This window comes from the organism of the source record quoted next, unplaced genomic scaffold (genome assembly GCF_019419815.1).
Source record: "Pyrus x bretschneideri cultivar Hongxiangsu unplaced genomic scaffold, Pyrus_bretschneideri_v1 Contig28, whole genome shotgun sequence".
Lineage (NCBI taxonomy): Eukaryota > Viridiplantae > Streptophyta > Magnoliopsida > Rosales > Rosaceae > Pyrus > Pyrus x bretschneideri.
This window is the reverse complement of record NW_025999590.1, coordinates 2011781-2079373: the sequence shown is the minus strand read 5'-3', so window position 1 is coordinate 2079373 and position 67593 is coordinate 2011781. Positions and strand designations below refer to the sequence as shown.

The 67593-nt window shown below is 37.8% G+C and overlaps 11 protein-coding genes, 1 non-coding gene and 2 pseudogenes across 14 annotated transcripts; 8 read left to right on the top strand and 6 right to left on the bottom strand.

Annotated features, from left to right (window-relative positions):
- Positions 1-3608: 3608 nt before the first annotated feature.
- Positions 3609-5693, top strand: LOC103949783 (annotated as a pseudogene).
- A 4005-nt stretch (positions 5694-9698) lies between these two features.
- Positions 9699-17009, bottom strand: LOC103949740 (protein RRC1). The gene is given in 19 exon segments (XM_048588271.1): positions 9699-10481; positions 10677-10843; positions 10931-11730; positions 11835-12059; positions 12212-12349; positions 12436-12520; positions 12643-12701; positions 12891-13111; positions 13201-13282; positions 13438-13527; positions 13529-13548; positions 13817-13982; positions 14110-14229; positions 14621-14773; positions 14861-14939; positions 16073-16118; positions 16296-16431; positions 16543-16631; positions 16808-17009. Coding segments are annotated over 18 exon segments (2976 nt in total). The 5' UTR covers positions 16618-16631; positions 16808-17009; the 3' UTR covers positions 9699-10167.
- Positions 17010-17912: 903 nt separating this feature from the next.
- Positions 17913-20142, bottom strand: LOC103949738 (enhancer of rudimentary homolog). Its single transcript, XM_009360857.3, has 4 exons — positions 19981-20142; positions 19338-19431; positions 18431-18551; positions 17913-18273 (listed from the first exon to the last, which is right to left on the bottom strand). Exons 1-4 carry the CDS (start codon positions 19981-19983, stop codon positions 18183-18185), a joined length of 309 nt encoding a protein of 102 aa, XP_009359132.1. The 5' UTR covers positions 19984-20142; the 3' UTR covers positions 17913-18182.
- A 556-nt stretch (positions 20143-20698) lies between these two features.
- On the bottom strand, positions 20699-24021 carry LOC103949716 (probable folate-biopterin transporter 6). Its single transcript, XM_009360829.3, is given in 5 exon segments — positions 20699-21505; positions 21700-21870; positions 22027-22128; positions 23179-23474; positions 23477-24021. Coding segments are annotated over 5 exon segments (1527 nt in total). The 5' UTR covers positions 23835-24021; the 3' UTR covers positions 20699-20905.
- A 1232-nt stretch (positions 24022-25253) lies between these two features.
- Positions 25254-28124, bottom strand: LOC103949737 (putative glutathione peroxidase 7, chloroplastic). Its single transcript, XM_048588242.1, has 6 exons — positions 27730-28124; positions 27256-27332; positions 27064-27125; positions 26626-26744; positions 26358-26525; positions 25254-25681 (listed from the first exon to the last, which is right to left on the bottom strand). Exons 1-6 carry the CDS (start codon positions 27997-27999, stop codon positions 25652-25654), a joined length of 726 nt encoding a protein of 241 aa, XP_048444199.1. The 5' UTR covers positions 28000-28124; the 3' UTR covers positions 25254-25651.
- A 2287-nt stretch (positions 28125-30411) lies between these two features.
- On the top strand, positions 30412-35542 carry LOC103949721 (eukaryotic translation initiation factor-like). The gene is made up of 9 exons (XM_009360836.3): positions 30412-30757; positions 31730-31801; positions 31954-32055; positions 32262-32420; positions 32885-32982; positions 33144-33231; positions 33326-33676; positions 33766-34005; positions 34133-35542. The coding sequence occupies exons 1-9, from the start codon at positions 30611-30613 to the stop codon at positions 35162-35164; spliced, it is 2289 nt and encodes a 762-aa protein (XP_009359111.2). The 5' UTR covers positions 30412-30610; the 3' UTR covers positions 35165-35542.
- On the top strand, positions 31220-31326 carry LOC125479393. The gene has a single exon (XR_007259954.1). It is a non-coding gene; the product is annotated as a small nucleolar RNA snoR103 (small nucleolar RNA).
- A 73-nt stretch (positions 35543-35615) lies between the features above and the next one.
- LOC103949784 lies at positions 35616-37151 on the top strand (annotated as a pseudogene).
- A 5748-nt stretch (positions 37152-42899) lies between these two features.
- LOC103949735 (probable protein phosphatase 2C 60) lies at positions 42900-47761 on the top strand. Its single transcript, XM_009360853.3, has 11 exons — positions 42900-43127; positions 43702-43824; positions 44464-44527; positions 44766-44874; positions 45159-45312; positions 45851-45976; positions 46200-46323; positions 46573-46649; positions 46860-46912; positions 47067-47121; positions 47260-47761. The coding sequence occupies exons 2-11, from the start codon at positions 43708-43710 to the stop codon at positions 47482-47484; spliced, it is 1104 nt and encodes a 367-aa protein (XP_009359128.2). The 5' UTR covers positions 42900-43127; positions 43702-43707; the 3' UTR covers positions 47485-47761.
- Positions 47762-48493: 732 nt separating this feature from the next.
- Positions 48494-50872, top strand: LOC103949734. Of its 2 annotated transcripts, XM_048588437.1 has the most exons (4): positions 48494-49061; positions 49150-49370; positions 50334-50404; positions 50494-50872. In XM_048588437.1, the coding sequence occupies exons 2-4, from the start codon at positions 49263-49265 to the stop codon at positions 50786-50788; spliced, it is 474 nt and encodes a 157-aa protein (XP_048444394.1). In that variant the 5' UTR covers positions 48494-49061; positions 49150-49262; the 3' UTR covers positions 50789-50872. The 2 variants fall into 2 exon arrangements, with proteins under 2 accessions (XP_048444394.1, XP_009359127.2); XM_009360852.3 differs by having other exon boundaries at positions 48494-49370.
- A 223-nt stretch (positions 50873-51095) lies between these two features.
- Positions 51096-55136, bottom strand: LOC103949718 (pentatricopeptide repeat-containing protein At4g31850, chloroplastic). 2 transcript variants are annotated; one of them, XM_048588436.1, is made up of 3 exons: positions 54880-55133; positions 51453-54387; positions 51096-51371 (listed from the first exon to the last, which is right to left on the bottom strand). In XM_048588436.1, the coding sequence occupies exon 2, from the start codon at positions 54286-54288 to the stop codon at positions 51493-51495; it is 2796 nt and encodes a 931-aa protein (XP_048444393.1). In that variant the 5' UTR covers positions 54289-54387; positions 54880-55133; the 3' UTR covers positions 51096-51371; positions 51453-51492. The 2 variants fall into 2 exon arrangements, with proteins under 2 accessions (XP_048444393.1, XP_048444392.1); XM_048588435.1 differs by having other exon boundaries at positions 51453-55136.
- A 1982-nt stretch (positions 55137-57118) lies between these two features.
- On the top strand, positions 57119-60036 carry LOC103949732 (nuclear nucleic acid-binding protein C1D). The gene is made up of 6 exons (XM_009360849.3): positions 57119-57344; positions 57456-57511; positions 57697-57751; positions 58196-58276; positions 58366-58616; positions 59820-60036. The coding sequence occupies exons 1-5, from the start codon at positions 57149-57151 to the stop codon at positions 58599-58601; spliced, it is 624 nt and encodes a 207-aa protein (XP_009359124.2). The 5' UTR covers positions 57119-57148; the 3' UTR covers positions 58602-58616; positions 59820-60036.
- A 1222-nt stretch (positions 60037-61258) lies between these two features.
- LOC103949723 (nucleoid-associated protein At2g24020, chloroplastic-like) lies at positions 61259-64371 on the top strand. The gene is made up of 7 exons (XM_009360838.3): positions 61259-61465; positions 61920-62071; positions 63285-63385; positions 63482-63521; positions 63810-63881; positions 63979-64035; positions 64132-64371. The coding sequence occupies exons 1-7, from the start codon at positions 61387-61389 to the stop codon at positions 64201-64203; spliced, it is 573 nt and encodes a 190-aa protein (XP_009359113.1). The 5' UTR covers positions 61259-61386; the 3' UTR covers positions 64204-64371.
- Positions 64372-64980: 609 nt separating this feature from the next.
- On the bottom strand, positions 64981-65907 carry LOC103949724 (early nodulin-like protein 1). Its single transcript, XM_009360839.2, has 2 exons — positions 65609-65907; positions 64981-65506 (listed from the first exon to the last, which is right to left on the bottom strand). The coding sequence occupies exons 1-2, from the start codon at positions 65799-65801 to the stop codon at positions 65157-65159; spliced, it is 543 nt and encodes a 180-aa protein (XP_009359114.2). The 5' UTR covers positions 65802-65907; the 3' UTR covers positions 64981-65156.
- Between the last annotated feature and the right edge of the window lie 1686 nt (positions 65908-67593).

Sequence of the window (67593 nt, the reverse complement as noted above, 5' to 3'; positions counted from 1 at the left end):
AGTTTATTCTATTGAAATTCTAGTGAGTGTGCCAGTGTAGCCAATTGTGTTTTGACAAATTTAACACCTTCATTAGAAGAAATAGTGTCAACTATGTGTTGTGCCATATGCCAGTGTTGATTGGAGGAGGAAAAAATGAGTTGCCAAACGGCGGCACGAGATAATGATCGGTCGAGTACATGTTGGACATCAACGATGGAACGGTTTTTAGAGACTGGAAACTTCGTAACCATGGCCGAAGCCAAACATACAAATAGTCAGACGAAGATGACAAGTACATCAAAATAAACACTCGAAGAAAGGGGAACAAACGTAAGACGCCGCTACATCTAGCAGACTAGCACAAGCGTCACCCCTTCCTCCAAATACAAGCAGGCCTGGACCGAAACGCTCAGCGTGTTTAATGCACAATTTGGCTCTCGTTATGACAAAGATGTTTTGAAAAGCCGGTATACGACTTTGTGGAAGCAGTTCAATGATGTGAAGAGTATTCTTGGTCAGAACGGATTTTCTTGGGATGAAAGTCGTCAGATGGTGGTTGCCGATGAATACGTATGGAATGCTTACATATAAAGGTGCAGTTCCTTCCCGACTCTTGGTTATTTGTAAAACTCTGTTTTGTTCTGTAACTGTGAGATAATATTGTTGAACTTTTATGTGCAAATGGAAGCGCATTTTAACAAAATACTAAATATCAACGTCAGTAGGCGAAAGTGAATAAACAAATAATCTCAAAAATATGAACACAAAAGATTTAAAGTGGTTTGGCGTAAAGCCTACGTCCACGGGCGAAGCATGGCAAGGAGTTTCACTAAACAAACTGGAGATTACAAAAGAGTGTTTAAACTCTTACAATCCAAATCTCACAAATTACTAACCCTAAACCAAACAAGTAGAGAACCCAAAACAAACGGAGTGATTCTCCAAATTGCTCTCTAACTCACAAACTGAACCAGTGTTGAATTTCAACGATTTATGCCTTATTTATGGGTATACAACTGCTGATGGAAGGCACAGTCGATCAAGCCATGACGAGGACTTTGTGATGTAGTTCAAGGAGTAACCACGGGTTTGTATCCTTTCCTTGTCATGAACCTAAGACCAAGGTTTGCTTTGTTGTTGGAATGTACAAGACTAGTGTCGGGAGGCTAATGTTTGGAAGTGTGCTGTTCTCGTGCTTGGTGAGCCGATCAGGAAGCATGTAGAACTCATTCTTTTATATCTTGAGAAGAAGTTCTTGGTCAATCTTCAAAATGGTAGACATTGTTGCACGTAGGTGATCTGCTTAATGTTAGTCATAAGATAAGCAAAACATATATCGATGGCCTAATCATCCGAATTTTGTAACATGACTGTCTTAATATAATGAGATGTCAACTTAATCATTCCTCAATATGTAGGTGATGGAATGGGCAGCCTTGCTCCTTCAAGTAGCGAGCGTCGAAGGACAGAACGGTCACTAGAAATGGATCAGTAACTCGTTGACATTATGCTGGAACAAGTAGTAATTGGCGATAAGACTGATGATAATACATTCAACAAAGAATCCCGGACAGTTGTGCTTGCCAAATTTAGTGAAGATTTGGACCTCAACATAGCTTACGGGTATTAAGGCATCGATACAAGAAATTGTTGAAGTACTATAGTGACACAACAATTTTGCTAAGACAAAAGGGCTTTTCCTTGGTTGCAACGCAACATATGACTGTAGCTGATGATGATGTTTGGGATGCATATACAAAGGTAGACTGTCATGACAGTTTCATCATTCGATAACTTTGTTGCGGAAATTCAACAGAAACTTGTGTGTTTGTATCCTTTTCTGAAGATATCAAATGTTGGGTTTCTATGAACGGATATATACTGTTAGTCATCAGCTTTGTGTTACGAGGGTATCAATCTGTTTCATCGCTACAAGGCATGCACGATGATGACGAAGGTGAATCATTAAACTAATGACAGAAGAAACTGTCTAGCTCATTGTTTTTAATGCAGGTTTAAGAGTGACATGAGACAATTTTGTAATGTTTAATGATAAATTTGAGATCTAAACATGACAAAAAATTCGTAACAATGCATCAAAATAAATCATAATAATCTCCACAGGAAATGAACGTGTCGATGTTCTTTTGCACGGATGACAGATCCAATGTTAGAGAAAGGGCAGCTGGATTGGATTGACCATACTTTCAACAAGCAGACCTGGATAGACATTCTTTCAATGCAAAACTTAAAGAAAAAGTCACTTGACGAGATAGAGCGATACGAGACTCTTCCAATTATACCAAAACAACTTCCCACAAGAAGAGGTGTATCCTTTCGAGCTTTCCACTCATTTTAGTTTCTTCCGTCTTTTTTGTGACTTATAATTAATTAATTATACTGTGATTTGCAAGTACTTAGTAACAAACGACGGTTCCTAATATGTAAGTCGCGAAGAAGTGTAACTTCTAACAATGCCAAAGGTGTATGAATCTCACATTGTTAGGAGGAAAGATATTACATGACCTAATAAGTTTAGCTATTTTCCATATTAACAATTGATTTTATGGTGGAACTTCAACTTTGTATCACAGCCGGTTGTCCTACGTGTGAAGCCAAAAGGTTACATGCGCTCCATGTCACCCCATTGTGTTGTCCACTTGTTAGACTTGAAAATTTGTCATATGTGAGAGGATGTGTTGAGAATAAATCTAAAATTGATTGGAGGAGGAACATTGTGTTAGCTTATAAGTAAGTTGAGCTACTCCTCATACTGTCAATTGATTTTATAGTGGAACCCCATCTTTCTTCGTAAGAAGAAAGAAAATTTAAATATTTTAACCCCACTCCAACTAATACCAAGGTTTTTGTGGTAAAACTCCACACCTGACGGATTATGCAGGTGGTAATTATCAAGTTGGGACAATATCAACGTTGTTAGATGTGGGTCGTCGGCCCGTCTCTCTGATAAAGTCAACATGGTATCAAAGCCAAGAAGTGGGTCGCACTACCACGCGATAGGGGAGGTCCCTTTTGGCCCACTGCGATGATGGTGGGTCCCTTGGCCCCGTGTGTTAGGTGAGTGCCCTTGACTCCACGTGGTCGTCGATGTGTGGATCTCCTATTTGTAACCCACTAATTGGCTTCCACGTGAGAGGGCGTATTGAATATCCCACATCAGCCAGAGAAAGAAAGAAAGAAAATTTAAACACCATAACCCACTCAAAACTAAAACTAAGGTCTTTGTAATAAAACCTCACACCTAACAAATTTATGTAGGTGATAATTACCAAATTAGAAACACTATCAGTGTTGTTGGAGATGGACCGTCAGCCTGCCTCTCTGACAAATTCAACAAATGGCAGTGTCAATACATCGACATCCACGAACCCCCACAACACAACACCGCCGACTTATAGTATACGTCTCGTTCAAGATATAGAATCTCTCAAATGCACTTGAAGGAGCAGCAACATTTTTAGTAGATTTTTCCAAGGCTTGAATATAACTTTTAATACAGAACACAAATTCTAAGCCCCTTCTTATATATATCTCCCAAGTTTCCTTGATTGTTTCTCGTGCAGAGTTTGGTGTACCTAGCTCTTAATAATTTGCAGAAAGTTACAATGCTTCTAAGCAGGAAGGTAACTTTTTGTCTTCATCACTACTTGAATAATTGCTACTTCTGTCTCTTCATTTTCTTCGTTTATTTCTCTGTCGTAGCTCGTCCATGTTTTTCGAGTTCGCTTTCGTCGAACCTTTCATTCACCATATCTGAAAGCAGCCATGATACAAACATACTCTATGAAGGTGATGCCGTGCATGGCGATTACATACTGGCTGAACTAAATAATCATCCTGAACTATTTTCCGTCGGACGATGCACATACACAGAACCTTTCCACCTATGGGACTCTACCACAGGGTCACTAGCAAGTTTTTCTACACATTTCAGTTTCACGATTCAATCTTATGGTCGCGAATTTGGCGATGGATTTGCCTTTTTCCTTGCTCCTGTTGGATTTTCAATTCCACCTAACTCTGCCGGCGGTGGTCTAGGATTATTCAACTCCACCACTTATTTTGCAGAATTCGAAAACAAAATTGTAACAGTTGAGTTTGACACTTACTCAAACGCACAGTGGGATCCACCGGGATCACACGTTGGGATCAATATAAATCAAATCTCCTCAGCTGTTAATACCAGTTGGAATCTAAGCAGCAATGATGGGAAAACAGCTTATGTATCGATATTATATGATGCTACATCGAAAAACCTCACTTTGATTATTACATACCACCCGGAAGGAATTATGGATCATTTGTTTCCTAGTCTTTCATACAATATTGACTTACGAAATGTTCTTCCAGAGTGGGTTACAATTGGTTTTTCAGCTTCTACTGGATTATACCCAGAGAGGCATGATATATATACATGGGATTTCAGTTCAAACATGGATTCGCATGTGATAAACAGAAAAAAAGAAGAAGGCATTCTTGATTGAGGTCGTTGTCTCTTCTTTCTTGGTATTTTTCGTACTGATGTTTGGTTTGGTCATATGTTGGGTTTTGGTGATGAGAAAACGAAGAAACGAGACTCAGCTTCACAAGAAGTACCCCAAATCAGTGTGCTCAATAAATTCGGATCTTGAGAGATTAGCCTTGCCAAAGCGATTTTCTTACCAAGAACTAGTTGCAGCCACCAATGGATTTGCAAATGACAGAAGGTTGGGTCGCGGGGGGTCAGGACAAGTTTATAAAGGAACCGTACAAGATCTAGGCTTCACGGTTGCTGTGAAGAGGATCTTCCCGGAATCTGAGCATTACGAGAAAGTCTTCATCAACGAAGTGAAGATAATATGCCGCTTAATGCATAGGAATCTGGTGCAGTTCATCGGATGGTGTCATGAGGAAGGCGAATGCTTACTTGTTTATGCATACATGCCTAACAGCAGCCTTGACACACATCTATTTGGCTCCAGCACAACATTGCAATGGAGTTTCAGGTATAAGATAGCTTTGGGCTTGGCAGCGGCTCTTCACTATCTACACGAAGATGCAGAACAATGCGTTCTTCATAGGGATATCAAATCAGCTAATGTATTGTTAGACAATGACTTCAGCACTAAGCTTGGCGATTTTGGGATTGCGAAGCTCGTGGATCCCGGGTTCAAGACTCAGACAACAGGAGTGGTAGGGACTTTCGGATACATTGCCCCTGAATATGCAAACGGAGGGAGAGCCAGTAAGGAATCTGACATGTTTAGTTTTGGAGTTGTAGCCTTGGAACTTGCGTGTGGAAGGAGGACTTACCAGGACGGGGGATTTTACATGCCACTTGTGAGTTGGGTTTGGCAACTCTACCTTGCAGGAAATCTTCTATGTGTAGCTGACGAGAGATTGGAAGTGAATTTTGATCAAAACGAAATGGACTGCTTGTTAGTTGTTGGATTATGGTGCACTCACCCCAACGGCGAGGGAAGGCCAAAAGCCGGACAAGTGATGAAGGTTCTTCAGCTCGAAGCACCAATTCCAGAACTTCCACTTGACATGCATGATCATCCATTGCTGCCTCAACACCAAATGATTCCTCATAAGGATCTTTAATTTCTAATTTTGAAACTGTGAATCAATAAGTTTGTACATCGATCGACCAAACTACTTTGTGCAATCGTTGTGTTTTTTAGTTTTCATGCGAGTCTTTGACACAGTTGGGGTTAGCAATTTTCTTTGTTCATGCAATATGTCTTTTTCATTTTAAGAAAATAGAATATAAAAGGTTAGAGAGTCGAATTACATATAAACTTTGTTCATCGGTCTACTATAGTAATTTTATTCTCTGTCTCAACCCGCATAAGCTGGCCAAAAATAACCGAGACCATTAATGCTTTTTGATAAAAGGGGGTTCCAACTTCCACCTTATTCGTTATTTCCATAAGAATGGGCGTAAGCTAATTCTTGATAATTTTACTTTTTCCATACAACGATGGAGGGAATATTCTAATTTAAGGAGAAATGAGATTGGACAAAGTCGCACAATAAGCTAGCTATTGAATACAAATTAAATGTAAACATTATACATCTTATCATCTATGTGAGTCAAATCTGATCCATTTCACTCACAAGTAGTTTTACTCAAAGGAAATCCCATGGACCCAATTTTATTAAAAAAAATCCTTTTCATGGGTTAAGTTATTATGTTTTCTGATTTTTGACGGCCGATGCCTGCTATTATAATTTTGGATACGGACATTGTCACAGTAAATATCCCAAATTCGAATTCGGAATTTCACCTTCAATTACTGTGCTGCATTGTTAAAAAAAAAAAGGAAAAAAATGAAGCTTTTAAGGTTTCCAGAGCTAAAGATTTCAGCTTTCAAGTTTTCGCTCATTTTTTCCTTGTTGGGTTTAATGAATTTTCCATAAATGTGGCAAATTGGTTGTAGATTCGTTACCGGTGTAGCCAAAATGCCGCTGCGTGGTGGTACAATTCCACTAAAATGATAACACGTATATCTGTTTTTTCATTAATTTACCCGTATCAATTTTGTCGCCCGCCTATATTATAACATGTGGACGTTGTGGAGTAATGACGAGTGTTTCAGGTAACGCTTCAAAAATTTCTCGCAGCTTATCCTGTTGAAATTCTACTGAATGTGCCGATGTAAGCAATTGGGTTTTGATAAATTTAACATTTTCATTAGAAGAAATGGTATAAATGTTGTGCTATGTATGCCAGTGTTGATTGGAGAAGGAAAAATGGGTTGCCAAACGGCAGCAAGAGATAATGATCGGTCGAGGACATATTGGACAGCAACGATGGAAAGCTACTTTATTGATCTTATGTTGGAGCAAATGCATAGAGGAGCTCGTGTTGGCCATGCTTCTAACAACCAGGTCTGGACCGAAATGCTCAGCGTGTTTAATGCACAATTCGGCTCTCGTTGTGACAAAGATGTTTTGAAAAGCCGGTATACGACTTTGTGGAAGCTTTTCAATGATGTGAAGAGTCTTCTTGGTCAGGACGGGTTTTCTTGGGACGAAAGTCGTCAAATGGTGGTAGCTGATGAATACGTGTGGGATGCTTACAACGAGGTGCAGTTCTTTCCCTACTCTCGGTTATTTGTATAAGTATGTTCTGTTCTGTGAGTACGAAACAACATTGAATGCATGAAGGTTCATCCGGATGCACGGCCTTACAGAACTAAACGAGTGTTGAATTTCAACGATTTATGCTTCATGTATGGGTAGATACAGTCGATCAAGCCATGACGTAGACTTCGATGATGAAGTTCAAGGAGTAACCACGGGTTTGTATCGTTTCCTTATCATGAACCTAAGACCAAGGTTTGCGTTGTTGTTGGAATGTACAATGTACGATTCACGTTTCAGTTTAAGAGACTAGTGTCGGGAGGTTAGTGTTTGGTAGTGTGCTGTTCTCGTGCTTGATGAGCTGATCCGGAAGCATATAGAACTCGTTCTTTTGTATGTTGAGAGGAAGTTCCTGGTCAATCTTCAAAATGGTAGACATTGTTGAAAGTAGGTGATCTGCTTACTGTTAGTCATAGGATAAGCAAAACAAGTATCGATGGCCTGATCGTTATTTCTTTTTTTATATATAGCTTTTTACGTTGTTGTATGACTGAGTTATAGACAGAGGATGGTCGTACTATGTTTTAGAAATGTAGTCTGTTCTGTCGCGTGAAATGTCTGCTTCTTTTTCCTTTGATTTTGTTTCCGGTCCCTAAATCTTGCCAAGAATGAAGGATTACTTCAAGTCGATCTTTATTTCTGTACGGGAAGGAGAGGGGAGCCAGATTCCAACCGTCAGTGAGGACATATTGGACACCAATAATGGATCCTTACCTCCTTGAGTTGTTACAAGACCAGGTTTACGGCGGAAATAGACTAGGACAAACTTTCATAACTCAGGCTTGGGTAGACATGGTTGTATCTTTCAATGCACGATTCAAACCTCACCATGATAAAGATGTTTTGAAGAATCGGTTCAAACATGTCCGAAAGCAGTACAATGACATCAAGATTCTTCTTGAGCACGATGGGTTTTCGTGGGATGAATAACAAGAAATGGTTGTAGCTGAGGATAGTGACTGGGATGGTTATACAAAGGTAAGCTTCTCCTTCTTGATTAACTCAAAAGTTTGTTAGTTTCCTGCTACTTAAATATAATGCATGCAGAACCATCCAGATGCTCGATCATATAGAGTTAAAACTATACCAGGCTACTACAAATTGTGTGTTATTTTTCGAGAAGAAACTTATGAAGGAAGATACAGTCGTTTGGCGTGCAATTCAGATCCATATGGTGAATTAGCAGATTTTGAGGACTGGTATGCTTTCGTTACTTTCTCAAAAGACAATTTAGTTGATGTTTGTATCCTCGTGTAGATGGGGAGAAGAATGACATGCCCTACATTCCCGTTATTCCCTTGACGTTAGATTGGACACCGGCAATGGACCGCCATTTATTTATCTTATGATAGACTAGTTGCATCGTGGGAACAAGGTTAATCACACATTCAGTGAGGAAGCATGGGCTCAAATGCTTGAATCATTTAATATGAAATTTGGACTTTAGTGTGACAAACACGCTCTAAAAGATCGATATGTATGCTTGGTGAAGCAGCATGACTACACCAGCAGTCTTCTCACTCATAGTGGATTTATGTGGGATGAAACTCAACAAATGATAACCGCTGAGGATGACATTTGGGAAGCTTACAGTAAGGTGTGTAACACTCTCCTGTTGTTTTTATCTTGATAACTTGCTTATGTGTAGAACGAACCGACCAAGTTGTTGTGTATGACATGTTTGCAGGAACCGACCAACTTGTTATAGCGATTTGAGCAAGATTGGCGTAAATAGAAAGTTCGACGGAAAATTCAGTAGGCAGGGTGTTGGAATGGAAGCTGGCCCTATTGTGTTCGAATTAGAGTTGAATGGAGCATCAGGAGATCTGCAATTGTTAGCCGAGGACATTGACAGAGAAAGCGGCCAACTGTGGCATCACCAAACACCGGACACTCCAACAAAGCACAGAAAATGGGCAAGGATACGCAAAAGGCTCCAACGGAGATGGTAGGTCGGGTTGCGAAACTCGTAGACAATGAGGAGAAAAATAACTACACATCAATGGAAGAGGCAATCAATGCACTTCAAGCTTTAGCAGATATGGATGATGATGCGTGTGATCTATTAGAAAATGAGAGAAAAGCAGACATTCCTGGCCTTGGCTGGGGCGCTGCGGAAGAAGTGGTTACTGAGGAAGCTCCGTCCGCAGTCCTAGCTTTTAGGGTTTTTAGTGTAATACTGTTCCACATTCTGGGATTTTTTTTTTTTTTTTTCTTTGTCAAATAATAGATTTTGTTAGATTAGCTACCGACGAGTTCAAACCTACGCCGTCATGTAAGGGTTCAACACCCTTCCACCAATGTGGTAAACGACCACTGCCTGTTTCACATTCTGGTTAGGGTTCAGGTTGTTTGCACTGTAAGGTTACTTATTTTCTCTCAAAGCTTTGCTTTGAGCATGCTAGCAAATTCTTTCTCCGTTGATTCCATTCAAATGTAAAACCTCTGCAGTCGGAAAGCACCGAAAATTCAAGTCCACAAGCCGAAAACAAATCCGAGTCCGATAGCGGAATGACCATAAGCACCGAGAAATAGTGCATCAATAGGAAACCAAAACGAAGCTCTGAACTCGAAACTAAACAATCACATACATTTCAACTGTTGAGTTACAGAAAACTGCAATCGGACGCGGTAAATTTGAACTTCAGAAAAACAAAGGTAAGATTTTGATGGCTTCATTTGAGATATTAACCACTCACTGCTGGTGGATTACCAAACCAGTACCAAAATGTGGCACTACAAAAAGCAATGAAGATGCGAAACCATTTTATAATTACCAACAAATATTGGTTAACAAGAACTAAATTCCTGTTACAGGATGTAACTAATCACTAGAAAACACAGAACATGTTCTGCAACACTTGGAACCCAAAGAATTCTTCTTCCACCAGACGCCTGCTTAACTACATCTTGGCCACGACATTGCTTCATCTAGAAACATTGTACCACGATTCCAAAACGACCCAAAGGACTCAAATTTTGGAAATTATCGATTAGATTCCCGACTCTTTTCGAGAGTTCTTCAGGATAGACTCATTTCATTCTTCTCCTCCTATCCCTGTCTCCTTCCCTGCTTCTATCTCTCTCATGGTCATCCCTGTCTCTACTTCCACTCTTCTCACGATCCAGGTCCCGGCCCCTCCCCCTATCAACTTCAAAATCACGGGGTCTGTCTCTGTTTCTATCCCGCTGCCTTTCCCGGTCTCTGACTAAATCATGTTCCCTTTCCCGATCTCTGTTTGATGATCTTTGTAGTGGACTATCACCTTGGCTTCCACTGCGGTGCCGCTTTCTTGAAGCATCAAGAGTATCGGCATCCCGTCTGTCCCTCTCTGAGGATGTTCTCTCTAAAGAATACGAAGGGGGGAAATTATGATACAAATCAAGCATTATTAAAATTTAGAAAAATAGAAAAGAGAAACAGTACTTCCAATAAATGTCACCATCTCAGTCCAACGTTGTACCCAAATTAATAACACCTGAAACAGTCTCAACGCATCTCAAGGCATATGTATTGAGTTATTAACTAAAGAAGAACTTACTACTCCCAGAAGCATATTCACTGGAATCTGATAATCCATATTCTGATTCAAGCCGTTTCCGATGCATTAAAACCTTCCTCTCAATTTCTTCAAGATTTTTTATTCCCTGCTCCTCAAGAGATTCACGATATTCTATCAAAGCGACTTCCAAACGTCTCAACTTTTGTCTGCAGTAAAACAGTCAAGCAAAATATAAGTAGAATTTCGTAAGGTTCCTAAAAGCATTCTTGCTAAACAAATGAAACTAGACACACCTCTGCTCCTCACTAATTCCACTGTCAGGTTGTGCTTGAATGCTTGCATCAGTTGCAACCTCCATCTCATCAACTTTACTTGGACCATCACCAGCATTTTCACTTCCGGAAGATGAGTAGCTTAACCCAAGACCCCGAGCCTGCTTTTGTTCATCTTCACTATCATCATCCTCTCGCGCCCATTTAGAAGCTGGTAGAATAGGGTCACTCTTTTCTTTCTTTGTAAAAGCTTTTAGTTCAGGCTGTGGAATGGGAAAGGTCTGGGCCAAGAGTAGGGAACCCTTCCCTTGAGACTCTCTCTCATCCTCTACATAACGATTCCATCCAGACGTTTCCACTGGGTCTGGTTCAATATTCCTTTCTCTGCGGCTACTTGAATTTCTAGCTGAACTTGAATGCTTCTGAGCAAATTTCAAGTCATCATCTAATTCATAGCCCCTTTGTTTTTCTGCTTCTTCAAGACTAAGCAAACGTGCAACCATTGTTTCTCGACCACCAACAAGAGACAATCCATTATGTCTGCAGCGTCTTTCCAACTCAGCTAGGGGAAGACTCATTAACTCCCTCATAGCTGCTCCTTTGCCCATTGCCAAAGCAGCATCTTGATTGGTTTTAGTAGCATCACTTGTATCTTCGGAAGTGGTCTTTTTGTCTATTTCAGGCGCATCACCACATATGGAGTGAAAGGGGACCACATGAGAGTTCCCAGACCGAAGAAAAGTAGCCCGTAATCCATTCACGTAAGCGTCTGAAAAAAGAAACCAGTCCGACCATACTTGCAATACTTTCAGAACTCTTTCCTGCAGATTTTCAAGTAAGTTCAACAAATGATAGAAAAAGAAAAGAAAAATAAAATATATACAAATATATTTACTACAGCAGGATGAAACTATCATTATCATACCTTAAGGGCCTCAGCAGTGATCCTTCCTGTTATGCTACGATACAAATCATTAAAGCTCTCCATTATGTCTGGTAATGAAGCTTCAAATTTGGTGCGGTATGCAGATGCATTCTTTACCGGAGCACTGCTATTGTGAAGCACATCAGAGACAAGCATGAGTCTTGCTACTTTGGTTGGGATAGGGGTCTCCTTAAGAGTCAAAGATTCTGTAAGAACTTCAACTATCTGCAACACAAAACAGTCTAAGAAATGTGTACACGCAGAACTAGTCCTTTCTTCCATTTCTTTTCTTTTGATACTCCCCACTGGTTAATACATCTCTGGTAATATCGTACGGTTGAATAAGAAACTGATAAGTGACTATTCTCAGAATTTACCTCCCCAGCTGCATCAGCATTGTCCAATGCAAACCCCATAGCATCCTTTATCTGACTCCTCTCTAACGTTAATGCACGTAACATATCTTCAAATTCATCCCTCTGTGAATCAGTAAGTGTTCTTTCTGGCTCTACACGCTGCAATATTAATGCAAAGAAAGTTGCACTATGAGAAAACATACAAAGTAAATTCATCCGGCAAGTGCATGTGACAAGACACTTACCCTGCTTCTTCCTGCAGCATATGTTGTACCGACCTCTTTCTCATGTTCTGGGCTTTTTGCTGTTGGCAGAGGTGGTGGAATCCATCTAGAGAAAAAAAATAGATATACAGACAGATCAGTATTATGGTCCAATGCACCAACTTACTGCCAACACCTATGGTTCAAAATAACTGAGTCACAGAAGGAGGTAAAGTAGGTTTGACTTACCTTCCACTACCAGTAATCATAATGAAAGGTTCTGTTCGCCACCTTTGTAGAGTATCACCCTGCATTCACAACATTAATGTAAATCTTCAGTCCTATAGATTACAGATATTTTATATGAAGAAGCTTCAAGAAGCAAAAGCTAAGATCACTCAGCAACCAAATGACAGACAAGCTTAAGTCTTTTTACCGAACTGCCTAGGAATCTAATGCATGTGCAATTGTGCATACACGTAGAACAAAGGATATACCTGAGCAAATGAATAGAGTCTCCAAACATAGTAGGTGTGCTCTTTTGAGCCAAGTTCAAACAAGAAGTTGAAAAGAGGATTCCCTCTACCTCTCTCCATAATAGCCTGTTCAAAGGCACATCCACCATCCAGAACATACAAAGCCATTGTATCAATCACATGGCGGAGGTGATCATCCACTGGTGGAACAACGGTTATATCAGGAACATTTGGAGTAAGTAACCTATTCACCAAAAACACATCCAAAGATTGGCAAGATTGCAATATTGGACAAATAAAAATGGTGACTACAAAAGAACTAGGCAGCTTACCAGTTCAGAATTCTGACTAGGAACAGAAGTGACAGGCGGGCCTGATGAACCTGATGGACCAGACAAGATTACAGTCGAACCCTGTCAACAAAAAAGAATGTTAGCTTCAATAATCCATCTTAAGTGTTAAGTAATGCTGAAAATGTCAAATCCTTATTGCACAAATAATTAGCCAGAAGACTTCAAATTTTAGGAGAAATAAACAGGAAAAAAATTACAATGAAAATGAAACAAACCTCACTCCTGATGGCCATATGTCCTGGAGGGGGAGCAGGTAGAGCTTGTGATGGTAAAGCAACAGACTTGCCCCACCCAATCTTCAACTCAGTACTCATAAACCACCACTCCTGCATAACAAACTTTTTTGTTAATTACTGTCCTATCCTTCATTCCTCAGTAAATAAAAGTTTATAGGACGAGGAAATAACATTGACTAGCAATTTGTTGAACAAAGTCAATTTTATGAGATTACTAGAAAGTTTATAAACCAAGCAACATGAGATCCAAATAAGGAGATAACTTTATCTTCACAGAGAGAACTCAGATACATATTCAAAACATCTACCATGATTAAGCCTCAGGCCCTCAATTGTATGGTAACTGAAAATAACCAACCTTGCATTTCATCTTTCGCCGCCTGTCCATCAGCTCTGTTCATGAAAGCTACAAAGCCACAATTTCTTTGGCGCCTTCGCTCCTCTTCTGTCCTAGGCCACATTATTTTCACACTAGCAATAGGCCCAAATCTTCCAAAAGTTCGCAAAAGAAAATTTTCATCAACCTAGCCATAGGAGAAACATAAAATAACTTAAGAGTGGCAAGTTCTTTGCATCACGTGTAAAAGAGTACTAAGTCAAAACAAACCCTCTGAAAAAAAAGAAAAAAGAAGAAGAAGAAGAAGACCAAACCTTTGGCGAAAGATTTCCAACATATAGATTAGTAGTTTGTGGATCACCATCATCAAATGATCCAAGAAGCTTTCCACTTGGATCAAATTCATCAGGAAGTTCATCAAAGCGACTGGATGGCTGACAAGGTATGGCTTAATGAATATATGTTTTTATAAAGAAACAAGAAAACATATGATGCCAAGATAAAAGATCTGTATGACATAGAGATAACGTAAAGATGTAATAAAACACAAAACAGAAATTTTCATAGGAACCAACTAAATAATAACAGTAAACAAAAATAAAATGTAATTCAACAATGACAAAGTTTATTTGCATGTATTCATTAAATCAAAAACCTATTAATATAACCAGGCTCAAATGCTACAACAACAAGAAAAACATGCATTGAGAACTGGAAAAGTCATTTAACCAACTCATAACAAACCCATGCTAAAGTGAAGATATACCATCCAACTCACCATTCCTAGAAAATTGAAAACCAGAATCAATTAGGGAAATACGTACCTGTAGAATTCTCAATCTGCCGCCCATCATGCCAACTTTCACGCTCTTGATTTCGCCTCTCCCTCATCTCCTGCTCACGCTTCAACTCTTCCATAAAATGATCTATGTTTCGAGACTTTCCTTTTTCTTTCTCCCTCGGTCTCTCCTCCTCCCTCTGCAGTGTGTATGAAGAATATTTAGAATCGATACACAATTCAATTTGATAGTATTGATACTACTAAGTATAAACAAAAGCTATTACCTCTATCAGGGTACTAACCTTCTTCTCAGATTCTTTCCCTTTGGATGCCAAAGGTGGTGGTAAGAAAGATGGAACATACCTGCAGAAGATAATTAATAGCAAATGTGCTTGTTATCGAAGCTCTTTTCCAGGAAAATGATTATTAAAATACATAGAAAGAAGTATACCAACAACTACTCAACCATAGCTTATTCCTAACCAAGCCCCTTCGACAGCTACCTTAGAGGGGCTGTTTGATTACTCCATTCTCAAATACTTTTACGTTAAAATGACAAAAGTAAAATACAGTGCGGAAACATGTTGCCAAATGAGTTTTGAGACGTTCCCTTAGAAAGTAAGCTTACAACAAAAACAAAAACTAAAAAATCAACGATCTACATCAGCTTTAGTTCAGAAATTATAAACATACACCATTGAAAACAACAATGGGCTACTGTTTCTCACTGCTTCTATAGAAAAGAAAAGTATATAAAAGCTCATCCAAACCAGGCCAAAACTTCTGTTGTTTCTAAGAGATAATGCAGTAACTACAGGTGAGCACTAGCTTTTCTCACTTAAAACGAAGTATAAACGATTTTGAAGCCTAACTTCTGGTTTTGCTAATGATTTGGACAACATTACACTGAAGCTCATGAAAGAAGCTATGTGACTACTGACTATGTCGCCAAACAGGTTCATATAACATGGAGAACAGAAAGAACACTGTAGATTTACACAGTAAAAATTTCCGCTAGACAGAACAACCATCTGACTCTGACACCAATACAGAGTGCAGAGCAACAGAACTGACAATGTTTCATATCAACCTAGCATTTATATGAGTTTCAATCATAGTACAGAACTTCAACTATATGACACCACTCCCTAATTTAGTATAATATGCATAAGAAAATGTATATGTAGATATTATACAAACTAGAAGTATACACTTACTTAAAACATTCAAGAAACCCAGAGATTGGCAACGCATTCGATGAATAATTGCAAGATCACAATACATTTTACCAAAAGAAGAGTAAAACAGTAGGGTTGATTAATCTGAAATTGATTATTGAAAATCATCATTTTCCACTTTTCTATTTTGAACACTAACAACTTAAAAAAATACAAAATCCATCCGAGGATATTAAACCATCACCATAAAAAATTATCCTAGTTATGATGCCTTATCAAAGAGTATTGCAGCATGGCTAATCAAAAGCATTTCTTTACCTACTCCCCTTCTTTGGAACAGATACCCCATCTTTGGACTTTTCACCTGCGATCCGCGAATGAATAAAAAGGTCCATACTTTTATTAATGTGTTCCGACAATAATAGAAAGCTATTTTACTTATCCATATTGTGAAATGGCATAGTATAAAAACAAAGCACTGAGAACTGTAACTATCAGAACTTGAACAGAAAGCAGTAAGTAGTTCTTCAGCTATACTAACCTTCGGAATCCGGCTTCACCTTCTCATTGGGATTGATTGTTCCTCCTCGAACAAAGGCCTTCGACCCCGGTGCGTTATCCCCTTGAAATGACTCCACAAACTCCGCATATAAGCGAGCTGTTTCATCCTCCGCTCTCTGAAACGAATATCGAAAAGAATAAAACAGTACTTTGTCAGTAAACCTCACTTCCACAGAAGCCTAGCCAACAAGCCCAACGAAGTTAATAATCAATGGCCGCAGCGGCACCTTTTTCTTTGCCTCTTCCTCCTCCCTGTGCTTCTGGAACGGAGTCTTCTTCCGCGTAATCGAGAACGAACTCATTTTTGCATCAGCTTCTGCAAATCAGTCCCACAAAATGCATCAAAATTCAACACTTTAACGTCAATTCACAAATTATCAAAAACATGAACCAAAATTTGCATACAAAATAAAACTCTAAACCATGCAGAGATTACGAAATTCATAATCCCTAATTTATTTAGCTCAATGGTCAGAAATCAAATCTGCTTACCGATAGAGTATGGGAAGGTTGAAGCTTTAATTCCTGCAAAGCCCTAACCCTACTGGTCCGATTGCGAATCCGCCCTCTCTCTTCTGCAAAACTGAAAACCGCGGAGGACGACGACTGTGAAACGCAGGTGGTGTGGATCAGAAATTCAGAAAGAGGCTCCGCAAAAGCCCTAGTCGTAAATACTGAAATTATTTTGCCTTTTGGAGATAAATATAATTTGGGTCTTAATATTATTAGAATTTTGGAATATATATTCCAACCAAAAATGAAAATATAATTTACAACTCATATTTGATGACGAAATTACAAATTATATTAATCCAAAATTAAAATATAACTTGCATATCATAGTTGGACATCTTTCACCATTATAAAATGAAACGCCACTAAAATAATCAAGGTCTTGAGACGTTTTATATTTAATTTTTTTAATTTTTTACCATTATTATGAAGATCGAGGAGAGTTCAAAATTATATAATTTAGGAGATGAGTAGTTTCGAATTCAAAACGCATACATATAAACTCAACATCTTATTTACTAAAATATTAGACCACTCAACATCTTATTCACTAGAATATTGGACCACATGCGACAGTAATCTCTCTTTAATGGTTTATTTGCATTTGGGAAAGAAAAAAAATAAGAATTCTCACCCTTCATTGTTAGAAGAGTTAAGTTTCATCCGTTGATTAAAATAAATATATAGAGCTCGCTCGTTCGAAATTGTTTCTAAAATGACTGAAAGCCCTTACAATGAAAATGATTTTAAAATCAATCCTTAATAAAAGTCCGAGTAGATGCTGATAAAAACACTTTAAATCCTTCGTGCAAAAAGCACTTCAATACCTAAAATCAATTTCACCAAAAAAACGTTTTCAATCATTTGAAAAACACTTCCAATCAAGCCAATAATTGCTAAAAACCATTACTTTCTGTTTTTTGAGAAGGAAAACCACTACTTTTGAAAGCAATATATAATTTAGTTGTTTTGATTGAACTTCTAGCCACACTAATTAGACTTACTTTTGGGTATCTCCGTTTGAAGGTAAACAGTACAAGATTCAGATATCATCACAGCCAGAGGCTTACGAAACAAAGAACAATTGCTCCGAAAAGACAACAAACGTTGATTTTCATTTGAAACTTGGGCAAAGCCACCATCTAATTTTGAAGTTATGTGCACAGATAGAAAGCTTACAACACCAGAATAACACACAGACCGGATGAAAGCCAGGATAGTCGAAAGCCGGGTAGTTATACACTTCATATCTAAATCTCTTTAAAATCCGATTCAACTCTAAAAATACTCCATTTTCTTTTCCTTTATCATTTTTGCAGATTTGCTACAGACCTAATCTGCAGCATCACTTTAGTCAATGTGCAAGTTTCTGCAGATGTCGAAGCGTCCGTTGTTTAATCCACTGTCTGTCGTATGGGAGATATCCCTGAATTGAGTGGTCATAACTGCAAACCAAAACCAGACAGAAGGTATCAGTTTCACACATAATTCGAACCTTTCTAACACCAAATCTGAAGATCATTGACATATTCTACAATATACATAATTTGGTGCCTATTTTGTGTGAGTTTTGTTGAGAGAGAGAGAGAGAGAGAGGCATACACTAAAGCACTCATGTCAGCAAGACCATCAATGAAATTGTAGAGATCTCCGATGTCGTAAGAGATATCTCTAATTGCTGGATTTAACTCCCTCAGCTTCCTCTCATATAGTCCACATATACCTATACACACCACAGCTTAACTTCTAGTCAATGCAAACAAAAAAATGGCGGTTATAACCACATTATATCTTGGGAGCCCTCCCACCCTTTTTCACCATGAAGTATCCAGCAGTGAACCAGGAGGGTTAAAAAACTCTCAGGAACATATAGTCAAACACATATATTTACAGACAAAAGAAGAAGCGGGCCAAGGAAGAAACATGTTTTCTCTCATATGAAGTGGAAGTTTAATATGTACACGAACCATCATGTTTCACCGAACACAAATAAACTAATCAAAACACATGTCATATAGTAGGCTCCCACAACTTATAAACTCCCAGCCTAACTAAAATAACTATCACGGACAACTGCACACTCAATCATGACAGAAAGCACAGAAGCAAACTAATATTTCATTCATGTACCCCCATGTGAGTTTTATAAGCTCCAAGGTCTTCACTAGGAATCTGGATAAAGTGCTGAGGCACTACCAATTACTAATCACATCTTTCAGTTTTCATGAAAAACTTACTTACCTAATAGGTGAAAGTAAACAATTTTCTGCCTCTCTGGAATCACCTATACCCTTTCTACAGTTTCTTTCAAGAATCAGCAGTTCACAAGCATTTTTTTTTTTTTCTTATACACAATGATTCCTTTTATGACACGATGAAGTAGTTCACAATGTCAGAGACTAAATACACTTTGGGGTCGAAAGAATTGAAGAACGATAACAATGATAATGTACCAACACAATTTTATAAATAAAACGTAATCACAACAACAACCATAAATAAAACATACCATCCATTGCTTGACTTATAGAATCATAGTCCATAAATGTTCTACTTGCTTTGTTGTGAGAAGTTTGCATTAGAATGATTGTGTGCTTGTTCGCCTACATATGAAGAAAAAAGTACAATTTAGTCAGCAATTGAACACGATGGACGCATATTATGAAAGCATGCAAAAAGTACTCTCCAATCTAAAAACATCGAAATCATCATAAAACAAAGCATTATTGATATAACATCTGTATCATACTGTAATGCTTGACAACAAAGTTCAACAGCAAACTCACATTCACTTAACACGGTTTCAAATTCTAAAAACGTAACCTTTCGAAAAACCCACAAACCAGAACCCTAGCAGTCTGTTTGGTTCCTCAGAAAACAGAGTAAATAAAGAAAACCTGACATATTAAGGAAACAGAAAAAAGATTGCAATTTCTAAGCCTAATATGCTCTGGTACTCTAATTTTGTCAAACCCATCAGAAAATTCCCATCAAAGCTTAATCAGTAAAAAACCTAGATTCTCAGCTTCCATACAAAATCCAATTTACAGAACAAAACCCTAATTTTGCATAAACTTATAAATGTAGAAATTGCAGAGGAAAAATTACAGAGAAAAGCATAAAAATGTTGGGAGATAAAGAAGCTAGATTACCATGTGAGAGCTGACAGTGACGACCCAAAAGTTTGCAGCAAAATTAGGGTTCTGTAGAGAAGACGCGACAGCCGGAGGAAGAGAGGGAGTGGGAGAGAGTTGAAGAAGAAGACTTTGACCAGGGTCTCTAGGTTAGGGACGCGTCGGAGTTGAGGGTAAAATAGACAATTACGATCTCGGTTGCGGTGGTCTTTTTGATGGAGAATTCAGACCGTTGGATTTGTTTACTTGTTCTTTTGTTGTAACAGTCAAAAGTGTTATTTTTAGAGAAAGTGGGAGAAGGGGGAGGGGGGGGGAATGGAAAAATCGAAAGACTTTGGGCAGCAAATAATAAAACGAGTCAAAAAACGAAGGAAGACTTTGTGGCCTTTGGGATGGGGCAGGTCAACGCAAGTCAACGGGGTGAAAGGAGGTGATTGCGGATATAGAGTTGTTTGATGAGAGCAACTTTTACACCGAATGTCATCAGGTGAATTCGTGTTAGTCGTAAAATATTTTAGACCTATATGATCTGCCCAAAATCCTCTGTATAGGACATTCGTCCATAGTCGAACGAATTATTTATGTATGTTCGTTTATAGTTGAACGAACTATTTATGTACGTTCGTTTATAATCAAACAAACCATATTATGTACACATAATGTAGTCATCAAAAATTATGGTCAATCTAATTGCTATAATAAACTTTGTCTAATAGTAATTTGCATCATGAATAGTCCATCGTATAAGATACACCGAGGATGAAAAAAGAATCCGAACTTCAGACATTTCTCAACATTTACAAGATAAGTACCCCCAAACCAAACTTGTCATGTAAAACTTTGTACAATATATGAGGCAGCGATTGCAATAATCGTCACAAAAATCTTATATAAAACCAAGTTACGCTGGCACTACTTCCTCTCACCCTAAAAAATTGGGCACCTAAGCTTCAATCTTCCCCTTCGATGGGACCAATTCCAAGCTCTGATCATCTACATCACTAAATTCAGAAGAATTCTTAGTCAAAAGATCAGAAGGAATCAACATATCAAGCTGATCAGCCTTGGGAACCAAGAAAATCAAACCAAGAGTCAAAAATCTCAACACATTTCTAATCATAAGGGCCAGCCACAAGTTTGTAAAATTAGTCCTTGTGACACTCAAGGCATGAAGCACTGCTCCACCACCCCATTTCGACGACAGCGAGCCAAGGCTGTCGATACACATCAACAGCGCGAAGAACGTGCCCTCGATGCCTAGAGGGCAGAGCCTCGTGCTCAGTACGATCATAGGCATCCATCGGATCTTGGTAACGATTCGAAACACGCATTCTTCCATGATCACAAAGAAGTAGTCGGGAATGCCTAGAGCTAGGTTCCACCTTAGGATGAAAGTTAGGTCGAGAAGTCCGGACATGGCGTAGAGGAGTTGAGCAAAGAAGACTAGGTTCCGAAAAGGGTAGTTTTTCAGAGTCTTGTGGTAGATCAGAACTCCTACTATCGAAGCCACTGCACCAACTGCATAAATCATCCCAACAAACTCCTGCTCATGGATAAAAATAGCTAATCAGTTAACAAATGATGCTAAAAAAAGAAGTAAACTGTAACTGGTGATGAAAATCATTATTAGGACTCCAAAACAGTCATCGTGAACTCTTCCGTGGAGAATGACTATCTCAGAGTGCTAATAACAACTCTCGTTCAGTGAGAAATATTAATTTTGTTGTAGAGATTGACCTGAGAGAATGCAGGGCCAGCTGAAGGGTCAGTGTACCAATAAAAATTACCTTCCTGAGTGTTAATACTGAGGGCCAAGGAGAGGTACATGTAAAGGGAAGGTTTCCACACCTGAGGTAGTTTGATTGTTTTGTACATTCCGCTCATTGCCACTCCCACTTCTTCCACTGCCTGCAAACATGAACACATTTGTACTTTAACATGATCAAATTCGAGCTTTTCTAACACGGAGGTTAACCCATTTTTGCACCGATCGACTGCCATGCACTGGCCGTATGATCGACAAGACGCAAAATCGGTTAAAGGTGGAAGATTTAGATTTCTAACCTTCTTCCTATGAGAGTGAAGGTTGGTTGATCTTTGTTCATACATAACAAAGCCCAGAACAGTTAGAAAGATTGGTGGGATTGCCAAGAGACACAATGCACCCTACAACACAAGACAACATGTCGATTTTTTAATTTTCAGAATTCATAATTGAAAGTTTTAACGAAAAGTTCGCGGTACTGTTCATTTTAATGAAAAAACAAATTTTAACACTAAAAAATCAAACCTGGTACTATTTACTTTACCCTTTATTTTATCCTTATCGTTAAAACTCAAAGTTTTCAAATCCGTATCATTAGTTTTCCTTTCATAATTTAAACCGCTTATTAACACAACACTCTTTAACAACCAAAAATCCAAAAAAATATCATTCTAACTCTCTCGCCAAAAATTATGAACAATTTAATAACTGCTTGGCCGCTTGTATCTCACAGCATGTAAGCATAACAGGTCTTTTTAAAAATTAAAAAATATTTATTCTAGTCTCTCTTAAAACACACCCGTAGGGATGCATATACAATAGGAATTAGAACCCCAAAAATTAGTTATTCATTATTCTATTCCTAGTCGTCCACAACTTTTGGATAAATATTGCACGAGTCGTTCTTGAAACTCGAAGATATGTGGTGCACAAAAATATGCCATGCACGCACACCCATTTATGATGAGCAGTCAATTTTGCATAGTATCAATGATGTAAAAACTGCACAAGGAAAATACGTAAACAAAATTTTCTTTTATCCGTAAATCACAATCTCATACGTAAATATGATTAATAACATGAAAACTTTTCATGTTATGATTGTTATAAAGAAAAGATTCGAGCAATGTTCATAAGAGAAATGCTAAGGAGATTCTCTGAATGTATGACTTTTCATGGATTCATTAGCACCTAACAGTTTAGCGTTAATTTTCATACTAACAGTATAAAACATTATGTCAAAAACATAAGGTGATAGAATGTCCATAGAGAGCCTCACTTTTGTTTTGTGAGAGTCTCTTTAGCATTTATCATGTTCTTAATCACAGATTGACATGTAAGTATAAACTTTTCTTCTCGTAATTTCAGTAAGCTACTTTAGTATATGCGTCGGTTCATGATTTGCATATAAATTATGAAAAAATAAAATTTAAAAAAAGTAATATTGGTACCTGAGGACCAAGATGATGAACAAAAAACCCACTAGTAGAGTACCCAACCAGAGCACCAGCAGAAGAGCAGAAACCACAAAGGCTCTGCAAATCCGAAGCCAACGACCGTATCTCAATACTATTCCGGGCTATACACGCGTCGATCGTGACATCAGCAATCGCCACACCTGCCGTGACGCCGATCAACCAAGTCAATGCCACCACAGCAGCCAAGTTCCCACTGAATGCAACCGTGAGAGCTGAAACTGTCCCTATAACTCCGGCCAGGACAAAATAAGGCCGCCTTCTGTATCCCCGACTGGAAAAACGTCGGTCAACAAGCCCCAAACCGGCTTCATGAGCCATGGAATATAGTACAGTCCAATGTAAAGCTGTACAACAGAGGGCTGGAGTTTCTGGACGTCTTTCCAGTAGTAGTCCGTGACCACTTTGAAATAAGAACCTGAGAAGCCCTGGCTGAGTCCGTAAACAAGAACCACACCCAGGACAAAGGTAGGGTTTAGCTCTGAGGAGAGCATTTGGAGCCATTGGATTGGTTGTTGGAGGATTTGGACAAATGGGTTGGTGGGATTTGGATGGTGATGACCGTCTTGATCATCGACGTTTCGGTTTGAGGTGGTTGTTTTCTGGGTTTCTTGAGAGGAGTAATTATCCATTTTTACGCAACGGGGGGAGCTTGGATCTGGGGAAGGAGAGGAGGTGAGACTCTGAAGGGCTCAAAGAAGAAAGTCTAATAGGTGACTGGGAGTCTACAAATTACGAGTGCGTCTTTTATTTATGTAAAAATGGTTTGTTTCCGAGGGGGATTCGAACTCGAGTGGAAAAAACCAGACACACATGTTGAGAAAGTTAATTAATGACCCTACATGAAGTAATAGAGACACACAAGTAGGGCTTGGATGGAATAATAAAACTAGGGAGTTGGTAACTGAGAAGACAAAGTCTGGTTTTGCAGCTTTATGTTTGAAACTTTGAATCATCAGAGAGTATTATATGAATAAAAATGTAAAAGTTCTAAAGACAACGTTTAAGGCAAAGTAATTCAAATTTAAAATGACTCCAAGCTTAATGTGTGACACGAACGGTGAAGGATAAAGTGAGATATGATAAATCATTTTAAGGGTAATTTGGGTCAATACGAGATCGATATATTTTTCGATCAAACTATTATCAGTGATGTCAATGGCATTGCTGCTATATTACTGAAGAATTCGCTATCTTTCTTTATAATACTCTTAATCTTGATGCCGTACTTGTTATTCCTTCTCTTAACTATAATTTATTATCTGTTACTCAAATAACTGTTGCCTATATTGCTTTGCAATTTTTTGGCCTTCCTTTTATAGGACATTCGGACTCGCAAGATAATTGGTTGTGGTATTAGGAAGGGGAAGCTCTACTACTTGGAGACTCAAACTCTATTCGTGGATGGATCTCAGAGGGAGAAGAATAAAGCTTCAGAGGTTTGGTTATGGCATTGTCGACTTGGAAATGCTCCTTTCGGCTATTTACGGAGATTGTTTCCCAACCAATTTGTTAAGCATGATACTTCTAGCTTTAAATATGGTGTTCGTGAACCGGCTAAAAGTGTACTTTGTTTTCGTCCAATTAAAGGTTCAGTTCTATTTATGATAATTCATTATGTATAGGGACCATCTAAAACTGCTACATTTGGTTTTGCTCGTTGTTTCGTTACTTTTATTGATAATTGAACATGTATGACTTGAGTTTAAAGTCCAAAAGTGAAGTTACTTTTCAGCAGTTCCACAAAATGGTACAAATAAAGTAAGTCACAAAAACAGGTTCTCAAGAATGATAATGATGGCGAATATGTGAACTCTAAACTTCGTGCCTTTCTTGATCAAGATGGTATTGTTCATCAAATTACATGTCCATATATTCCACAACAAAATAAGGTTGCAGAACATAAGAACCATCAGCTTCTGGAGCCTGTTTGTGCTTCTTAGCTCGAGGCGCGTCTCCCGTTATCCTATTGAGGAGAAGCTCTCACCTGAACTACGTGTAATCTTGAGATTCGTAGTTTAGTACAATTTTATATAAATTAGCTGTATTGATAGGATTTGTAATATCTTATGAATTCCTCCTTGAGAGATGAATAGAGACACACAACTATTCCAAAACAACACTCTTCTAGGAGTTCCTTGAGTACAAAAGGAAAAAATAAAATAAAATACTTGGCTCGTTCCCTTGGAAGTCACCATTCCTATTAATATGCTAATCAGAGTTTGACACGTACATATGGATAAATTTTTCTATGTGTTTCTAATGAGTTATTTCCATACATGTGCCGCATGAAGGAGGCATGACTCATTCCAAGAAGGCGCCAAGCAGTGTTCAAAGATAAAACTACTGACGCGACGATATTAACTACAAAGCAGTATACAGGGATTTCCGTATACACTCCATCTTCTCTTTACTGGTTGCCGCCGTGCATGTTGTCCAGCTCTTTCGCTCAAGCTGCGACCAGTTTCTGGATATCCTTCTGAAAAATTTTCGACAAAGAATCAGACCGGCAAAACAGAGAAGCTGAGAGCAGTTACTTGTAAAGAGAAAAGGCTTATATATATTTTTTTTTTGTTCATATTCGATGCTCGAGTTACCATGCCGTTTTACTTCAGGTGCACACTAAGCAGAAAATGCACGTCATTTCGGCAACCAATTTTAAGTTTCGTATTTTCAAGCTTCGGTTGTTGAATTCATGTTGATGCTACTAAACTATCGCCTTTTCTTTCTCCGGTACCAGTGAAATTTAGTTCAGCAAACAGACTCAACAAAGCAACTACAAGATATAGTCTCTCGAGATTTACAGGACCATTCCAATTAGCATCAGTGGTAAAACAAAAATATTGGCCTTTATCATTCGGTAAGTTTCATATTTGATCAAAACAAAAAATGGGCTGTTACGAGGACAGGAGACCTGAAAACTATTTCACTTTATCAACATAATAGCGTAAATTCGAGTCTTGCTTGACCACCAAATCAAGAAGTTCCCTGATTCTAATCGAAAGCTTGAACAAGGATAAATGTAAGTTCCAAAATGCGGTCAACGTCTAGAAACATAATTCTAGAAAGCTAGGTTCCACCAAATCATCAAGTTCCCTAACATTTTCTTAGGAATCAATGAATTTACAAACCAAAATAAACAAGGAAATTCATACCTCAATTTGAAAAGGGGATGTTGTTGGTGGGTATCTCTCAACAACTTTTCCATTATTGTCCACCAAAAACTTCTCAAAATTCCACTTGATAATGTCACCTAGAAAACCTCCTGCACTTGATTTCAGAAACTGGTAAACTGGAGCTGTGCTGGGACCGTTGACATCAACCTGTAATGCATTCTTAGTACTTCAAACACCCATATCCGTGAAAAAACAAAATTTCCAATAAGAAAGTAATGGATGGAAGACATGCAGTTAAACTCTGCACCTTGTCAAAAATCAGGAATTCGGCTTTAAACCTTGTACAAGCAAACTGCTTGATTTCCCCATTTGATCCGGGTTCTTGGCCCCCAAACTGATTGCAAGGGAAAGCTAGAATCTCAAATCCTGCAAACCAGCAACTATTACCACCTTAGCAACTAAAAAAACAAATTCTCAATTAAAAAACTTTTGCTACAATGTTTCGTGGTCAAAGACGAACAAATACAGCACATATGAAAGCTAATCCTCCTCGCACACACCCACCTTGATCACCAAAAAGAAGGTGACTTGTGTGACAAGAAAAAGCACTCATCCTTAAGGATCTAACTCCAGAAATAATCCAAAGGATCTCAAAAATGCATATATCGAATCTAATGCAGATTTTTGCGGAGAAAAAACTGTTAAGGAAACAGAAAAACAAGAATTTCGCGCAGTTGCAGAATACCTTGAGGTTTGTACTTCTCATACAAGTGTGACAGTTCTGAGTAATTTGAAGAAGTCAAGCCACTGAAATTCAAATAAACAAGTTTTGGTCAATTCACAAGCATCTCAAACTTTCAGTCTTCCACACAGAACTTCCGGAAAATTCGATTTACATATAAATAAATAGTTCAAACTCAATAAAGAAAATAATACCCATCTTGAAGCAACATTGACAACCAAAAGAACCTTCCCCTTGAACTTGCTAAGAGGAACATCCTTACCATCAATATCCTACATTAACAAAATTTCAGACATTAGTAAAGGTTGCTCCTTTGTACCGAAAGGTAACGGGTTTGAGTCGTGAAAACAGCCTCTTTACAAAGCTCGGATAAAACTACGTACAATAGACGTTTCCTTGCAAAGAAGAGCGTTTTTGGCTTGGGATCGACCCAGACATTAGTGAAAAAGAAAAAACCAACCACCTAGTACAAATTTTCTAACTTCAGATTTGATTCTCTTGAACTTACAACATTACATGTATAAAAATCACCAAAAATCCCAGAAACAAAACTAAAAAACAACATAATTTCATCAAATAATTAGGGAAAACGACAAAAGAAGCATTCTTTCAAGGAAATATTATTATTTTATATAATATATATACACACGCGCGCGCGCGAACACATACCTTGACAGTGAAATCATAGAGAGACCTTTCTGTAGCTGCTCTAGCATAAACACCGAAAGACCGAGATTTGATCAAAACCCCATTAAAATTCTCCGATTGCAAAGACAACCCATTTCGGAAAAGTGCTGATTTAGAAGACCCAAATGAGGATTTGATCCAGCACGCCATGGGAGGGCATGAAGCTGAAGAATTCGAGCTTATTTTTGCTTTTGCCTTTGAAAAACTCTGTGGAGGTGTTGAAAAAGTTGCAGAGAAGGACATGGAAGCCATTGTTTTGCTGGTGGGGACTTTGGAACTCGGTAGAAATATGGGACTGGTAAGCCGTAGTGCTCTTCCCAATATATAGCTCGTCGTGTGAATGTGAGAATCTCTGGACTCCCAAAGTCTTCCTTCTGTGGAAGGAGTTTCCACACGTGGTTTTTATTTATATATTCATTTGAGTCGTATTATACCACATTTTTATAGGTCTCCGATATGAACAGCCATATTATTTGAAAATTTTGTAAAATTCAAGAAAATGAAAACGAAAAATTCATCATATACTACAATCATCATTTAATTAACTAGTTTTTCTTAATTATTAGTTTATTAAATAATGAACTAAATTTAAAAATTTGATTAATTCAAATGATATGATTGTCCACATCAAATACCACCTAAGATGATATGAAAATATGGTACAAAAATATGAATAGCATTACTCTATTCATTTTTAATTAAGTGGTTGTGTTTCTTTTTCGGATGATTTGCGTTTGGTTTTTTCTAGTTATTTCTCATCCTTTTTGGTGTTTAATTAGGTCTAGCGGCACCTTGTGATTATATTACGGTAAAGTGATAGTTTTTTAATGTTAATAAAATGTTTCATATATTTTTTTAAGAGTTTATGAGAAATTTTAGTCATATCAAACGTTTAATATTGACCCTACGTAAGAATCTTAATCCCTCACCTTGAACATACCATAGTTTTTATTGTTTTTCAAGATTTTTTTTTTTTGAAAAAATGATCAGTTGATGGTCATCACGGTGGTCTACTATTTCGAGGACTAAAAAGACTCATATAGGCATTTTTTAACTTCTCCTTAGCACCAATGAAATCGAACACAAAAGGTGTCATGTGAAATACTAGTCTAGACGTTTCCAACCACTGAATCATCCTGTGATGATTTTTTTTTTCAAGTTGTTTTTAATTTGTACATACATGGCGGCTTATGAAATTTTCACATGCAAATGAAATTTATATGTGGACGTTGAGTTTAAAGGTAAAATATTTTGGAGGATTGTAATGTGATGAAAACTATTTAATTGTTTTATTGACAATGTGAGAGATTCGAACTTGATTAAATAAAAGTATTAGCCGATCATTTATATATAATTGATAATTAAAACTAATTAAATAAAAATAACATTATCACCTCAATTTCAAGTCAATTTAAGAAACGTTTTGATTGGATTACCTAAAATTCAAGTCAATTTAGGGAACGTATTGATTGGCCAATTCAATACTACACTATTGGCATGTTTCCTTTCTTTTTCTTCCTCTCCTAGTACAAGAGGGAAGGAAAATATGGAAACTCAATGCTACAAAAGCAAGAATTCGGATCCTCGTCATCTTTTCTTGGTAAAGATCTCATGAATTCATGAATCATATCCGTTTATCGTATATCGTACTATCATAAATTATTTTAAATATTTTTATTTAAAATTAAATACAAACAGTACATGACAAAAACTGATCGCATGATGTACAATAAAACGTACATGATTTACAGATCTCTAAGATCCTTGCCAAAAGGATCTGGAGAGGATTGGCAAAAGTAAAATAAAAATTTATTATCAAAATAAAAAATCTAAATTAGTTTGGAAAATATTTAATTAATTAAGTAAGTATCTTGAAGGAGACAAAAATTTTAAAGAACAATGTTATTTTGGAAAGCTTTTATTTTTACCATAGAAGGTCTAATTTCTAAACCAGGAAAATAAATATTTTCAGCAAAAAGTAAAATAAAAATAAAAATTATATTAATTGAAAAAAAAACTTAAAAATAAATTTTAGTGCCACAATAAACAAAGTGTAATTTGCACATACACCATCTAGACTCTTTAGTGCAATGACCTACGGAATAAATACCTTTTATGATGAATCACTAAACTTGTAATGTGTAACATGACGTTAAACATTATGTTAATTGATAACATCAACAATAAGTGACTCAAATTTTTGCTGACAAGAAAGCCACATTGATATCACATAAACACAACAATTCCACAATCAATAATTTAAGACTTTGCTACATGTAGCAATGTGCGACGTGAAGTCAATAAACTGAAGAAATTTTTTTTTTCCTTGAAATAAAAAAGAACGTAGAAACTTTTTTTTTCGATGGCATTAAAATTGAATTACATTTACCTAAGCTATTTTTTGTTGGAATGTTTGACCTCAATCCACAATCCCTTATTCATTTTTTACACATTTATCTTAATTTTTCGTCGTCGAATTAGATGAATTAAAAAAAATAAAGAATAAAAAGTAACAAAAAATATGTAGAAAGTAAAAATAAAACTGTGCAAATACAACTTTTCGTAAATACGTCATGTGACGAAAAATGTGTAAATACGTTTCGGGAAAATTTAAGCGTTAAAATATTTTGTAAAATAAATAGGGTTTGCGTTTCTGTCTCTCTTCCCTATTCGGAGCGCGCTGCTGCGAGAGAAGAGATTGCACGCCGACTCTCTCTGCACATACAGATATAGAGAGAGAGAAACCCTATCCACCGTTCCAAACGCCCCCTTTCCCTCCTCTCCCTCTCTCTTCTTCCCAGTCGCGCGACTGCAATCTCTTCCGCTTATCTAGTCGGAAAAGAAAAATCGACGGCGGCGAGTTATGATGGCGGATCCAACGTTGATAAGCTTAAGACCTGGCGGCGCCGGCGGCCTTCGTGCCCCCAGATTCCTCACGGCTCGCTTCGATTCTAACTCTTCTGATGCTCAGGCTCTCCCCTCCCATGCCGGCCTCGCTTCCGCCTTCAAGGTCCCTCCTTACCCTAGCTCCTCACTCACCTAAAAATATTGTATTGTGTATGTGTATTTGTATTTGTATGTATATATGTGTATGTATATATGAATGTATAAGGGATCAGTGTACATATTTGTATTTTCGAATGTGTTTTGCTTGTTCTGTAGATCTGGTACTCTGGAGGTTTAATAAATTCGAAGACTTTCTTTTTCTCTTGTTTGTGGTGGATTTCCGATGTCGAGATTTGAATTGTATGCGCTTTGTTTTTGAATTCCATTATTGGTTGGAGAAAATTGAAAGTGAAGTCATTGTAAAAATTGGATCTTCAGTCATTATTCCGTTAAATCCTCAAAAAGTAGGCTTTTTTGTAATCCTAGACCAAAATTTTACTTTCAGATGCTTAGAAAAGGAGTTCGTTGTCGAAAGAGGGTGAAATTGATATTTTTAGATTTAAACGTCCTAATTCTTGGCAGGGCTCTCAAGAATGTGTACCAGCTGTAAATATGGACGAAGAGTTCTATGTCGGGTTTTTAGGTGGGCTTGCAATGAGTCTGCAATGCCCATAAAGGACCGGCATTACATTTTAAGTGTCTTAAGTATAATGTTGGCTTATGTTTGTTGAGAAATTTTTTAGTGTGCCGGGAACACGGCCCGTTACACCAAGTGTAATAATATATTTGGTTGGAATTTTTTTTCTTCAAGTTTCCAACCAATTGCATTATTACACTTGGTGTACACGGCACACTGAAAAATCTCTCATGATTGTTGATTGTGATGTGTAACGCATACATGTGGATAATTTAATGTGTTTTCACTTTAGAATACAGATGTTCGTTATGCTCGGTCACACATGCCATCCTCACTCTTCATCGATAACATATTTCTTATGTGTGTTCGCGTTTTTATTTCTATTTTGAGGTGTATAGTTCATTTACCGAGGATTACCATTCGTATGTTTCAACACTTATAACTGTGTTCTTGTAACAGACTGGTGACATGCGGTTTGAAGGTCATGAGCGAGTTCGATATACTAGGGATCAGCTATTGCAGCTTAGGGAGGTACTATTGTGATCACTTTTCTTTATAGCTACTATTGTTCTTTAACTATGTTATGGAGCACTAAAAAGATAGATAGAATATTTCTTAGTATCTATCCTGGAAGGTGGGGATGATAGTGTTTTTCTTTTATGACGATCTTACCTTTGGTATAGGAGGCCACTACTATCCCTGAAGAAATTTTGAAGGTTAAACGAGAAATAGATGTTGAGTTTGCTATAGAGGATCCTACTTGGGGTCGTGCAGATACTACCAATGTGAGTATACTTACCATTCACTTCTACCATGTAGCTGTGTTATTTACCTGGACTGAAAACTCATCAATATCAATTTTCACAGTTCCATGCAATTGGGTACTTTCAAATAAATTTTTCATCCTATAATTTTGTAGTCCGGTATACTTATTTTTTCTCTATATGTTTTTAGGAATTCTATTTCTAACTTTTACTTCAATTTTCTTTAGCTGCAACCTCAACCCCAAGGTCGATATTCTGAGCCAGATAACCGTGATTGGCGTGGTCGATCTGCACCTGCTTCTGAAGAGCATAAAAAGGAATTCAATAACCAGCAGGACCAACCAAATTCCCAGTTTGGAAGGGCACAAATTTCTGGTAACCAAGGGGTAATAAGTTATTATCCGATTGTGTTAAGGATATAAATGGTGTACTGCTGATCAACTTTGTTACTCTTAAGATTCTATATTTCCCATGCTGTACTGCAGATCAACTTTGTTTACCTCTTCCTGGTTACTTGACCGATAAAATAATTACCAGCAAAGTAGTACGTGAGGCATGTTATTTGTAACTTGAAGTCTTGGATGAATTTATATCAAAATTTGGGATGTCATTGAAGAATAATGTGTGTTTCAGTTGTTTGATGGTTGTTAATCTTGATTTATCTTCATACTCAGTGAGGGATCATTGGCTGGTATATATAATTAGCTATCAAAGGTTACTTCCGGAAGCTAGTAATAGCAGGCACTAGGCACCAAAATGTTGGCATGTATTTTGTATTGCTTATATATCTTCGAATTATTTTTCTGTTTCATTAGATGTTTCCTTATTCAAGCTTTTTGAAAAAAACCAGGTGGGACCTGCTCCTGCCCTCATTAAGGCAGAAGTTCCATGGTCAGCTCGAAGAGGAACGCTTTCTGAGAAGGATCGTGTCTTGAAGACAGTGAAAGGGTAATTAATTATCTGATTTCTATCAGCTGGTGGATTTGCTTGCATTATCTGTTCAACATTTTAAAAGGATGCAATTTAATAGAAGCTAGAACAGGTTTTTTTTTGTGCAACTGCTTGTTCTATCTGATTATCTTATTAAAAGTGTTCTAATTTTTGTGCAGTATACTGAACAAGTTGACCCCGGAGAAGTTTGACATTCTCAAGGGCCAACTGATTGATTCTGGAATTTCCACTCCAGATATTTTAAAGGTTTGTATTAACTAAATGTCTTTGAATACTTCTTACTCCATGCTTAGATATTACTTTCCTGCTAATGAGCTTGAGGATTCAATTTGAATTGCAGGATGTAATCTTTCTGATTTTTGATAAGGCTGTGCTGGAGCCAACATTTTGTCCTATGTATGCGCTTTTATGCTCAGATCTTAATGCAAAGCTTCCTCCTCTCCCTTCTGAGGAGGCTGGAGGGAAAGAATTCACATTTAAACGTGTTCTGCTGAATAATTGCCAAGAGGTTTTTGAAGGTGCTGACAACTTGAGGGCAGAAATTAGGCAGATGACTGCTCCTGAGCAAGAAATGGAATGCAGAGATAAAGAACGAATGCTTAGGTTGCGAACTTTAGGAAACATACGGCTTATTGGAGAACTATTAAAGCAAAAAATGGTGCCTGAGAAGATTGTTCACCATATTGTTCAGGTTCTTGCTAGTGTTCATTCACTTTGTATTATTATTTTTTGTATAGGAATTTGACTGCTGGACTAACTCTGCACTTTTGTCTAACACAGGAGCTTCTGGGTGATGGCAAAACATGCCCTGCTGAGGAGAATGTGGAGGCAATATGCCAATTTTTCAACACCATAGGTAAGCAGCTGGATGAGAACCAAAAGGCTCGGCGAATCAATGATAGCTATTTTAATAGGTTGAAGGAGCTGACTACGAACACCCAACTAGCATCACGGTTGAGGTTCATGGTCCGTGATGTTCTTGATTTGCGGTCTAACAACTGGGTCCCTAGGCGTGAAGAGGTGATTTTCCATACCCTTGTCATTTCTTTTTTTTTTTTTGGTAAAGAGTTAACCATAGAAAGCATTGTGGTACACTGTAGTGGGATTTGTGTATCTGACTTCTGTTTTTCTGTCTCTTTTTTGGAAGGTGAAAGCAAAGACCATTAGTGAAATCCATTCAGATGCAGAAAAGAATATGGGGTTGCGTGCAGGTTCGACAGCAATGATGAGAAATGCTCGCAATGCTGCTTCCCAGGGGGATTTGAGCCCAGGAGGTTTTCCTGTTACCAGGCCTATGCCTGGAATGCCCGGGACTAGGAAAATGCCAGGTATGCCTGGTCTTGATAATGACGATTGGGAGGTCTATCGATCCCGTTCAATGACCAAGCGTGATGGTTTGGGGTCCCAGTCTGCCAGTCGTGTCCAGCCACCGTTGATTAGCAAAACACCTTCTCTCAATTCAAAATTTTTACCTCAAGGCAGTGGTGGCATAATAGCTGGGAAAACGAGTGCCTTATTGGGAGCTGGTGGTCCTCCTTCCCGAGTAGAACCTTCTACTCAAAATCCCAAACCTGTTCCGGCTGCATCACCAATTCCAGCCAAGAAACCTCTGGCTCCTGCAACTGTATCAGATTCTTCCAAGCCTTTGGCTCCTGCAGCTATATCAAATCTTGCTGTTCTACAAAGGAAAACTGTATCTCTTCTGGAGGAGTATTTCAGTGTTCGGATTCTCAATGAAGCACTTCAATGTGTGGAGGAGCTGAAAGCCCCAGCTTACCATCCAGAGGTTGTCAAGGAAGCTATTAACCTTGCTCTGGAAAAGATCCCACCATCTGTAGAACCTGTTATAAAGCTCCTAGAGTTCTTGGTCAATAAAAATATGCTGACATCTGTTGATATAGGAACCGGGTGCCTTCTTTACGGGTCAATGTTGGATGACATTGGCATTGATTTGCCAAAAGCGCCAACTAATTTTGGTGAGATTCTTGGGAAGTTGGCTCTGGCGAAGGTGTTGGACTTAAAGGTTGTGATGCAAATTCTGAAGAAGGTGGAAGATGACATGTTCCGGGCAGCCATCTTTGGGACTGCTAAGAAGAGCATTGCATCCAGCCCTTCCGGGCAGGAATTTTTGCTTACCCAGGAAACCGTGGTCCAGGCATGTGAGAGTTTGCTTACCTGATTCATGCTAGTTTCAGTTGACGTGGGAAAGCTGTGTGGCGTTGGGCTTCCGAGGGGGTGGAGCAGTAGCTTGCATCTTCCCCTACATATTTTTGAAACTTTTATCAACCGATAATTTTATTCAGTTGTATATCTCTTTTGGGGGGTTTTAGTTCAAGTTTTGTTCTTTAAGCTGAGAAACATGATGTCTTGAATTCCTCTCGAGCTCGGGTTAATTTTTTTCCCGGGAACAATTGAGACGGAATAGGATCTTGACAATCGTTTTGTTAAATTAGTCTTGCATTCTGTGTACCAATTACTCTTGATTTTGTACCTGGCCGGTATGTGTGGCCTTAAATTTTCTCTATGGATATTGTAATCAGTTGATCTTCTAGCTTCATTACCTTATTGTTTGACCTCTTTGATAGCCCCCGTTTCGCCCCGAAAAGCCATTGTGAGTTCTGGATGTTGAGATGGCTTCTGTGACCTGCAACTTCACTTCCCTCTCGCCATCATCCGGTGGTTCGGACCAGCGAAGTTGGAACCAAATTGCAAGGAATCAGGTGGTGAAGCGGAACGTGGAGCATGCATTTCAATCATACATTGAGATGCAGAAACTTGGTTTCTCTGCTGATAACTACACATTTCCCCTTCTGCTCAATGCAGCAGGTAATACTTCTTTGCGTATCGGGTTAACGCTCCATGGCCGGACAGTTAAAACCGGTTTCTGCGACCATCTTTTCGTCCAAACTGCTTTGCTGAAAGACTCCTTGTTAATGCTCGTAAGGTTCGATAAAATGCCCGAGAGAGATGTGGGAGCCTGGAACTCCATGCTAGATGTGTATGCTTCTAGCGGCCAGATGGATAACGCAATGGAAATTTTCGATACAGTGCCGTCACAAGACCTTGCATCCTTCAGTATAATGATCTCCGGGTTTGCAGGCGCACGAAGCGTAACCTCTGCCAGAAGTATTTTCGATCGAATTCCTGAGAAAGATGTTGTCTCATGGAACGATGATACTGGCGTGCATGAACGGTGGAGACACGGCTGAAGCGGGAATGCCAGAGAGAAATGTCGTAACTTGGAACACAATGATAATGGGTTACTTAAACAACCAACTGTAGACCAACGCTATTGATTTGTTCTATGAGACGTCAAACCCGAGTATCTGACTGTGACCGGCGCTTTATCTGCCCGCGTTCACTTGGGATATCACCCGAAACAGGCGTAAAGATACACATACACTGAAATTCTTGAGCAGGCATCGAGTCCCCATCTGATAACCGCGCCGATAGACATGTATGCTAAGTGTGGAAGCATACACAACTCCTTAGAGGTGTCCTACAAGTCGAAAAACAAGGACATCTACTGCTGGACTGCCCTAATTTCCGGGCTCGCGCTTCATGGTTTTGGGTACGCTGTTCTGAAGCTCTTCGACCAAATGAGAGAGAACTGCATTAAACCAGATGACATCACCTTCATTGGGGTTTTAAGTTCTTGCAGCCATGCAGGTTTGGTGAAGGAGGGATGTGAAATCTTTTAAGCGGAGCCGGGCTCTTTGACTCGGCGCTGCACCTCGTCGAGAGGATGCCGCTTTGAGCCCGGCAAGTCGGTCTTGGGTGATCTGCTTAGTGCTTGTGTGATTCACCAGGACCTTGAAGCTGGGGAGAAAGCTATGGAACTTCTTGTGAAAAGGGGTTGTTGCTTGAGCGATGGGGAACACATGATGTTTTCTAACTTGTATGCATCTTGTGGTCAATGGGAAGAAGCAGGAAGAAGGAGAAATATGATGAACGGTTTAGGAATTGTTGAAGTCGAAATCAATGGAAGGTTTCACAAGTTTTTGGCTGGGGAAGGTTGGTGTTGAGTGAGGTTTACACAAACCCTAGCTGCAATAAGAATCTCAATATTAGTAGACATGGGTTAGGTCAATTAGCCAGGATAGTTTGTGCTCTTCAATGTGTCTGAATTCAATACCTTTTATGACAATATCGTCTAGTAAATCAAATCCTAACTTAGGCATTTGACTTACATCAATGCTAATACATCATCTTCCCCTAAGCCATACCAAAAAGACCCAAATTTGACTCATGAGTCACAGTTATAACCGTCAATACTTCAGATCAGTTGATGAGAAATTTCAAGTCAAGTGATAAGAGAGATAGATAAAAGAGGATGATTCAGTCAGTTATAAGACAAAAGTTCACTTTCATGACATAACATGAGGAGAGATTTCAAGTCACATCATTAAAAAGATAAACATAATATACAATACAAACGATCGCAAGACAAATTCTGGATTTTGGTGGGATAGTTTTGAGTAACTTAGCTGCCATGGATGACCCTTTTAGCCATGAACAATTTGGGGTGACTAAGGGCTGGTTTGGTATTGCTATGCTTTGAAAAAAAACTACTACTGCTGTGCTGTGAGAATAAACTCGTTTTTTTATACTCATTTTTTATAAAAACACATCAGCACCAAACCAGGACTCAAACTACCAGCAGTGTATTTAGCCCTAAAATTTGAGGACTACAAGTTCCCATATAGATTTGTGCCAGCAGTAATCAATGTGGAATAAATTTATCTGCACCCACCAGTTGGAACAAAGAGATCCTTTACAACCTGCCCCAGAAGAACTTTGACGATTTTGAATAGCTAATTATCCTACACAATATCCCTTTTTAAAAATTGTTTAATCAGATTCTGGTTATTAGGGATTTTTTTTTTAATTTTCTTCTAATCATTAAATAATCGCCACCCTCTCACGGACGCGAAGAGGGCGAAGAAGATAAACGCGGAGGGAAAGAGATGAAATGTACGAGAGAAACTTACCTATAGTTTAAACTATCCATAATATTATATTATCAATCCAAAACAATACAGGTGACGTTTTTAAAATAAGAGTGTATGCAAGTCCTTATTGCAGTATACACATTGGGTTGCTAGGACATTTGGTATCCTATCATATCTTTTGTCCAAAGTTGATCTTATCGTCTATAAACCAAACAATTAAAGCTTAAAGAATCAGTTAAAAAAAATTTGAAACTTTAGAAACACTTGAAATTGAAATTCTCTTCGGATCACATTTGGAGCTCACAAACCGAGCAATTTAGGCCGTTCAAGAGAGAGAGAGAAATAAGAGTGTTGGAGAGAGATTGTGTGTGAAGCTGACTAGTGAAATGAGTTAATAAGAACATCATGACTTAAATTGAACAGTCCAAAATTACTAGGTCCATAAGCTTCGAAATGTGAAATTCAGCGAGGATCTGAATCCCACGTTAAGAGACCAACTTATACATTTATACAACGACATAATGAGTAGCGTTTGAATTACACTTTGATAAACTTTATTTTGCATGTTCCGAGGACTAGAATTTTACCAATTTCATGCTATCCCTTTCCTTGCCTCTGAAAAAATTGGGAAAATTTTTTCTTGTGCCCGTAACACAAGTGGTACAGCACGTGTTATTAAATAAGTGGTGGAAAATGTTATTTTTCACGTTATTACTTTTTTAATACAAGAATCTCACCACTTGTACAAGGACACGTGGTGTACCAGCCCGTGTTTTGGCCACATTGAAAAATCTCTCAAAAATTGATCTATACAATTATTATAATGATTGATTATTATTAGTGCTATACTTAGTGATAGATGCTCTTGTTTCTCCAAAACCATATGATAATGACTCTTTCAAAAGTGAGACTCTCTATAAATTCTCTATCACTTCATGTTTTTGACACAATGTTTTATAATGTTGGCTCTAGAATTGATGTCAAACTGTGAGGTAATAAAGAATCTATAAAGAACCACTTTTGAAAAAATCCCCGTAACATTTCTCTTCCCCAAATATTAAATATAAAACATGTCACGAGTTCAAATATCATAAACAAAATTAACTACGTCTAAATGCGCGGTTTTGATTAACAATTTGATACTGCACAACGTAGTGAGTATTTGGTCCGTTGGAGGAAAACTAAAACATGGATGTGATTGTATGCTTCTCCTTAACTTCTACTTTTATGGATTTTGAGCGTTGTTACGCGCACGAAGTGAACAACGATGTATACATTCGGCTACAAAGTAAAATCTTTTCTTTCGAGAAACCCTACTTTTCTAAATGAGAAGTGCTACGAACCTTCTCACTTACGTTTGCATTTCAGTTTTTTTACTTTTCTTAATACCACGTGTACTCCATTAGCACTCAACATTAAAATTTTTACTATATTAAAATTATATTATTTTATTCCTTTGTTAATGTAATTGAATTTAGTTTTCATGCTAGTAGCATATATGTGGCATGAGTAGCAGTGAGAAAGTTGGTAGCACTCCCATTTCTAAATTTGAGATCAAATCTTGTGCACCTAAAATAGGTGTTGCCTCTTTGTGGCCTCAATCATTATTTGACACATATTAAGTTTATGACAACAGAGCTGAAAAAAGTTAAGTTTATAAACACGTGTCAGTCAATGATAGAGGTCATAAAGAGGCCACACCCATTTTGGGTGTAGAAGATTTGGTATCTCTAAATTTTGAGTATGAGAAATGCTAAGAAGACTCTCTCAAAGTGAAACTTTTCATAAACTCTCTGTCACCTCATAGTTTAACGTTAATTTTCGTGTCAACATTATAAAATATTATGCTAAAAACATGAAGTTGCAGAAATAGTCACTTTTGCATGAGTCTTCTTCACATTTCTATTTTGATTGTGACACGCAACGAGTAAGATACAGACAATGTACGCACTCTCGTTCCCTCGACGCTAATCGAAAGACATGGATGGGGTTAGATCCGCACTTACGTTTACAACTTGCCATCCACATGTTCTCAACGAAAAACGACAGCCAATTACTAAAAACATGTTAGGTTATTGGCATATTTAAGGGGTTGGGACCATAAGAATTCAGCAGTCCAGTGACAAACTGACGTCGATGTCATACCGAACTCTACCTGTGACTTGACTTTTATCTATCTTTTTAATGAGGAGAAAATGATGCATGGTTCATTTGCACAAGAATTGTTTGGATGATGTGTTACACTATTTGCACAGGGGCAGACGTATAGGAAATGTTTGGATGATGTGCTAATCCATGCAACATGTCAGATCAGTTAAGTTGGCTAAAACATTGTGTTACACTCCTTGCATTCAGTGCCAGATGTATATTGAGAGGTAATCTTCCGAGAACAGTCTAAATATTTGGTACGGGTCTCTTTTCTGCCCACCGAGTTGATGAAATGACTATCACAAGTTGCTTCAAGAAGCCTAATAAATTATTTCAATAGCACTCATCAGATTGCATCGCATGTGTCAATACTTGTTGACATGTGTGTAGTTTGGTTCGGCTACTAACACAAGCCCACCAAATGTTCAATTAAATACCTTAGTAAATAAACTGAATTTTTTTGCACACTTCCCTCTATTTCTATTTAAAAAACTTCAATCGTTAACACAAGACTCCCAATTGAATCTTGAATCCGCTGCTGCTTGCCTAAGTTCGATTTTTTCTAAACAATAGAAAAATGGAATGCCATCCAAGGGAGGTGACCTTGTTCATCAACGTTGTTCCTACTTTGGGTAACATTATATAAATAACATAATCGTTCCAAGCGAATAAATTATTTGGCAATTGACCGAAACGTATAATGCTTGAATACACAAAAACGTGAAGTTATTTCATTGTATAGTGAAAGCCACCAGCTGCATGTGGCTTAGAAATGCCTACAAATGGAAGGAAAGTTCGAGGCCTTTGTTTTGTTTGCTAAGAAATGCTAAGGACTAAACAACGAGGTTGGCTATTACCTCATGTTTTTTGTATAATTTTTTTGATGGCGAGGTGCTGAAAATATATGTCCAATTACTAATTTATGAGTTGAGATCTTTTTCGAATCTGTGTTTTGTGTCAACGGACTTGGAAATTCGGACCACTTATTTTAAATTTTACGGCCCTCATTAGCCTATTCTACTGATCCACCTCACATAAACCAAGGGTTCAGATCTTTTTTTTCCTCTTCAACGATCCGTATCTCTGCATATTTGGACTCCTTATTGTTTAAAAATTTCTTCATGATGCTACGTGATGATGACTTGCCTACAAATGGAAAGAGTTTTTTTTTGCTTGTTTAATTGTTTGTTTGTTTGTTTGTTTTTATGTTTAAGTGGGGGAATTTAATTGTCGAAATTATTTCATACATTTGAAACTTCCTACTTCCATGAGATCGAAATTTTTAGTCATATTATTAGTTGTATATACAAAAATTTCTCCATGGTGCCACATGACCTACGAATGCTCTCCAAAATGCAGAAAACAACTTTCCTTCTCTGTTAAACAAATTATGAATATTTTTATTTTTATTTTTATTATTTTTAAAATTAGTTAGTGTTTTCATCACGACAGTCCACCGTGTCTGGGGTTGAGAAGGCTTATAGAAGCATTTCAACCTCTTATGACCATCATTACATGTTTCATCAACGTCATAAACCGAACTCAGAACGGACTGTATGAAATATGGGCCTACAAAATGGTTTTGTTGCATGTATTAGTGGGTGGTTTAATAGGAAATTAATTGATAATTATCTATGTGCTGCCAGCTACCTGATTTAGAAATGCCTAAAAATGGACCATTTTTGCGATGAGTCATTTTCTCGTTGTTTTTGGTTATGCGCCGTATTTATAAGTCGGTGATTAATAGTTTAACAAATTTTTGCTTAGTCTTTCTGCCGACAAAGCCAAAAACTTGAAATACATTAGAAACTCCAAACGTCCAGTTCTTGGGAAATAGAAAGTGATTTTTTCAGAGAAATTCTAGGCTCATATTTTACACGGTGAGTTTTGAGTTCGATTTTTGACGTTGGTATCATACGAGAATGGGCAAGAGAGAATGAAATGCCTATGTGAGATCCCGACTTTCGAAAATGCAGACTATCGTGATGAAACTGCTAATCGATTCCCTTCAAAATTAAATAGAAAGTGATTTTTATCTGCATTTGTTTTTGCTCATGTTTTTGTTTGTATCTTCTGAGGGAATATGATAAAATATCGAGATAAAATCAAGCAAAGAAAAATGAAAGGGGTAAAAATTAGAGTAATTTCACGAGTTACAAGATTTCTTGCAAATTTTTACATGAGATTGAATTAATGTACCAACAAAATTAAAAATGGACACTGCTATTCATACACTCTAGTAAAGAAGCTACATGTGCCCGAGAAAAAAGGCGACTTGAGAAACACTGTTTAACTTTATACTTTTTTTTTTTGAACTAATGATATTATCTACATTAAGGGGGTGTGGATTTAACCTTACAATAAGCTAGTAATAACGTGGGTTAAATTCATCTGTGGCGAGAATCGAACCTAAAACTTCTTACCTCATAAGCGAAGAGAAATGTCGTTCGATGTAGTACTAAATATCTGTTTGATTTCGTACTTAAAAACACAAGAAAAAATACACAAAATTTCTTACAAAAGAAAATATAAATTACCCGAGATAGAAAAACGGTTAACGGCTTGAATAAAAAGAAGTAATAAAATCCCAAAACTGCCCAATTTATTTCCTCTTAAGAAAACCACGAAAAGTCCATGAAGAAGTTGATGAACAGTGTGAGCAGAAGAAATTACCCAAATTTCAAACGAGATCATTCTGTCTTCCAATAAGTCATCATCTTCACTTTCTCCTCCGATAATTTGCTCTTTGACTCTCTCTCCTCTTTCTCTCTCCATCCTCTGCCATTCCTGAAGAATTATTGTCACTCTCTCTCTCTACTCTTTCATCCCTCCTCTTGCCTGTTCGTTTTCTCTCAGATTCCGTCAAAACTTCGCTCGCCGGCTCTTTTGTCAAACCTCTGCAAAACCCACTTCTCCACAAGCCCCAGCAACCATTCTTTCTGCTCTTTCTTCCACCTCCGATTCTGATCTGTTGCTCTAAACGGACTTTCCCCCTGGGCATGTTAAGGACCCTCAAGCATCTCAAGTGATACTATTCTCCATGTAAAAGTTTCTTCCTTGGCTTCATTTCATTAATTTTCGTGCAAATTGGCATCTGGGTTTTTCTTATTTATGGTTAATCTTGAATTTTTTAATGTTTTTTTCCCGTTTGAATGTAAATTTTGCTTCATTTGATATGGGTTTTTCTCGTAATTTGTGCTTTATATGATCTTGGTGGTTTCCCGATTATCTTTCATAATTTCCAGTCCAATTTTTGCTTAAAGTTTGTGAATTTAATTCCTTAATCTGACTTTTTTGCTGCTTTTGAATATTTAGATCATTTGATCGTTACTTAGTTAAGTTTAATACTGGCGGATTGGCTGTGATCGAATTGATCCGGTCTCGAATAGTGTGGCATGTGAGATGATAACAGACTAACATAGGAAGAGTAGTTGATACATCTGTGGTTGATTTACAAATTTTGGCAAATCCTTGCCATTTCTTTGGTTTCCTTGTGATTTATATCTATCTTCATAACCAAATAGCGATACCTTCGTAACTTGGTTTCTGGCTAATCTAGTTTTTCAGCATTGAATTGTGGATTAAAGTTTTTGATTGAGTTTTTATTTAATTTCAGATTGGAATGGGTACATATCTGAGCACTCCTAAAACTGAAAAGTTCTCGGAAGATGGCGAGAATGACCGTGTCAGATATGGTTTGTCGTCCATGCAAGGATGGCGTACCACAATGGAGGATGCTGTGAGTACATTTAACTTTCCTCTTCCTCTCAGAAGTTGTTTTGAGAACATAAATTCTTTTATTTCCATTCTCAGAAGTTTATACTTTTGTATCCTTTTCCGTCTTTATTTAGCATGCTATAGTTAGGATTCAACTGAATATGATATTCCTTGACATGTTCAATTGATTGCATAACTCTAATTCCACTTGGCGGATTATTGCTGTCCTTTTAATTAGGATAGAAGTCAATTATCTTGTGGCATATGATGGTGCAGATAGAGGGTTGGGCGTGGCTACTCCTTGCTTGTAGCCTGGTAGTTTCCCGTGGTCTGTTTATTTGACTAGCCCGATTGGTGCCTTCTGCTTGTTGTAGAAATAATCCGGACTGTGGGAGTAAGTAGTACTTTACAAAAACTGTTACTTGCTTCCCCAATTGGTAGAAACCATCCCACTTGGCTTTTCAAAATCTAGTTCTCTCTCTTTATACGAAATCCTTTCCTTGTTTACTTTTCCTGATAAATTGTTGGAAAATAAACTCTCCTCCATTTATAAATTTTTTGCATCCTGTATAAGAGGAAGTTGCAGTGATTACTTACTTTGTTTTCAGAAAATCGTGTCACATTATTAAGTGCTGTTTGTTACTGTGATTTATTTTGTTAGCATGCAGCATATCCTGATCTGGATGCATCCACCTCATTCTTTGGTGTTTATGATGGCCATGGAGGTAAGAATTTGAAACTTTTGGTGTCGACATATGCACTAGAGCTAATATTGATTTTTCAGTTACTGTACCATTGTGGAGACCTCTCTCTCTCTCTCTCTCTCTCTCTCTCTCTCTCTCTCTCTCTCTCTCTCTCAAATGAATGCTTTCTGTTTATCAGATCTACATTGCACTTTTCGAAGTATTTAGCAATATTAACATTTATTGTATTATATCTGACCTAAATCCAATAATTTTCTAGGCAAGGTAGTTGCTAAGTTCTGCGCAAAATATCTTCACCAACAAGTACTCAAGAATGAAGCATATGCGGCTGGAGACATAGGAACTTCTGTCCAGAAAGCTTTTTTCAGGTTACTACCTTTGATCTACTTAAATTCAGTTGCCTTTTACTCTTTTCTGAGAGGAGGGGACGATTACAATTAGTCAAGCTATATCGTATTGGGCTGTTCTTTATGATAGCTTCAGCTTATTAAGCCAAAATATTGGCCATATGGTTTAAGCCTATATTGTCCTGGATCCTTGTGAGATGATAGATACTTGAGATGGTAATACTTTTATTACCTGTCTCTATTGTTGTGGTCTTATGAATCTTTTTAATTTTGAGGTTGAAGATGTTGTTAGTTGGTTTATGCAGAATGGATGAAATGATGCGTGGACAAAGGGGTTGGAGAGAGTTGGCTGTTTTGGGAGATAAGATAAACAAGTTTACTGGCATGATAGAAGGGTTAATTTGGTCTCCCAGGGGCAGTGATGGTAATGATCAAGCTGATGATTGGGCTTTTGAGGAGGTAGGTGCTAGAACCATATAGTTCATTGACTTTGTTGTCTCTTTTTGGAGCAGATTCTGATCTGCTTTATTGCATATTAAATTGACCACATGAATTCTTGGGTAATTTAGAACTTAATCATTTACTATTGCGATTCGTATGGTTAGAAGAAAATAGCAGTATACTTCCTGTAGGGGAAGGCAGATTGGAGGAAGGAAACCATGGCTCCATCCCTTTGTTGCAAATTTATAGTTCTAGACTGTAATGTTGAAAATTTATCTCCTCGCTTTATATCCAAACAAGCCCAATAATTTCCCTCCTCTTAAACCAAATAGGAGGGAGAAATCTATTCCCTTTCCATCTGTTCCATTTTCCATTCCGATGAACATCTTAAACTGAACACAGTTTAGGATTGAAACCTGAGTCACCGAGAGATTATCTATAGTACATGGGGACATCCCTGCACACACCAAGAAATTATCTATAGTGCAAGTAATTTGTTTCATTTGGTTTCATAATGTCACGGAATTCCATAATTTAAACGCAATTATGTTTTCAGGGGCCTCACTCTGATTTTACTGGTCCAACTTCTGGGAGCACTGCCTGTGTTGCAATTCTTCGAAACAAGCAACTTTTTGTGGCGAATGCTGGTGATTCTCGTTGTGTGATATCAAGGAAGGGTCAGGTAATTTATTATATTTCTGCTGTTTTTCTTTCTTGTTATGTTGATTGCTTAAAATAGATAATCAAGTCTTTTCATTTCTATATCAAATGGTTAAAAGTGATGAGAGGTCTAAATTCTAAGGCTATTTATATGTGATCCTATGTTTACAATTGAGAATATTTGTATATACTTGTTTCCCGCTGTAAATTGCATATAGTTTTCTGATGTCACTTCTATTTTTCAGGCATATAATCTGTCAAGGGACCACAAACCTGATCTTGAGCTTGAGAAGGCGAGGATTTTAAAAGCTGGTGGTTTCATCCATGCAGGACGAGTCAATGGAAGTTTGAACCTTGCAAGAGCTATAGGTAATTATAGTGCATGAATGCATTCTTAGTATAACACCGTTCCGAAATCTCAATTACATTTGTATCCAAAGGAATTAAATTATGTTTTGAAATTTATATTTATGGATGTATGGAACTTCCTTGGAATACGTTCAGTGTTGTGTTGTAAACTACATTGAGTGTTTGTGTGCATGCGCATATTTGTGGAGGGGGAGCTAAGTGCATAGCTTTTTATGTTCCCTTTACTCATTAATTTTGCATATACTGCAGGTGACATGGAATTCAAGCAGAATAAATTTTTGCCAGCTGAAAAACAAATCGTAACTGCATGTCCGGACATAAACACTGTATGTATATACTTGCAACATTGAAGGTTTTCACAAGATATTTAGAAAAATATAGTAGTTTGGATAATGGTGGTTTTTGGGGGCTATCTACATTTTGGAGTTTCCCAAAATTGTTTGGTACATGTTTTATTATAAAAGCAAAAATAACTAACAGTTTTTGGCTATTACTTTTGTCTTCCATTTTAATTTATTTACTTATTTTTTAATTAGGTTGAGCTTTGCGATGACGATGAATTTATTGTGCTAGCATGCGATGGCATCTGGTATGCGTCTTTAACTTTTCTTTCTTTATCCTTCATATTTTTGTTCAATATATCCTTGCTGATATGATTCTGCTTTTGATAACTCAGTTTAATGTTTTTAAGTTATGGTATGATTGTCGGAAATTGAGTTGATATTTTTGTTACCTTCTTACAGGGACTGTATGTCTAGCCAGCAAGTGGTAGATTTTGTACATGAACAACTACTGTCTGTGAGTGCATGTTTCTCTTTCTTTTCTTTGGTTTTCCTGGTTTGAAAACAAGGACAGCACTTTCGCAATGCAGTTGAAGTGGTTCCATATAGAGCGATATGTTGCTTGGTATGACACTTATCATTGTAAATCATGCAGGAAAGCAAGCTATCTGCGGTGTGCGAGAGAGCCCTTGATAGGTGTTTGGCGCCATCGACTGCTGGTGGTGAGGGATGCGATAACATGACCATGATCGTGGTGCAGTTCAAGAAGCCCAAACAGTCGACTGAGTCTGAGGGTGGGCAATCCTCATCGGCTGAAGAAGCAGCTGGAAGCGATTCAAACGGAAGTGATTCAAAGGCAGATGAAAGTGAATCGAAGTAGTGGCCCGCTGTGTACCATGAAACTAGTAGAGAGATTTGCATCACGTTTTTACTCTCAGAAGAAATGTGAATCTCAGATTGGTAATTGTAGATTGTTTAGCCTGGAAAAAACAGGAAAACGAATGGATCATTAGCGATTTAGATAAAACTCGTTTTTGTGCTCTTCGATGTTTGTTTTTTCGGTTGAAACACACGTTGAAATAGTATGTACAGATTATAACAAAGTACCACCAGAGTGTTTGAATGTAATCTTAATATATCCTTGAGCTGTTCAAGTAGAAATGATGTGAAGTGTTTTTCTGTTTCACCGTCACTATACCATCTGGATAAAAGTGTGTATGCACTTCGCAGTGTGCTGCGATTTCAGAAGCAGTCGTAAACAAACCGGGTTGGGACCAATTTGCCAAACGGGTTTGCAGCTTCGACATTCTGAAGTGGCATAGGGCCATTTAGATTGGCAAGACACAATATCCGATATGGTGCAAGAGGTTTTGAATTCAAATTCCATTTGCAAGGAAGCAGGATATCGCTGAGTAACTCAATAGAATTGAGTGAAATTGATGAGTTTGAAACATAAAGGACCAAAGTGACATTTCAAAACTTAAAAAGACCGTTTGTGATAAAAACCTCAGATTTTAAGAAATCACATCTTAGCTCTCAAAAGCTCTAGAAGGGGAAGGACAAAAAAAATAACAAAATATTAGAAAAAGAACAACACTAAAGCTTATTTCACTAAGTGAGATGGACTGTATTTTAGAACGATATTTGTGCTTGGTTTTACGCCAAGTTTTCTATTAGTTTCAAGTACTCTATATATTTTCTTAAAATCTTTTTTCAAGTGTTCGTAGGTATTCCTTTACTCTTTTATAACAAAATACTATTATAAAAAAAATAAAAAAAATAAAAAACGTGTCCTAAATCTGAAATCTGAAATTTCAAGGAGGGTATTTTGGTAATTTTAACACTTCACCATCTCAAAGCCCCATTGGTAAAGCCCTTCTCAGCTAGAAGCCTGCAAACTGCAAAAAAGCAAACAGCTGGCTAGTCTTGATGTATTAAGCTGCACTCTCTCTCTCTCTCTACCCACCTCACTCTCTCTCTCTCCCCAAAATGTCCCCCCAGCTGGACAGGAAGGACGGATACTTGTCTTCAAATGTCCTCCAATCCAACTGCCACCCACACCTCTCTCCTCAAACCCAAAACTTTTTTCACCTTCCACAATTGCCCTTCTGTAACATTCCATCTTCAGGCTCTTCATCACTTATTTACTCTGTATTCTTTGTCTCCCACCTCCATGGGCCTTTTCGGGTTCTCACAACCCAGAGAGTTTCTTCTCACAGACCCAAAAAAGAAACAGACAGATGTCCATATGTATTCTGTATACACACAAAAACCATCTCTCTCCATAATTTCATTTATTTATTTGTTGTTGTTTCTCCTCCCCCTCCTCCTCTCTCTCTCTCTCTCTCCTTGTCTCTCTGGAATCCAAAACCTTATCTCCTTTTTCGATTTGGCTTTTCATTTCCTTTCCTTAATCTCCAAGGTTTTTATCTATTTTTTTTTTTACCAGAATTTGAGGTAGGGTATTTTTTGGTCTATAAAAATAAGATTTTTATTTCCTGATTGGATGTGGATTTTTAATTTTTTCACTATTTAATGGTCAAAGATTGGAGCTTTGAGCAGGAGATGAAAAGGGTTCAACTGGGTTTCGAATTTGGTCGCTTTTCTCTCTTGAATTTTGTTGGGTTTTTGTGATTAATTTGGGAATTGAAGAGGAAGATGAAAAGGGCTGCTGGCAATTGTAAGCAATCTCAGCCTGCTGATGAGGAAACTAGGACAAAGTTCAGACATGAAAGTCTTCTGCAGGATTACCTTTTACGACAAAAGGTTAGTTTTTGTTCTGACTTTTGTTTTGGTCTTGCTTTTCTTGTTGAAATTCTCTTGCTAATTATGTTTTTCTCAAGTCTTATTGAAATCCTTGTATGATTAAGGGAGTGTATTCAATTCGAATTCGAATTTTGAGGGAGTTCAATTCTTTTAATTAATCTACGTGTATTCAATCAGGATTTTAAGTGATTTTCTGAGATTCAACGTGTATTCAATAAGGATTTTAAAGAGGCTTATAACATTCTAGGCAGTATTCAATTAGAATTTGAGTTTAAAGAATTTGAAAAAGTTGAGGAATTAGAGGGAATTGAAGAAATTTCGTAATGTATTTGAAGCATTCACAAATCTCACATCTCCTTATGAGATTTTGAGGGAATTAAATCAAAAATTTACATGGAATCTCAACAAATCAATTAAACTTCATAAAACTCCATGGAATTATAAGTCCATTTAAATCTCTCAAATTCCTAATTGAATACACCTCTTTAAGTGTTGATTTGGATTAGTTTTCTTTAATTGTGGTGTTTGTTTTACCTTCTAGTTAGTTTGTTGTCATTGAGAAAACAAGATTTGAGAACAAAATCGAGAGATTGAAAAACCAAACTCAATTTTAGACTGACAATTGTTTATCTGACAAGATGATATGTGATCTACTTCAATCTACTGGAAAGGGGATTCGAACTTGGCTCGAGTTGGCGGGCACACTGTCATGACCAACTTACTAACGCACAGTTGTTACAGGGATTTGAACTTGGTCCGAGGTGGCGGGCACACTGCCATGACCAACTTAGTAAAGCGCGTACTAACAGTTGTTTTCGAGTATCTGAAATACTTGTTTACTAAAGCTAGGAAACAATGTATTGAACACTATGATGGAAGAAACGAAATTAATCGGGTTCTAATTTGTGCGGTTTTGATTGTATGAATAAAAGATGAACATTGTTTCTTTTTGTGTTCTGATAGGAATTTGTATCAAAGAAGCAGATGATTCAAGCTGCGAAGCAGAAAAGAGACATTCTTTTGGCCGAAATTCGGTATGATTTTGTTCTTCTGGTTTCTCTGTATTGCAATGCTATCTGTCCGCAGGTAGGATACTAATTTGCTTCTCTCTTCGGAGTTTCAGATTTTTGAGACGAAGGTATAGCCATCTGCTGAAGATAAAATCAGCAGAAACCGAACCAGAAGTCCGACATCAGAATTCCGATGTACAACCTAAGAAGTTGGCAAAGAAGAAAAAAGATGCTAATGAAGCTGTTGTAAATAAACCCTCTCGTGCCTCGCCGGAAGGAGGTGGAGTAGAACACATTGTTTCGGAGCCCGTAAGAGTAGAGAAGAAGCGTAAAAATCGTGTAGTTAATGGCAGAAAGGTTGGAAAGAAAAAAATTGCAGTGCAAGATCAGGTTTCTCTGAATGTTTAAATTACTCATAGTGAAGGCCAAAGGCCTTAAACAATCTCATTGTCATTGCGAAAGAAAAATATAATTGGTCTTTTTTCGGTTTTATTACGCGTGTGGTCTTGTCCTCGATGCGGTGAACGTCCGAACGTTGCTGGGATAGTATCCTCCTTGCCGGATTACGGATTAGTAAACGTGTCATATTATATCAGATACTCACTCTCAATGCAACCTGGGATGTCATCATTTAACATTTTGGTCATTCTTCGGGGGCAGTTCGCGCAAAACCCTCCGAAGAAATCTTCACAAACGATCTCAGCAAGATGAAATATGAACATTATGTACGCAATAGCTTCGTATAATAATCTGTTTAGACCATTACAGAATATGATTCAACTGTATTTGATGGAGCAGGTGTGAAAGAGGTAAACTAGATACAGCATTTACACTTATATGTTAACAACATAAACCGTACAAAGTATATCGGGGGTCAAAGATAATACCGAATACATGTTACTTCCTCGCAGATACACATCTACGCTTACAAACATCAATGCTGGAAAATGAATTTGTACGAGTTGAGTTGAATTGTAGCAAAATCATCACCCTGGAAAACAGCTGGGTTCAGACAAAAGTTTGAGAGAAACCCAAACACACCAGAATTTGTAATTTGTGTTAGAACACGTACCGCAGATACAGAGACAAGTCAGACGTGTATCTCTTGTAAGTCAAGTTTGGTTGGGAAGCTGTGCAAATGTTCCTACATTGGGGCTGCAGCCATCAACCATCATGTTCTTGTAAACTGCATAAGCATGATCTGGATCCCCGGATGTGCTATACAGTCGAATGAGAGCATTGTAGGTAAACACATCAGGTTCAAGACCTACAAGTTGTAGTTCTTCATAAATCCTCCCCGCTTGCTCCACCATTCCAACAAGTCCGAGATTGAGTATTAGCAAATTGTATGTGTAAAGATCAGGAGCGATTCCTCTAGTTCGCATTTCATCATAAAGAGTGAGTGCTTCCTCTACCCTCCGTGATCTTCCAAGTCCATTTATCATAAGGTTGTAAGAAACCGAGTCAGGATCGAGGCCACTTTGTTTTAACTCCTCAAAATAGTCCACGGCATCATCCACTCTCCCTGCCTGGCAGAGGCAATCCACAAGAATGGTGTAAGACTTCAGGTCAGGTCTTATCCCTTCTTTAATCATCCTTCTAAACAAGTCACAGGCAGCTTCCACATCACCTGTTTTCGCAAACCCATTTATAAGAATATTAAAAATAGCAGAATTAGGTTTGCATCCATAGTCGGCCATCTCATCAAAGAAATGCATTGCTTCGTCTAGTCTTCCCGACTTGAAAAGTCCATCTATGAGAGGACCATATGTACAAGGAGAGGGAGAGAAATCACCACTTACGAGATCATAATATAAATCTATAGCACCATCCACGCTATCAGATTTCACAAGACTGGAGATGACTATATTGTGGGTTACAGTGTTAGGCTTGCATCCCCTAAAAATCATCTCCTCGTACAATTCAAAGAGTTCGGTGATGTTCCCAGACTTCCCATGAGCATCAAGGAACAAGTTATAGGTGAATACATCGGGGGTACAGCCACCATTCTTCATCTCCTTAAATAGATCCCAAGCTCTTTCAGCGGCATGATCTTTCAGAAGCCATTCAATCAAGTAGTTGTATGCTTCTAGTGTTGGCTTAATTCCAAGAGTTTTCGTAAATTTCTCAAATACCTTATGTGCATCAAAAGCTTTCCTTTGCGTACACAAAACTCTAAGTAGAGGAATCAGTACAGAGTCATCCCGGCAAATCCTATCAGAGATCAACCTTTCAGCAAATAAAATGGCTCTGTCTATTTCAGCTTCAATCAAAATCCCTCCCATTAAATCTTCCCAAAAAGGCCTATCTGCTCGTACCCCAACCTGATACACGAAGTTCTCAGCAATTTTGAAAGCATCCTCAGTACGCCCATCCTTTACTACCCCGGGTAGGAGGGTACACAATGTTATATGATCAGGAAGTAGTGATTTCTTCATCTGATGGAAGAACCAGAATGCATAATCAATTCTGTTTTCTCTGATTAAGCCGTAAAGTATAGTATTATAGGTCAGAACATCAGGACTGCAACTCATTGTGGTCATTTTGCAGAACATTTTCAAGGCCAGAGTAACCTCGTCATTCTTGCAAAGGCAGTTCAGGAGTGTGTTGAAAGTTATTGTGTTTGGAGGACACCCTTGTTCGGCCATATTCTCAAACATTTCAATGGCCTTTTTGATTTCTCCATCTTTCCCTAATGCAGCGAGTAATGTGTTGTAGGTCACAACTGTTGGAGTGAGCTTCATTTCCTTCATTCTGTAAAACATTTGCCATGCTTCATCCACTCGGTCAGCCTTGTAAAGCATGTCAATCAAAGAATTAACAATAATTACATCTGCTTCGCACCCATTTCTTTCCATCTCCAAGAGTAACTCGATGGCTTCATCTATTTGCCCCACCTTACTATAGCACTTCATCATCATGTTGTAAGTTACTGAATCTGGAGAAAGCCCGTAATATTTGAGCTCATTATAAACATCCTGTGCCTCTTGAAGTCTACCCTCTTCAGCAAGACTGTACAAAGATGCATTACAAGCAACAATATTAGGAACAATGCCTTTATTTTTCATCTTCTCAAAGGCCTCCATAGCTTTGCCAGAGTCGCCACACTTTCCATAGTAGTCAATGAAAAGGATGTATGTGTAAGCAGTAGGTGGAACACCCAGACAGTCAATACTATTGAAAAGCTTCAATGCCTCGTCCAACCTACATAACTGCAGAAGTCCACCAATTAATGTGTTGTATGTATGAAGATTCGGCAAGACCCCTTGTTTTCTCATGGTATCCAACATATTAAATGCTTCGTCAACATTTCCAGCTTTGCATAAAGCATTGACAAGTATGGTGAAAGTAACCACATCAGGAGCATAACCGTCAGCTTCCATTTCACTCCAAAATTCTTTCACTGTGCCCAAGTCTTTACCGTCACTAAACTTATCCAGCAAAGTAATGTAGGTTACTTGGTCAGGCTTATGACCACTGGCTTTCATTTTTACAAACAACTCCTTGGCCTTGTCAAGTTTACCTGCATTACAAAGAGCATCAATGAGAACGGTGTAAGTCACAACATCGGGGCCACATCCCTCATCATCCATTCTCTTAAAAATCTCATACGCTTCGTCAATTTTCCCCGCCCTCCCAAGTACTCTAATGCATATAGTAAAAGTATAAACATTAGGCCTCAATCCCAAAATTTCCATCTCATTTAGCAAGCTCATAACAGTTTTAACATCCCTTCTTTTCCCCAATGCCACCATAAGTGCCGAGTAAGTCTTCAGACTTGGCTTAATCCCTTCTGAAACCACTCTTTCATAAACCTCCAAAGCCTCCCTACAATATCCAGACTGAATAAGATTATAGATCAACCCATTGTACGAATACGCATTCAATACAAACCCCGCTTTTCGCATCACTTCAAGAGCAAAGGGCGCCTGTCGAATACCACCTCTTACATCAAGACCCTTAAAGATAGTAAGGTAAGTGTCCAAACTCCTATTTATGATCTGCTTCTGCATCAAATCAAACACATAAGCCATATCCTCCACTCTCCTATCAACCCCCAAGACTTCAAGCATGTAATTGCAAGTCTCAGTGGTGTGAACAACACTAGGCAACTCAGCAAATGACTTAAACAATGCTAAAGCAGATTTTGGGTCCGAAACTGACTTCAAAACCCTCATGACTTCCTCAGAAGAAACCGAAATTTTCGGGTTTTTCTTCCCCACCACCACCTCCTCCTCCTCTGACCTTTTCATCACAAACCCACAAAAACCCATCCCTTTTTTTCGCTTTTTCGTCAAGTTTGACAAAGACCCACATCCCCAAACATTCAACTTCCCAAAGTTTCGAGCTTTCAGCGAACCAAAGTGGCTTATAGCAAATATTCTATTGTCAGTGAAAGAAAAACTGTAATTTACGCTGCTACAGCACATGCTTGAAGAGCAGACAATCAACAATTCCATAGATAATACACTTTATGAGCTAAAGAATGAGTAACTCACAGAAATTCAAGACGGATTCTTCATTTTGTTAGTTGAATTTCTGCTGAGAAAGCAAATAAATGTGTGCGCGTTCCGCTGCTGAGAGAGAGAGAGAGCAGAAGGGTTGCTGCTATGGAGGAAAATGGAATCGACTATGGGTTCGTTGAAGTGGGAGTTTGAAATTGGAGAAGGTGTTGGGGTGAATTGGGTAGCCCTCCCTCCATTGATGTAGGCTGAAATGTAATCATGCATGTGGGGGTGTGGTGGGTTTTGGATATTTTTGTTGTTTTGTTTGGCTCCAAATTCATTTTCCCCCTTCTCAATAAAAAAACAAAATTTAGAAAAGAGAAAAAAACATGAAAAACTCAATTATGATTTGGGATTTGAATCCTCTCCCGAGCCCAAAGTGATGATCCCCTGATCAAAGAGTGTGGATCGTTGGATAAAAATTCAAAGACTACAAACAGAAAAGTCCCTTTAAAGTTAAAATAATTATAGTCGTTGGATTTTCATCCAACGGTCCACACGCATAGACGGATCCGTATAGGGACTTGAGAGGTCCCGGAACCCTCCGGAAGTCTGAAGAAACACTTGTGATTGACCTTCAGGACCCTCCAACAATTTGAGCAGGTACAGCGGAGAGGCTAGTTGCCTCCATGGATGTACATGCAACAGTGCATATAAAGAAGAATAAGAGGTTTCTAATTTTTGTTTTAATCCTCCAAATCGTTGTAACCTTCCAACTTTAAACTCAAGTTACCCCATCCCCTAGCACCATTTGCTGTTCCACCACCTCTAGCTGCCTAATTTTATTTCTTCCAAATTCATCTAAGTTTTTGTTGGTTTTATTACCTTTGAGATTAATCTTGATTATTATTATTTTTAAAGCGGGACAACTAGTGGTAAGCCACGGTTATCCACCCCTTCTAGGGGCATAGAAGACTCACAGTCAAGCAAACTCACTAGCTTGGAGCCTCGAACCTGAGACCTCCCTATGTTTTGTATTTTAAGAGTCGAAATCCGCGACCTTACTACTTGACCACTTGATGTGGTTGATTAATTTTGATTATTCAATGAACCAAATTCAATAAAAAAAATAGTGCTATGGAACCAAAACTAGTCTAATTTTTTTTTTTTTAAACTTATATCTTGGGACCCCCCGATCTTAAAATCCTGAATCCGTCACTGTCGACACGCCTTAGTCAGGAGGATCCTCACCTTGGGCTCTCCTCAAATCCTATGATTTGTAGTTTATGCCAATTTTTTTTATATATTATTTTATTTATGGCTAGTCTCTAAATTCATATATTAGGCAAAGCATACTAGATGTTGACTTGGTGAGCCATTAGTGAAATACTTTGATGCATATGAAAATTTTAGTATGACAATTCTTTTAAAGGAAAATTAATGAAAATGGTTTGAAATTTTTGAATTTTAACCATAAGAACAAAATAAAAGATAAAGTGAATAGTACGAGATTGACTTTTTAATGTAAAATATAATTTTCCATTAAAGTGAACAGTACCAAAAATTTTTAGTTAAAGTTCTCTCCTTTTAATTAATGGAACTGATATGTCGTAAAAACATATATTACGGATTCATTAATTCATTCAAATTATAGTAGATGACTAATGATTAGCACTGAGCTTTGTATTCAGCTGTATAATAACTCAATGAACTCGTACTACTACGTGTGCATGTTGTGTTAGCACGCAATAGTTTTCGCTTGCATCGTTCGAATATTTCACTCCCAATCGTCTTTTTATTAGGAAAGATTTTAAAACTCTATTTTTCTCTATTTGCATTTTTTTTCGTTACAATATTTGAATTAAAAATCATTCTATAACGATTATTTTTACAAAAAAATTCATTAAGATTGAAATTGTCTAGGCAATCAATGATAGTAAATAGACGATTTGTAATTTGTATATCAAATCTGTCCATCTATTTTTATATATTTGGATAGCCAAATAAGCTCATTTTCGATTAGTTTTGTACATAAATAATCTTCAATTTATAATATAGAGTTGTTGTGCACTCTTGTGCCTAAATTGCCACCGTAAACCCTGATTTCATATCTCAAATCCCCTCTTCATTTTTTGGCACTAAAATCAAAAGCCCTAGCCCCCTCAAAAACTCGACATTTACTTCCTCCTCATCCTAACTTGGAAATTTCGCTGTCTAAATCTGCCATCCTCACACCCTCTGAGTTTATATACTCTTCTATTTCTCTGTCACAGCCGCACATAGATTTAGAGAAAGAGATATAGAGAGCGAGAGACGGAGAACAATGGAAGGAAGCTCGATAATACCAGATTCAGTGATGGAATCGGTGAAGAAAACCTTGGGGGACGTCGAAGAACTTCGACCCCGCCTCCTCCAATTCCTCTCCCTCGCCGACGCCGACGTCCTTGCCGAAATGCCGCCGCTCGAGCGCGCTCACTCGTTGCTTATGCTCTCCAAGGCCACCACCCTCCTCTTCGCCTGTAAGTCGTCGCTTTCCTCCACTCAATTTTCAGTTAATTCCGATTTGATTGCGGTTTTTGGGTAACCCAGTTCGAATTTTAGTTGAATTTTTGTACTTTTTGGTTTTACAGTAAGGCTGAGGTGCACTGGAGTAAACCCATTTAACCATCCAGTCAAAACGGAGTTCGTAAGTTTGCTAATTTTTGTATATTTTTAATCAAATTCAAATTTATCGAATTTATGTGGATATTGTTTCTGGGTTTATGCATGTCTGTGTGTGAGTTCATGGTTTTTGAGATTATCGGATTTACGTAACTGTTTGAATTGGGTGAAGTTGAATGTTTTTCTGTTTTTGTTGTCTCATTTATGTAGGATAGATTAAAATTGTATGAGGAGAAGCTTGAGAAGTTGGTGGATTTGAGTAAAGGTACATGCTTTTCTTTTGGAAGTGCCATTATTGATAGATCGATTTGTATATTGTAGTATCGAGATATGCTAAGTGCAGTCGCCCGTGCCAAGTGAGTTACCCTTAGTAATTGATTTGGGGTGCTGTCATTCGAACTCAGTGTTGTGTGGGAGACTGTGATTAGCATTTTCCTTTTTGTCTGTCCATGACTGCGGGCTATAGATTGAGGTGCTGCCATTCACGCACGTGTCATTTGGGCGGCTGTGCTTAGCGTTCTCCTTGTTGTCTCAAACAATGCCGCAACCAAGAAGGACGCTACAGATTGTTGCTACGCATGACATATATCTTGGATATCGTGTTTCATGCGTTTTACATATTGAATTGTTTGCAAATTTCCATTTTTACTTATGATCGTTTGACTGGTGGGTTGTTTATATTCTTATTGACAATTTGATTTTGTTCAAGCTCCCTTGCGACCATCTACAACTTTAAATCATCAGGCAGCTACCCGTTTCATCGAGCATTCTTTGCCAGACCTCACCCCTGGTAAGTTGGTCATTTACCTTTTATGTCAGTATCGTCACTTTTTAAACACCTTGATATCATTCCACTCAATAATAGCTGATTTTGTTCAGATCAGAGGCAAAGTATGAGAGCCATTAGCAAAGGAGACGGGCCAACCATGAAGTATCTAGAAAGGAATGCCCCAAAGAAGAGGAAATATCAATCCCCTAATAAACAATCAGTTCAATCTGCTGCCAAGGAATTCCTTGAGAAAGCAGCACGAGAGATTCTTGGTGATAATGAAGGTGGTCTGAAGGGACCTATACAGATCAGCAGTTCAGATGAAGAGGACGTATCCATGAGCTGATTCCTGATTTTCCCGGTAGAACTATTTTCTTAGCGCTTATTCACGTTATGGTTTAATTTCCTCGGTTATTTCAGCTGTTCAAAGTTCATTATGGTCATCTAGCTTTCAATATTACAGAGTCGTGCCTGTGTCAGTGTTATTGGACATTGGTATAGCAATACTTGTGCAACTTGTCTAAAATCTGTATACACGTTGCTCGTTCAAAATGGGAAGACCAAGGATTTGATATATCCATAAATTGTTATGTATAACTGATAAGATTTCGTTATTGATGATTGAGTTGCTAATAATTGTAGTTTTAATCTTTGGAATAACTATATATTACAAGTAAATTTGTTATTGCTACCAATGCAAGTCATTTTTTGTTATTAACCACTTAAATTGTATTGCTATCCTTCCACACCTAATCTTTGGATTTTGATGATCGGTGCAATTTGGGGGGATTACAAATCACTATTTATCACCAATGGGAATTTAATAATTCAAACCGATCTGGAAATACATGGTGCTATACTTATTGAAAGTCTATGAACTTTAAGGGAAATTTATTCCCACGGGGACTCCCCATATGGGATATAAAACTATTGATCACAGGCAGTACCATAATCTAAATACGTAGGTTTAGGTATAAATGAGCTGTTGCTTTGTAATCATATTAAATTGTTAGCATTTACAATTTGATATGTGAGTCATATCCAAATATTCGTATGAAAGTGAATCTAGTCTACAACTAGATTTGCCGTAGTTATGAGGATTTATAACTAGGACCTTAGGACACACACATGTTTTGAAGTGATTGATGTATAAGATGGTGTTTGAGACATGTCCTACCATCTATTACGATCAGATGGTTCTATTTCTCAATCTTTCTGACTTGCTCCTATGGAACAGAGGTCGAAAAGATTGAGAAAAAAATCACCTTGATTTGGATGGTGAAAATAGATATGTTGATGTACGTAAACACACTTGAAATCAGGTTTTCCCTTAATTCTGGAGAAGTAAAGGAATCAAGGCACATATTTTAATCCTACTTAAAACTCACTAATCAGAATTGCTGATGTTGCCCTCACGTTTCCAGTTAGGCCATCGCATATGAATCGTTGTGAACTGCTTGTAAAAGTAAATTATCTTAATCTTTTTGTTCCTTTATACCAAGTTTGAAGAGATTTAAGTTTCATCTTCTTTTGACCATCTTCGTTCTTATCTTTACTTTCACAGGGTTGCGTTGCGGAGACCAGATATGCTTTCGTTGTGGAATGATCCGTCATCCGTCCTCTCTGTAGTGCTTTTGCGTTTTCTTTCTTTTCCACAGTGCAAGATTTTGTGTTGTTACCTTTTGATTAGTAGAAATGTAGTCGTAATTTACCAGACGAATGTATCAGCATCTTATTACGTCTTGAACGGGAAGGTGTTGCTTGGAGGAATGTATTATCCACTCTGGATTAAATTTTGAAGACAATATATAATATGACTGGCAATGCTGAGGTTTTGATGATGATATTTGTACAATTTTTGAACTGTCGGTTACGAGCTTGTTGGGAAATGTTTTTAAAATGACTGAAAGAGCTTTTAGAGCAAAAATTTTAGAATTCATTTGTATTTTTACTAAGGATTGGTTTTAAAAATTAAAAGCACTTTCAATCATTAACAAAAAATGTTATAAGCCATTAAGAATGGTCTTATCATTTATTGAGAAATTATAAGTATCTTTTTTATTAAAATTTGAAGTTGTAAATAGAAAAATCAATCATAAATTTCAAAGTAACAAGCGAGACCAACCTATAAAAACGAAGCGGTCCCTCCGTAACCAGTCGTTCATAATATCAACGTTTGGAAATTTTCCGAAAAGTTAATCTTAAGTTCTTCTCTTCATGTTGCAAAACATAGCCAAAATGAAGATTCGTCGACTTTGAACATCTTTGGAATATTCCGCATGAAAATATTACCAAAATGAGGTTTTATGATGAATTTTGTTGAACCATGCAAAATCGATTAAAAATCAAGAGTAAATAGTTAGTAGTTTTTGTGAAAGAAGAATTTGCAAGATATTTTGTGCGCACACTAAGAAAAAGTTTGTAAGTCATTTGAAACCCATCTTTGTTGTAAAAGGTTTTTCTCATATACCTCTTGTTAATTTTTGTTTGTTGATTTTCTTCAATTCATTTGATTCTACGGCCGAAAACCAAAAAGATGTGGGTGAAGTAAAAAGAAGTGTGTGAATATCATACCCCATTGTAAAATTGTGAGGATGAATGAATGCCCACAATAAGGGAGATTTGAGAATAGTAGGGTAATAGTTGTTGTGTGATGCTTTTAAAAAGAGCAATCATTTTGTTTGTTTGGTTTGTCACGGATGTTGCTCTATATAAAAAACACTTCGTGTGTGATCACAATGTACACAGAAAAGAACTGAAAGCAATAATATTAGCATCTCTTCCTTCCTCTTTTTTATCTACAATCCTTTTGTATTATAGTTACAAAACTAAATAATATGATATTTTACACCTGTTTCACTCTTGTCTCTACCAAATATTATATCTCTAATTTTTGCCTATTTATAACAATCTTATAATAGTTGAACAGACTCAACAGACCCTTTCATTAAAGAAAATAAAAATAAAAATAAAGTTACCAAAGTTTTATTCAAAAGAGATCCACCCTATCCAAAAACACAGAGGCAGCGCGAGAGAGTGGCAGTGAATTACACCCTCTTCCTTCCTTAAGTAAACGACAACTTGTACTTTTTCGCTTCTTCTATCTTCTTCCTCTCTCTCTCACTCCGTCAATGGCGTCGACCAGTGCTTTAAGCTCCCGGCTTTCCAACTTCCACCGCCTCACCGACTCCCAGGAGCACCTCTCTTTCCGTAAGCTACCTCTCTCTCCCTCTCGATACGTTTTGGCTTAGTACCAGTAGCAATCCTTTCAGTTTTGTATGCAAATATGTCTCGAATTGCAGAGGAAAATTATGGGTTTTTGGAAACAAGATAGAACGGAAATTGGGTTCCTTTTTATGCCAATTTTATGCCCTTATTAGCAAACACTTTAGGAAGAATCGTAGCTTTGGCAGTGTGAGAAATTATGGTTGGCACGTTGGACCATATTCTGGGCATTGAAATTTGATGCCACCTAGCTGAGCTAGATTGTTTAGGATGTCAAACTAGGTGGTGGGCTTTGAAAATTTATGTTCTTTAATGTTGGATGCTCAATCTGTTAATCATTGATTTGTTATGCAAAAATGTTTTGCCTAATCCGCTGTGAGACGGGGTTGTTGTGTAATTTCTGATGACAAATCGAGCTTACTGCTTTTTCTGATTATAGGTGAAGTAGTAAACTCACATTCAGCATGTCCTTCAATTGTTTCTTGGCCTGGTGTTAAGACCGGGAGGGCACCCCGTTTCCCCCGTGTGTATGGCTTATTTGGAGGAGGAAAAAAGGATAACACTGAAAAGGGTGATGATGCAGCTTCAAAGGTTTAGCATTTTCCCTCTTGTAGTTTGTTTTTCCATCTTTCTGGATCTTGTCTGGGTGGACGAACTTTGTATTGATCATTAGAATTGCTATCTACTGAATTTATATACTTGTTAATCCTTCTCACTGGTTAAAATATCGGTATTGGTGGAAATAACAATGTGAAAATTTGTGGAAATATCAATGCATATATTGATATCGCTTGCTTTCGATGGAAATGATGAAAAATTGCTCAAAAACGTGGAAATTTAAAATGAAATTTTGGGGAATGTCATACACTGGTATAGACATAAGAGTTTCTCCAACATTTAATCGATATGTCGGAAATATCGACGAAATATATCGATTTTAGTCAAAATTTAGGAGTTTCTCTGATATGGGATGAAGTTTAGACTTCATCAACCCTCTTCCCATATCTTTCTCTGATTTTTCCGATATTTCCACAGAAATTTCGACTGTATCGAAGGAATTTCAAACACTGATCTTTCTGAAATCTCTTTTTTTTGGGCCCTTGTATTCCTCTGTTGAGTATGTCAAGTCAATACAAACTCTGTTAAAATGAAAAGGGATAGCTAGTTTTAACTTTTATACGCTTCATGTGTGGACACAAAATCAAATTTATATGCTTCATGCACTCTTAGATTGCAGGGTTTTGTAGCCCTTCCATTTGTAGGCTAAGTAGCTTTATGCAGCGCTAGGCCTATCAGATTTTGACATTAGACTGCCAACTGTAATTTAGTCGAACATGGTCCAGCTATGTTTTATTATGGATCGTTATATCTTACTCACACAATTGGTGGCAGGATTTGTTCAGGATAAGGGGCAATGGGATGGATGTAAAATGGGGTTGCTAGCTATAATTATAGTTGAACTATAAGGTTGCTATGCTTATAGTGTTATCATCATTTGCTTTGTCTTGTGTAATGGTGACATTGCAAGCTTGAGGTCGATTATCACGGTGGCCACTTTTGGTTTACTAGAATATATGCTGATAGTGACTTCATGTCGTTGCTAGCATAATTGTCACTATGATCCTATGTTGTTTTCTGTTACAGTATCCTAGCATAATTGTCACTATGATCCTATGTTGTTTTCTGTTACAGTATCCTGAGTCAGTCTTGGTCAACGTGGAGCTAGTCCAGCAGTTTTAAGAATAGAAACCTTGATTTAAATATTAAGTTGATGTACTGTTATGTCCGCTTACTTGTGATGCAGGCCGGAATATTCGGTAATATGCAAAATCTGTATGAAACAGTTAAGAAAGCTCAAAATGTAGTACAAGTTGAAGCAGTGCGTGTGCAGAAAGAGCTTGCTGCGTATGTTCTTAAAGCTCTATCCAATTTAATCTGATACCCGTAATCCTTTCAGTGTTATGATTATTTATCTCTTCATTCTTTCTTTCCGTTTTTCAGGGCAGAGTTTGATGGTTACTGTGAAGGTGAGATAATAAAGGTAAGAATGATTCACTCAACTTTAGATATTTGTTCGGTTAGTCTCAAGTTACTGTGAAGACACTTTCACTAGAAAAACTTTTACTGACCTACACAGATAACTTTGAGTTTTTCCAATCAGTACATTTTAGTTTTATCAGCTTGGCTGTTAGTTACATGGAACCTCCGTCTTCTCGTCCTCTTTGCATATATATACTCTTGTCTCTGTTGCTCTCCGATTTGACAATCCACTGATCTCTAATTTTCCCCTCAATTTTTTTTTGTCGAACATATCTGATTTTGCCCCTAGGTAACCCTTTCTGGTAACCAGCAACCCGTGCGTACTGAGATAACTGAGGCTGCTATGGAACTAGGAGCAGAAGTAAGTAAAGAGAACTATTTTTGCGTTTCCCATTTGCCAGAATGAGTTTCTCCTTAGGATAGATGTGATTTCTTTTCCTTTTTCTTTCACAATGCAGAAAGTCTCTGAATTGGTCACGGAAGCATACAAGGATGCGCATCAGAAGAGTGTCGTGGTGAGAACACCGTCTCGTGTTTTTATGTTTTACGGACTGATTGATAACAGTCGGCTTCTTTAACTGATAGTATTCGTGTGTACTTCCCATCTTCAGGCCATGAAGGAGAGAATGAGCAACCTTGCCCAGAGTTTAGGAATGCCACCAGGCCTGGGAGAATCGAAATGATGAGTTACCGGCGCATCTCTATGACACTCAACTGTCCTGTTTTGTAATCTCTGTGTTGAATCCTTTTTTCTTCATACCTTTAAGTTCGAATTCAGGAAAGATCGTTCATTGCTTTGTAACGGAAGATTCAAAATTTTCAATGAGGTCAAGTTTCAAGATTTCAGAGAAGATTGTTTTCACTTTCAAGTTATTGTTTCTCCGTTGTTCAACTTAAAATTTCTTGGGGATTTTGATTTCCGACTTTTCAATTTTTCGTTTCTCTTTTCAACCTAATCACTTCAAAGTTTCGTTTATTCTCTGTCATTTCCCACTAACTCCTCTTTTCCACCATATACTTCTCTTTTTATCCTACATAAAAATAAAAAAATTAAAAATGATATAATTATCAAACAAGAAGGGTTGTCGAGAGATTTAGTCTATCCTTTCATACCAAAACCCTAGATCTAAAAACACCATAGCCGCTGACCCTTTTTTTTGACTTGGGGTCGGTGGCAGCCCTTTTCCCATTCTCCTAGCCTTCTATTTCCTCTTTTCATTTGGCTTTGGGTTTTTTCAAGAATTGGATACTTTCTTTACTTGCTTATTTTCGGGCACGCGTCGCCTTAAAATCGACCAATACAGTGAGAATTAGTTTGGCCAAGTTGGCGTTGTATTAGTGAAGTTCATCTGAATTCAAGACGTCTTGGATTTTATTCATAATGTTCTAATTAATGTTTGTAACAGTTTTTAGTATTATAATAAAACAACTATCGTTTTGTCTGAAAAAAAATAAAAGAATTGTTCAAGGCTTTATATTTAGAAAATGAATATATTGATATTATGACATTCGAAATAGAATTACATAATATCTCGTCTCATATATATAAAAAATAAAGAATTAAACAAATAATTATCCCCCACTCTCAAAACAAAAACCCTGAAAGATAACCACGGTTCAAAAAATCTCCCACTCTCTAAAACCACAGACAAAAAACTCCCAATGCCACCACAGTCAGAACACCACCCTTCAAGCTTGTAGCGCCGCTTGTCGGAGCAATAGCAGGACCGTCGACCTCCCCTGCCGGAGAAGGAGCGGGAGAAATACCGAGGTGCTTCCTTGGAGTCATAACCACCACCACCAGTTTCTGCCCCTTCTCGCAGTGTCCCTTGGTTCCGCTGATGAAGTAGTAAGGCCCTGGCTGGTCAAGGTGGAGCTTTGTTTCGCCGTCCTTGAGCTGCTCAATTGGGTTTGACGCATTGCAGTTTGCGTAGTCTTCTTTCGTCACTCGCAAGACTGAGTCTTTGGCGCTGTCGTACTTCCACACTGCAAAAAAAAAAAATGACAGAAACGCACAAAATTAGCAATGTGCGAAAGCGAACTTAAAAAATGGAAAATCCCAGATGGGAGTTGAAATGGGGATTCTACCAAGAGTGTCGCCGACGCGAAAGCGGGTGCTTTCGGCCCATTTGTTGAGGGATTGCGATTCGGAGGAGGGGACTGCCCATGAGCCATTCTTGCCACCGACGGTGATCTCTCTGGCTTCCGAGAAGCCGAAGAGGAGGAAGACGACGAGAAGAGAGGAGTATGACAGAGCTTTTGAGGATGAAAAGCCAGCCATTTGAAAATTTTAGAGAGCGAGTTGAGAGTGTTGGGGGATTTTGGATAATGTTAGAGAGAGAGAGAGAGAGAGAGAGAGAGAGAGAGAGAGAGAGAGAGAGAGAGAGAGGGAGGATTTGAGTTGTGGTGGCTATGGGGTCTCAGCTGTGATGTATATATAGTGTGGGGAGAAAACTTAGCCGTTGTGGGGATTAGGGAAAAGGTTAAAGCAACGGGAGAAAAAACGTTAATGGCGGAGCAGAAAACGTTACTTGCAACGGTCACAAAAGCATGGAAAGACGAGAACACCTGGTTGCCGGGCTTGGGCCCTGTGAGTGAGTGCACACCAGCTGGTTTCGAAACGCTTCAAGGTTTCAAACCATTGTCGTTTTAGAAGGTGGCTTAAACTGGCAAGTACTTCTGTGTGGATGGAGAATTCGATACTAAATGAGATTGCTCATTGTGTGGCATAGCCGAACTCTTCACTCTCCTTAATGTAAAATATATAGTTGTACTAAAAAAATAATAATAAATAACACAGGAGAAAGAAAAAAAAAACAAATTATTTGGTCCCTCTACTTGTATCTTAGTGGTTTTGTAGTTGTTGTCGTTCAATTACTTGCAGACTTGTAGTTGTAATTTAGTGAGGATAATACTTGCACCACATATACCCTCCTCCGTAACTTGTCTTGATTGTATAAAATTAACCATCAAAATCTTTTAATTTATTAATTTTCATTTTTGAAATCACTTCTACAAAGAATCATTTCAATCAGAAATCATTTAGTCATTCAAATGTATAAAACAAATCGATAGAGCAGGTACGAAGAAACCTATTCATGATGAACTGTCCATTTATTTGATATGTTTGGATGATAAAACGGCCTCCGGTTCAAATGATTTTTTGTATGAATGATTTTCAAATGAAGGTTATAAATTGAACATTTCCAATGATTTTATTTGGTCAAGATACATATTCGCAAATAGGATATATATGTGCATCACCTCATTGAGATTGCAAATATTATGCTTCAGTGAATTATATTTGCTCAATTTATTTATTTTTCTCAAGGAAAGTAAAAGTCTTTGCATGCCGAAAGCCTGTGAGTTAATCAAAAAAAATTTATAGAAAATTGCACACTATGACGATAATGATCAACTGAAAATACCGCCACTATGATCTTTTCGCTATAAATAAGATAATATATCATGTTTCAACTCACATTCAAGAACAGTGCTCATTCAAGCCACAACGGGTGGTTTGACAAATTTGTAGACAAAATCAGCAAAAATGGATTAAAGTGTTATGGGCACGTAAATTAGGGTTTTAGGTTGGCAGTATGCATTTCATGAGATAAGGTTTAGATTCATGCCAAAGTTCGGAGGCAAGGTGATCTTTTTCAAATGAACTAACTAGCTTCAACACAGTAAGGTTATAGTTTTTCCACATCACATTGCATCCTAATGTTTTGTAATTGTATATACCTAAACCTTACACGAACCGGGTACGTACGTGTCGAGTGACTGAGGCCTGCACTTGGTGCCATGCAACTTCAAACGTACGTGTCGACAAAGCCTCTCCTTTCACCGTCTCAGCCCCAAAACAAAAATATAAGGCCATCCAACCGAAGGGTTCAGATGGCCGAAAATAGTCCGAAAATCACCTCTAACCGAAGGATTCAGAGAATCGAAAATCGTCTCCAACCAAGGGTTAGGCTAGAGAGCTTGTGGGCCCTACGGAATCTGAAAGGGCCAAAGGACTGGCCAAAAATTCAAAAAATCCTGTCAGATATAACCGATAGGAATGTATTTAA

Excerpts from the sequence above, each read along its gene's own strand:
- LOC103949738 (XM_009360857.3), bottom strand. Across the intron at positions 18,552-19,337 it reads TATAAGTCAAGCAATGGATG|GTATATGTGGACTATATGAG; the intron begins GTATGTTTTATT and ends TGGTGTGTATAG. Across the intron at positions 18,274-18,430 it reads GCTGACATGAGTGCTTTAGT|TTATGACCACTCAATTCAGG; the intron begins GTATGCCTCTCT and ends TTTGGTTTGCAG.
- LOC103949737 (XM_048588242.1), bottom strand. The coding sequence starts at position 27,999 with ATGGCTTCCATGTCCTTCTCTGCAACTTTTTCAACACCTCCACAGAGT. Across the intron at positions 27,333-27,729 it reads TCTATGATTTCACTGTCAAG|GATATTGATGGTAAGGATGT; the intron begins GTATGTGTTCGC and ends TTGTTAATGTAG. Across the intron at positions 27,126-27,255 it reads GTCAATGTTGCTTCAAGATG|TGGCTTGACTTCTTCAAATT; the intron begins GGTATTATTTTC and ends TTTGAATTTCAG.
- LOC103949721 (XM_009360836.3), top strand. The coding sequence starts at position 30,611 with ATGATGGCGGATCCAACGTTGATAAGCTTAAGACCTGGCGGCGCCGGC. Across the intron at positions 30,758-31,729 it reads GCCTCGCTTCCGCCTTCAAG|ACTGGTGACATGCGGTTTGA; the intron begins GTCCCTCCTTAC and ends TTCTTGTAACAG. Across the intron at positions 32,983-33,143 it reads GTCTTGAAGACAGTGAAAGG|TATACTGAACAAGTTGACCC; the intron begins GTAATTAATTAT and ends ATTTTTGTGCAG.
- LOC103949735 (XM_009360853.3), top strand. The coding sequence starts at position 43,708 with ATGGGTACATATCTGAGCACTCCTAAAACTGAAAAGTTCTCGGAAGAT. Across the intron at positions 44,875-45,158 it reads GTCCAGAAAGCTTTTTTCAG|AATGGATGAAATGATGCGTG; the intron begins GTTACTACCTTT and ends TGGTTTATGCAG. Across the intron at positions 45,313-45,850 it reads ATGATTGGGCTTTTGAGGAG|GGGCCTCACTCTGATTTTAC; the intron begins GTAGGTGCTAGA and ends TTATGTTTTCAG.
- LOC103949734 (XM_048588437.1), top strand. The coding sequence starts at position 49,263 with ATGAAAAGGGCTGCTGGCAATTGTAAGCAATCTCAGCCTGCTGATGAG. Across the intron at positions 49,371-50,333 it reads ATTACCTTTTACGACAAAAG|GAATTTGTATCAAAGAAGCA; the intron begins GTTAGTTTTTGT and ends GTGTTCTGATAG. Across the intron at positions 50,405-50,493 it reads ATTCTTTTGGCCGAAATTCG|ATTTTTGAGACGAAGGTATA; the intron begins GTATGATTTTGT and ends TCGGAGTTTCAG.
- LOC103949718 (XM_048588435.1), bottom strand. The coding sequence starts at position 54,840 with ATGGAATTGTTGATTGTCTGCTCTTCAAGCATGTGCTGTAGCAGCGTA.
- LOC103949732 (XM_009360849.3), top strand. The coding sequence starts at position 57,149 with ATGGAAGGAAGCTCGATAATACCAGATTCAGTGATGGAATCGGTGAAG. Across the intron at positions 57,345-57,455 it reads CACCACCCTCCTCTTCGCCT|TAAGGCTGAGGTGCACTGGA; the intron begins GTAAGTCGTCGC and ends TTGGTTTTACAG. Across the intron at positions 58,277-58,365 it reads TTTGCCAGACCTCACCCCTG|ATCAGAGGCAAAGTATGAGA; the intron begins GTAAGTTGGTCA and ends GATTTTGTTCAG.
- LOC103949723 (XM_009360838.3), top strand. The coding sequence starts at position 61,387 with ATGGCGTCGACCAGTGCTTTAAGCTCCCGGCTTTCCAACTTCCACCGC. Across the intron at positions 61,466-61,919 it reads CCAGGAGCACCTCTCTTTCC|GTGAAGTAGTAAACTCACAT; the intron begins GTAAGCTACCTC and ends TTCTGATTATAG. Across the intron at positions 63,386-63,481 it reads GTGCAGAAAGAGCTTGCTGC|GGCAGAGTTTGATGGTTACT; the intron begins GTATGTTCTTAA and ends TCCGTTTTTCAG.
- LOC103949724 (XM_009360839.2), bottom strand. The coding sequence starts at position 65,801 with ATGGCTGGCTTTTCATCCTCAAAAGCTCTGTCATACTCCTCTCTTCTC. Across the intron at positions 65,507-65,608 it reads TCGCGTCGGCGACACTCTTG|TGTGGAAGTACGACAGCGCC; the intron begins GTAGAATCCCCA and ends TTTTTTTTGCAG.